Source organism: Hypomesus nipponensis, chromosome 9, assembly GCF_054491055.1.
Source record: "Hypomesus nipponensis isolate SF chromosome 9, ASM5449105v1, whole genome shotgun sequence".
NCBI classification, from domain to species: domain Eukaryota; kingdom Metazoa; phylum Chordata; class Actinopteri; order Osmeriformes; family Osmeridae; genus Hypomesus; species Hypomesus nipponensis.
Genome location: NC_140369.1, coordinates 13,229,379 through 13,290,326, shown reverse-complemented (window position 1 = coordinate 13,290,326; position 60,948 = coordinate 13,229,379). Strand labels below are relative to the sequence as shown.

At 46.9% G+C, this 60,948-nt stretch overlaps 2 protein-coding genes across 3 annotated transcripts; one reads left to right on the top strand and one right to left on the bottom strand.

The window, feature by feature from the left end:
• The first annotated feature begins 402 nt into the window (after positions 1-402).
• ncoa3 (nuclear receptor coactivator 3) lies at positions 403-22,333 on the top strand. 2 transcript variants are annotated; one of them, XM_084705515.1, is made up of 22 exons: positions 403-492; positions 11,607-11,711; positions 11,910-12,070; positions 13,469-13,569; positions 13,777-13,951; positions 14,060-14,251; positions 14,381-14,467; positions 14,573-14,716; positions 14,908-15,055; positions 15,398-15,963; positions 16,186-17,222; positions 17,317-17,443; positions 17,529-17,756; positions 17,899-18,111; positions 18,256-18,373; positions 18,466-18,637; positions 18,739-19,068; positions 19,225-19,470; positions 19,605-19,836; positions 19,962-20,151; positions 20,264-20,447; positions 20,620-22,333. In XM_084705515.1, the coding sequence occupies exons 2-22, from the start codon at positions 11,626-11,628 to the stop codon at positions 20,629-20,631; spliced, it is 4,749 nt and encodes a 1,582-aa protein (XP_084561641.1). In that variant the 5' UTR covers positions 403-492; positions 11,607-11,625; the 3' UTR covers positions 20,632-22,333. The 2 variants fall into 2 exon arrangements, with proteins under 2 accessions (XP_084561641.1, XP_084561642.1); XM_084705516.1 differs by lacking the exon at positions 403-492 and adding an exon at positions 1,216-1,457.
• Positions 22,334-23,924: 1,591 nt separating this feature from the next.
• On the bottom strand, positions 23,925-25,191 carry id1 (inhibitor of DNA binding 1, HLH protein). The gene is made up of 2 exons (XM_084706186.1): positions 24,692-25,191; positions 23,925-24,461 (listed from the first exon to the last, which is right to left on the bottom strand). Exons 1-2 carry the CDS (start codon positions 25,049-25,051, stop codon positions 24,426-24,428), a joined length of 396 nt encoding a protein of 131 aa, XP_084562312.1. The 5' UTR covers positions 25,052-25,191; the 3' UTR covers positions 23,925-24,425.
• Between the last annotated feature and the right edge of the window lie 35,757 nt (positions 25,192-60,948).

The window sequence follows — 60,948 nt, the reverse complement described above, 5'->3', positions numbered from 1 at the left end:
TCATAGTAAAGGTTGCGTGTGCAAAAACAAGATGAGTATATCTACGTTAAATTAAACGTTACAACCTACTTATTGTAACTGTCAGAAATGTTATAAACCTAATGTAATAGGCTACGCCGTAATATTATGTACTATAGTAGGCTAGTCGTACTCCAGCAATTTTTATATTAACCATATATTATTAATGTCCCCTTACTGACCATCATACGCAGAAAGACTATATATATTGTTGAACGCTGTACATTTCTCAGTTTTTGGTAATTTTGTGCCTGTAGTCTATGTGTACAGCGCCACAACCAACTGCTATTGAATGGAGGAGCAACACGACTACATTACCCAGAAGGCAATTCGGTTTATTACACATTGGCCTCTTGCGCTTTTAGGAGTGTTTCCCAGAGTCCCATTTAAACAAATACAGTGCTGAAGATGGCGGAGAGTTAATAGGGGCAAAAAGAAACTGGTGTAGCATACTAAATGAATGCATGGAAACGGGTGAGTTATCTAAAACTTATGCAATTATTATTTGCCGAAACCTCTCATGTATACCACGATGAAAATTATACGTGGCATTTCCTTGGACTGGTGTTGTAAGCGTTACTTAAAACCACTGTAATACAGCTAACCCACCTTGTGGTTCCGCGCGTGCCTCTTCGTTTATTTTGGAGTGTATTTTAAAGTATGTCCATGGTGTTAGTGTATGGCACTTCGGTTGCTGATGTGCAGTCCAGGTTGTGGACATCAGCTCTATTGCTGTAAAGTTTGACATAGGGTAAATGTGGCTACTCGGAAACAGTTCTGTCTCGAGAGGCTACGTCTCTAGTTTTTTTTGTTAGTTTGCGAACGTGCGTTAACTTTTTATTTTAGCGAGTTTCATGCAGACATAAGTCTCCAAAAATACAGCATCTACCATTGTATCCCGATGTGTAGCTCGTTGTGCTAAATATCTTTTTACACTCCATAGCTTCTTTAAACCCTTGTGTTGATGTGATACAATTGCAAATGAAACTGCATTGGTAACATACACTTGCACTGGTTGGCTTGAGCTAGACAGCGACTCGGTACGCGTGCCATAGACAGAATCTACACATTTGCTATTATTTATGGCTCACCCGTGGTAGGTTAAGTGGCTAAATGTACGGTGGACACAATGACCCAGCACCACCACGCACAAGCCCACAGCAAATAAGCGAGATCGACCAAGACAGAACTATTTTAAGAGTTATGAGTTAAAAAAAATATTACACGCCAGTTGTTCATGCGAATGGGTAGAATATGGCGTGTGGTTCTACCTCTCACTCTGCGTGTTGGGAAGGAAGGTGTTGTTCACAATATGAGCCATGATCCATGTCACGGAGATCACCCCTGGATAAACCTTGTTTGCATGCCGTGGGTTTATTGAGATAACATTGGAACTTTCGTTGAGAACTTGTTCAGTCTCTGTGTAGACAACATGTGAGGTGAGTCATGCCATTTGAATTTAAATGTTTAGTGGTAGGTGTGCTGCATGGGTCAATATATTGCTGTCATATATGAACCTATGAGTTTGTGGGCAGAACACAAGTCACACTTAAACACAACGCGGAAGTCTAACTTGGTTGTTTTTCAAAGTTTCATGTGAAAAAATAAACATGTTGTTACCTGTGAAATCCTAATAAGATCTGGGATCTCAGCCATAATCAATTAAAGTAGTATTTTTAGTTTGGTTAATGGGTTGTTGAACTGTGACATTTAAGGCAGCTGAACTGTTCATTAGAGGCTTATCAAATACCCTCCATTAATGTCTTGGTCTCTGTTTGTTGTATCTGTAGGTGTTTGAGGGTGTAAGTGCAGATGCGCAGATTCTTGGCAAACAGAGCCCCCTCTCCCATCCCCCTTACTCTAATCCTTTATCTGTTCTTCTCCTTTCTCTCTCACACTGGGTGTCAGGCTGTGTTAACAATGAATCAATCTTTGGGGGATTCTTTGACTGCAGATGGGGTAAAGAAGTGACTTGGATGCTTGGCTTTGTCCATGTGTCGCTGTGTTCTTTAACTTATTAACTTATCACTTTTTCTTATGGGAGTGAGAAGAACTGTTTCGTCTGTGTTTTTGTGTCAGTGTTATTAGCCATCAGACCTGTAAAGCTATTTGTTTGATTTCATGTTTGTCCTAAATCATGTGAAACCCAAAAATATTGTGTTTTCCCACGTCTCACCACTTGAAAGTTTAGCCTACTTTTATATCGTTTTTGTAAACAAGGACAATCTGTAATAGGGATACATGGATGCCTGATCACCTTTTGAACTCCAATCTTTGTCAAGCTGCATTTTTGTTCTATTGATGTTTGAATAGATGGCATTCTTTAAGCATGTCATCAGTGCTGTGTGTATATGAGATAGAGGGAAAGCGTAGGGTAAAAAATTTGGTTTTGTTACGTCTTTCTTTCGATGATCATGAGATAAGAGAAAGGTATACGTGTGGCAGATTAATGAAAAAAAGTATTGGCTAAGGGAGAGCTGAGCTGAAAAGAAGGTTGATCGTTTTTCTAACTGAAATATGATTCTGTGCCAAACCATGCACCTTTTGGTTGGACATGAGGTGGACAGGGGGCTGGACTTAGATAAAGCTAGGAGGCACCTTTTTTCAAATGAATAATGGATCTAGAACTTTGTCTCCCAGAAATATCATGTCGTACTAGTATTCTTTTTCTTCTAACTGTGTAAAGCATGGTCCATGTGTCTATGACAACACAGTCCTGCGTGTGAAGCTCAAGGTCAGTCATGTGATCATAGTAAACTTTGTGCCGTTAGGGTGCACGTGTCATAAACCTGAGGAGACAGAAGTCCAACAGGTTCTGAACTTGACGGGAGAGGTTCGTTGCCACTGATAAAATATTCAGGATTGCATTCTTTTAGAAAGAGAGAGAAAAAGCAGACAAGAAGCAGGGTGCAAAGAAACGGGTTTGTTTACCTCTCCTCAGTTCATGTAGTAAGCAGACAGGATATAATTTCATTTACAAATACAATTCTCTCATTCCTCTTTTCTTCAACTCTAAGGTAATACTCAATAGCAGGAGTAGTTCAGCCATATGTGAACCATACACACTTGGCCAAACGGGCAGCCTGAAGTAATCATTGCACCCAATTCCAATTTATAACTAGCAAGACTTTGGAACAGTTAGCTCTCTGTGCTCACAGCTAGTTGGCTGAAGGAAGGAATGGTTTATTAGAGCAAGGGGCCAGTGCCCCCACCCCCACCTCCTCTTTCACTTTCTCTCCCTTGGCTGAAGAATGCTCATAAAAGGGGTTCACCTGAACAAGCCAACGGGAGGGCAACTCCTTCACTTGGATTTGTTACCATTGTAAAATGTTAGCAAGATGTTGTTTGTGTTTTGTTTAGGGCCTCCTTTTATAAAGTTAGGCAGGGAAAAAAAGGAAAAAAGGGGGAAAAAATGTTTGGTTCGTGAGTTAAACGTTGCCAGATGCTTTCTCTGTCAGTCAGGGAGTGAACATTGGGGGGGGGGGGAGACCATGCCAGTTGTGGATGAACTTCTCAACTGTTACAGAGCCACCTTGCTTTCATTCTGTCCTGCTCTCCTCCCTTCTTCTTGCCCAGCCCCTTCCTGCCCTGTGATTGCCCTGCCTCCACCCCTCCACATCTCAGAGGAAAGTTTAGTCTTGAGTGACACAGTATTTTAGTCTTAAGAGGCCTGGTCTGTTTTGACTCAACTAGCAAGCAGACCCTGATTTACTACAGTCTTCCTAATTGGTTGTCATCTTAATTTTCCTGTAATATCTTATGCAGAGTGTGGCTGGCCATAAACATGTTTTGGGTTTTGTGTGTGTGTGGGGTGGGAAATTCATGGCTCCAAAGTCTCGTATTAGCATAGTCAAGAAATGCTGTAAACTGGCATGCAAAACTACCAAATACTCTGCACTGTGACACCACTGCATCCCTGCTTCTCAGTTGCCATGTTCGTCTGTGAGTTGAACAACAGTACTCCTCATACTGTTGTTCACAGTAGAGCAATTCAGGACATTTGGCAACAGTCTACAGGCACCTTGACATTCCAAATTGTTTTCACTTCAGTTTGCAAGTGAGGTTCTAAATGGCTCAGCTATTATTTTAAAAGTAATGCAGTTGAATGTCTTAATATCATCAATAAGTTAGTAGAGCATTAACACTCTTGTTCTCTTCATCAAACCATATGAAGGAATACACTGATGTCCAGACAGTTCAAATGCCAGGCCTTTTTATGCAATTAAAGGCCTATTGGACTGTATTATAAATAGCTTGTAATCATGTTCCAGAGCATTCAGTGCTGGGAAGTGACTTTTCAGCCATGTACTAATGCACTTCGTAATCTTCCAAGTTGCAGATACTCCTACATACTGGTAGTAAGCTAGAGTGCATCTGCAGTGAGTGTAACACTGCATACAAGTGGTGCCGGCCTGTAGTTCCCTGATGTGGCTCCTGTTGCTTGGTTCTGAGGGTCCTGATTAGCAGTACAAGGTTAATCACCCTGCACATTTAGCAGTCTGGAGCACCAGAGAGGCAAAAACAACTCCACATTTGGATTAACGGAGTGGTGTGTGTGTGTGTGTGTGTGTGGATTAAAATGGAGGTGTGGTGGGGAGCAGGCTCTGGCTATGAGAGGATACACGGGTATTCTGCTCCCAGCAGGGTAGCCCCTCCTTCCATGCACCTCTCCTTTTCAAAATGGGGCTTTGTGACCCTGGATCCAGCCTGTCCTCATAAGTCATTTAAACACACTTTTAATAGTGTTACCCAGAATCTGGGTGGCATGTGGTGTGATAGACGCAGGACGTTTCAGGGTGTATCAGGGAGAGGGAGAGAACATTCCTCCTGAAGTCGGAATGTTGGTGTTATTGAGCTTTTTTCATGAGCTCTATTTTTAGGTGTGAGAAATTGCTCACTTGAACTTCTAAATCCATCTTTTCCATTCTGTTAAAGCTGATTTTACAAACCCCATTAGATTGCCCTAATTCTATATATTTAGCTGAATCACACTTTTACGAGGCAGTCAAATGAACATCAGGTTCTAAAGAAAACATCTGATAATCAAGCCTACTTTTTTGAGGAGCAGTGGTGATGTGATGAGGGGTTATTTAATTTAACGATTATTTTAAATTTTGCACTAGTAATGCAGTCTCTGTGCATTTCTTAACACAAGAAATGAGCATGCTGGAAAAAAAACTATGAAAAGGAGTTATTGAAAAAAGGAAGGCCGTTGGGGGAGCAGCATTGAAACTGGCGTCAGACTCTCTTGACTGGAATTCTTTGCTGGGGTCATAGTTCAGCTGCTGCAGTGTGGTGCTGTGATTGGCTGAGGAAAGGTGAAATTAAAACCACAGTAAACTTTTGACCCTGCAGGAGCTCTGTAGGAACGCCCAGCTCTGGCGTGGAACAGAGCCCGCTCTCTTCCTGTGTTTACGCCAGCGATCCAGGAGGAGGGAACAGGAGAGGGAGAGAGGGGAGTGAAATCAGGAAAAATGCACTGTGGTTTGAAAATGAATGTTGGCTTTTCAGCTGAGGAGCACAGCTCTTAGATGGATGGAATTGAGGATTGTTTGTGTAATAGGTTTGAATTGATCATTAAAAAAAATAAATATATATTCTCAAGTTGAGAATCAACTACTCCATTACCTTTATATCTTTCTTGTTTCTGATATGTTTAGTGTTTTCTGAAGGGCCAGAAAGGAGGCAGACGAATAAAAGGCTGTTTGGTCATTGATTAATGAGCCAATTTACATAATATTATCAGCGTGTGATCACAGGCTTACACTTTGCATCATCCACTGCTTTGGTCTTCTCTCGTCTGCAAGATGTTGTTTGTGTTTGTGTGTGGTTTTGTGTAACTAATCATATCCTGCCAGCACTGTCCTTCAGATCATGTTGTTATGGGGGCAACAGTGGTGTGTAGGTGTGTGTGTGTGTGTGCATGCGTTCAGTGTGTGCCTGCGTGGGTCCTGTCTTTCGTGTCTCTGTTCTTTGTCTGTGCTAATGATGGATAGCAGTTACTCCTGCAGAAGTCTTATTTTCTCCCTACTCTGCCCACACGCACCCCCACCCACACACACACACACAGACGCGCACACACCCACGCGCACACACACAGTAGAATCTGTCATCTCTTTGTCTTCACATCCATTTCTTTTCTATGGTTCTCCTCCACTCTGCATTTTTTGGCGAGAAATATCCAATGCCAGAGGAGGACACTGCAACTAGAGAGAAATGCCAAAACTAGAAGTAGTTCATAACAATACCGTGTTTGTTATCTCGATGAGTATGTTTAGGCAGCATGTAAGGGTCCAGCAGGATTGCCATAGGAGTACAGTCACAATTCTACACTACACTCTGGAGTGCAGTCAGGACAGTCATTCCTTGGACTGCAGACAGCAGGGAAAAAAAACATTATTTTTCTCTCACAAAATGCTTCTTTTTTTTTTAAGTCAGGGCTTCGCTGGAATTTGAATCTGCCAGTGTGCTTCAGGATGGATAATAGAGGCTTTCTTAGACTTTTACTGCTCAGCTTTTTAGAAGTCTGCACATGTACACACATGCTTAGCATATGTCTTCTGTCCTGCACTTCAGACTGTTGTCCTTTGGCTGTCTCTGTCTCATCAATATGTTTTCCATCTCACACTCTTTTTAGTGGAATTGTACATCTTTTCAATTTTCCATTGTACATCTTTTCAATTGTGGCTCAACATTGTTAGTCCAGCTAAACCTGGCTTCAACCTAGCATAGAATCTGACACCAGCCCTGAAGGGTGTTGACTGCTAACTTGTCTGAGCTGCTATTGTCCTGAAACTTTCAAATGGCTTCAAGTGTGCTCTGTGGGAGGTGTGGCTCTTCTGTGAAGAAAACAGGAAGTCATTTTGGCCTCTTGTTTCCTTTTGCACTTGATGTCTACTCTAGTAGATGCTTCTTTGTGTCTTGTCTAATTTTTGTAGTCTGAAATTAGATATATACTGAGTGAGGTGTTTGGCTACCTTTATGGATTGGTCAAAAGCAATGAATAGGCCTTACAGGCCACTTGCTTTCAGTGACTGTTTTAAGACAGTTTCAGTTGTTCCATCTCTTACCTCTCCTTTCCCGTAAGCGGGGGAAGCCTTGTGTTGTAAAGGGATAGCCCGTAGTGTAGCTTGTGTGTCTGAGGGTTTCATTTAGTTAGAGAATGTGTCTGTGATCTTTGTTTTGGGCGGGACATGTTTGTCATTTGGCCTGCTTTCGCAGAGCTCAGATTACTGGCTTTATTTCAGGCTCTACTGGAATGTCCTCGCTATTTTGGTCCTGACTCACTGACTTTACAACTCCACTGCTCCTGTTCCTCCTCCTCTACACCTTTCTTCCTCTTCTGCTCCTTCTATCCTCTTTTGCACCCCCTCCATATTATTGTTGTTGTTGTTGTTGTTTGATGTATTTGTGCTAATTTTTTTCCACTCACTTTTTCTCTCACTTTAGTGTGTCATTTCTATTTCACCCACAAGTATATTTTGCAAATTTGCCCACAGTTGGAGTTGTTGAAAAGTTGAATGAAAACGACTTGTTGTAAATGGTTAACTAGAGGAAGGACACAGTCTACCTTAGTCTCTCTCTGTCTGTCTCTATCTCTCTTTTTCTGTCTCTCTTTTCATTATTTACCTTCAGCTTTAGCTCAGTGCTGCCATGATGTGTGTGTGTGTGTGCGTGTGCGTGGTGGGATAACCTCCAGGCATACACACTGATGAGGCAAAACATTATTACCACTCACTGTAAAGTGAATAAAGTTACAGAAAATGTTCCTGATGGTTACGGGAGGAATGTGTCCCTGCACAGTGCATCACTCCCTGCTGCGTGATGGGCTGCTAGCCACGGGTGACCCCTGCGTAGCCACGGGTGACCCCTGCGTAGACACGGGTGATCCTGTCAGAAGTGGACATGGGAGCAGTGGAAGGAGGATGCATGGTTCGATGAGTCCTGTTTTATTTAACATCACGTGGTTGGCTGTGTACTATGGGGTGTTTACCTGGGGTAGTGGTGGCACCAGGATGCACTGTGGGAAGACAAGAAGTCGGTGGAGGGAGTGTGGTGCTCTATGCAGTGTCCTTCTGGGAATCCCTGGGTCCAGCCTTTCATGTGGATGTGACTTTGACATTTGGCACCTACCTAAACTTAGTTTTAGGTCAGATAAACCCTTACATGGCAGTGGTGTTCCCTGATGGCAGTGATCTCTTTCAGCAGGGTCATGCACCCTGCCACACTGCACGTTATTCAGGAGGGGTTCCATGAACAGGATGGAGTTTTCAAGCTGTTGCATTGGCCACCAAATTGCCAAGATCTTAATGTGATTGAACACCTGTGGGATGTGCTGGACCAACAAGGCTGATCCACTGCGGCACAGCCTCGCACCTTACAGGACTTGAAGGCTCTGTGACGTTTTAGGTCAAAGATGGCACAGAGCTCCTTCAGGGGTCTTTTAGAGTCTCTGCCTCAGCGGGTCGGTGCCGTTTTGGCAGCACACGTTGGTCCAACTGCACCTGAGGCAGGTGGTCTTAATGGTTTGATTCATCTGTGTACATCTACATATCTGTGTGTGTGTGAAAACAGGAGATCAACCTATGAATAGTGAGTGTGTCATGTGAGGATAAGTAGGAAATCTGGTGGCTATTAGCAGCTTGAGAGTGTTAAGCTGATCAAAACGAGGTGGGATAGGAGCAGGAACACAGAATATGCAAATCTGGTGTATTGGTGGCCACACTTCAGGAAGAGGAAGTAGTGACGCAAAAGGGGACAGCATGAGCGGACACAAACAGGATGCCATCTTGTGTGATATCCTGCTTATTTTTTTTTCAAAATATCTTTCCGATGAAGTTAGATTAAAAACAGTTTGAACAGGTCAGTAGACAGTTTATGTAGTCTAGCTATAGTGTAAGGCTAGACTACGGTTGGTAGTGTGGCCAAGTGTGTGAACTGGTGGATTTCCAGATGTGCTGGCACTCAGTCATTAACCAACCATTGTCTTTGTAATTGTCTGTCAGCTCATTGTGGAGGGACTTGCTTCTGGAACAGTATTCTGCAAAAGCTCCGATCACTTCAAATGTAGCTGTTTACCTGACAGGGTACAACAACAGACCTTTCCCATCTGGGCAAGTTTCACAGTCAGAAGTGGCTGCTTCTGGAACATTTGCATAATGCCAGGCCTGTCATGACTCATCTAAGGTGGGCTGCTGTTCAAAATGCATGTCAAAGGGAAGTTGAGTGTTTTTTGGTTATCTTCCAGTTTTAGGTGCTCTTGGCTGACTTACTAAAATGTTTGTCAACTCTTGGTAGAAGTCATGTTTGATGAAGACATAATTAAATGGAACACCGGTAATATCTGTGTTTGATTCCAAGGCAGCCATATTTATGATTAAGTCCTAGCAGTGATGAGCAGCCTATTTGTGAGTAATGCAAATCCCAAAAGGAAACCTTTTACCTGTTATAGCCTACTCACAAACCTTAGTCTCGCTCATTCCTTCTCCTCAAATAGAATGTAGAGATGACAGTTCATCAGGCTGGTACCTTGTTCTGCCTCGGTCCCTACCGTCTCTGGCTCTCAACTGCACTCATCACCCCTGTGTTTGCCTGTTGTGGGATGTGAAGCTGAATGTCACCCTCTCTCCTGCTGCTAATGTGAGCAGGTAGAGGAAGAGGGAGGGAGGGAGAGAGAGACGTAAAGAGGGAGAGATAGGGGGAAGAGACACGGGGGGAAAAAGAGATGGGGAGAAGGGCGAATGAGAGCGCAAAGCAGACAGAGGGAAAGAGAGAAGTTAAGAGAGGGAGAGGGAGGAGTGTTGAAAATGAGACTGACGGAGAGCTTGCAGTGGAGATTAATGGCCATGAGCGAGTCAGAGAGTTTGTGTTCTGGTCGTCTGCACGTCCATGCCTGCAGTTAAGAGACGAAAATAAGTACTCCCATCCGCTCTGCACTTTTCCACTCTGGAATGATGAGCTCATCAGGGCCTAACTGGAGTGTTTGTGTGTGCACACTTTACAGTTTATGAAAGAGTGTATTTCCCTGAGTCTGTGTCTTCCTAACCCTTTTCTAAATGTAGTTTTGGGGGCAATATGCGTCAAAGCATGTCTTCTTTTTTTTGTAGTACCGTAGAATAGTCTTTGACTGGAACAATAAACTGGGATGGGAAGGGAAAAGAGCAGTGACCTTCGAAGCTGCCGGCAGTGGTTTCCTGTGGCCTGAGACCTAAAGGGTTCACACATGGGACAAGGCCAGAACAGGAAACCAAGGGCAGGGCCTCGGCACTGCAGCAAGAAGGGGCTGGAGGGGAGGAGGTGTGTGTGGAGCAGATGTGTGGGACACCGGAGCAGATATACACTATTGACAAGTGAGATGAGTGAGTGAATGAGGTAATAGAAGAATGGGATGAAGCAAAGCATTTATGTCTCTCAGTAGTACAGTGGCTTCTGGGTAAAAAAAAAACGACAACAAAATACACGCCTTGTCAGAGACGATGCCGAACTCCACAATTGTACATCTGTACATAACGAGGCATCGTATGGTTCGGCCTGGGCCCCCGTGGTGTTCATCTTTGATGGACAGGATGACAAAGGAGTGTTTGTAACCAGGGAGCCTGTACAAAGGAAAATAAGATGCTCACAGAAATGCTCCACTTACTTAGTATTCCTAAAAGCCATGGGCCTGGTATAGACATGCATGGTACAGAGTCAGCCTTTGGATAACCGGTTCAACAAGATTCACACCTTCTCTGTGCCAGTAGCTACATGCCTGAGCATGTTAGCGTTCAGAGAGCACGCTATGTGTGTGTCTGTGTATGCTTTGTTGTCGGAGTAGTAGCAGGAGCAGGCATGCAGGCAGGCAGCTTTAGCAGCCAGCTGAACGCCGAATGACCCATTCCCCCCGAGGCTCTAAATCACTACATCATCATCAGTCTCTCCTCACTCTGGAACAGATGAGATCTCTCTCCTATTGGAGCCGAGGGAGGCGTGCGTAACCACGGGGCCCGACCAAGGCTCCGTCTGTAGCTTCAGTTTTGGGGTTGGATTAAAATGAGGGTGTCTTACCTAACTAAGGTCAGAAGTCGTGAATGCTTGGTTATAACATTCAGAAATTGAATATTCTAGGAAAAGGTACACGTATCTGTATACTGTAGCCTACACATACACGTATTCTCCCTTCATTCTTTTGTTGTTAACTTGTCACCTATGTTACTGTAGCACGTTTTGGACATGTTTATCCTGGGCTTGAACTGTATCTGACCAAAGAAAATTCCATAGGTATGGACCAATAAACCTGTTTCAGATTCTGATGTCATCGACCGTAGAATTTTAACTAATCAGGGATTCACCAGGAATGTTGTTCAGCAATAACGGTCAGTTGCTGATCAGATGTCTTAGTCTTTTCAGTCATGGTACAATGCCTTGTTAGCTAACTCGGCTTTGTTGACTATTCAGTAGTAGTACAACATTTAAGGTGTCTCTTAAGATGTCAGGCGGAATTTTGTGATGTATCGACTTTCAATGTGTGCTGAAACTGGATAGTAGTCCATTTCCTCTTCCTGGAAACTGTGGTTGCTTGTCTAAACATTGTCTGTGTGTCACCCTAGGTGCTGATATGCGCTGAGGATGAGTGGAGTAGGGGAGAACACGCTGGAGTCACTGGGCGCCGACCGGAAACGCAAAGTTTCCACATGTGACACGCCAGGCCTGGGGTGAGTCATCACGTTTGTGTGGAGACGGGCTGTCTGCACTGATTGTCCCTGTCCCTCTGTCTGTTCCCGAGCCGTGTCCTCTCTCCTGAGCGATGCCAGGATCTGGACTTGGCAACAAACGGCTCGTTTAAAAAAAAAGGGGGGGGGGGGTGCAAACAGGGGTTGCCATGGTGACAAGTCTGACGGTGTCTCTTGCAGGTGTGACAAGCGCCGGAGGGAGCAGGAGAGCAAGTACATCGAGGAGCTGGCGGAGCTGATCTCGGCCAACCTCAGCAGCATCGACAGCTTCAACGTGAAGCCCGACAAGTGTGCCATCCTCAAGGAGACGGTGCGGCAGATCAGACAGATCAAGGAGCAGGGTGAGTCGGATCCCCCTGCACGATCACCTTCCCACTGACTGGCTCGGTTTTCTCACTGGAGGATCGCTGCCTTTCGGGTCACATGGGGAAACGTAATTGTGTGTGTGTCGAGGGGTTTCTCGTTCTATTTGCTGACTCGAAGCATGCAGTCCAGGCAGTGCTTCCGTGTCCAGGGCAGGTCACGGTCAGGCTGCGCCGCCTGCCCCTGCCCCGGCCCCGGCTGTTTGCATAGACGAGGGCGGCGGTACAGCAGTGATTGAGCTGTAGCTGTGCCAGGGAGGAGGGGGTGTAGGCGAGGGGCGTTCCAGCTCAAGGCTGTATACGGCTGGCCAGCCTCATCTGCTCCAGGAAGAGCGATGACACTTTTAGAGGATGGGCCGCTGGGAGACATCCTGACATCAGGGATCCATCCTGAAAATTGCTACCTGGTACCCTATACTTGCGTTACCTTTATATGACACTATCTAAAATGGATGTGTAGATAAAAAGATGGTAGGGATTCTACCTGGCCTTCTCGTGTGAAATCCGCCCAAAGGGCCACAGCTGGCTGATGCTTCTGCTCCAAGGGCTGTGCAGCCACGTTGCCATAGCTACAGGAAGTGAATGAGGAGGCTCTTAAGCACCTATATTCTCCCTCCTTTTCCTTTCTCCTCCTCCTTCACTCCTTCGGTGTCTCCCCAGCGTCCCTTTGTTCTCATACGACACAGGGAGCCGTCTGACAGTCACTGCTCTTTTCAGTTGGAAGAAGTTGAATTGAATTCTCTTCCTGCCCGATATTAAATGTGATTCAAACCTCATTCAAAATGGAGTAGGATTTTAGTTATTGTAAATGAATGCCATGCTGCTACCTGGTGGTGATTCTTAGTATCATTGCCTTTTATTCATGTTGTGGTGGCTTGTATCCAAAGTGACTTATAAACAGTGCACATAGAAAGAACAGCAACAATTCCAGGATCAGAAATGCTAGTTGTGACAGGGTTTAAGTACGCAGAGTCAAGGAATAGTCTGTATTTACCAGGCACAGTGCAAAGTAACGTCTCAACTACAATATTACATAGCACAGTGCAACAATAATGGCGTCACACTTAAAGTGCATAATCAGTGATCGCCTGTGCATTTGATTATTAATAATAATAATAATTATACATTTTATTTAAGGTGCCTTTCTTTGCACTCAAGAACACCGTACAGGGGAATACAAGACATTAAAAGCAGCAAAATTACCGCTGATTGCCTTTTAAGTGATACATAATTGTGTTAAACTAATATTTTATTTAGCTTTTTTGTAATTTTATTGAAGTTTTTTTTGTTTAGTTTTCTCTAGAAACGCATGACTGAATGTGATTTTTAGAGTGTCTGTTGTGTACTGATAAATGTTTTGGGGTCTTTGCTGTTTAGGAAAGAGCTCTTGCAGTGATGATGATGTCCAGAAGGCAGACGTGTCCTCTACGGGCCCCGGGGTCATCGACAAGGACCATCTGGGGCCGCTGCTACTACAGGTTAGCCCAGGGACAAGACGGGGTCAAAGGGCAATACAATTAGGCTGACTTCCTTATGTTGGGACACGTAGTCTTTAGTGGGTTACATGTAGGCCACATTTTTAAATGGACTTTTAATGTGTGGTGGTAAAGGTCATTTTCGGTGTAGGTAATAAGCTTGAGTTAATCTGTCATTATTTTTGACATGTTTCCCGTCTCTGCTTCCAGGCCCTGGATGGGTTTCTGTTTGTGGTGAACTGGGAGGGCAGCATCGTGTTTGTATCTGACAACGTGACCCAGTACCTGCAGTACAAACAGGAGGAGCTCATCAACACCAACGTCTACAACATCCTCCACGAGCAAGACAGGGAGGAGCTGCACAAAAACCTGCCCAAGACCAACGGTGAGACACACACCTGATTATACACACACACACACACACACACACTCTTTCATTTCCACCTATTCTAGAAGTAGCTCATGAAAGGCTTCTCCTCCACTTCTGGTCCAGTTCCCAATGGGGGGTCGTGGGGCGGCGAGGCCCCGCGGCAGAAGAGCCACACCTTCAACTGCCGCATGCTGGTGAAGTACGGTCACGGGCAGAGCCATGGGCCGTCAGAGGAGGGGCCCGGGGGCCAGCGCTACGAGACCATGCAGTGTTTCGCCCTCACTCAGCCCCGGGCCATGATGGAGGAGGGGGAAGGTACGGAGAGGCCAACTCTTCACACTCACTTTCTTCAAACGATTTAGGGATCAAACTGTCATACCGAATACTGCGTCGGAGATGTTTCCTTTGCCGAGAAGCACTGACTCGACGGTTGTTTGTTCTCAGACCTGCAGTCGTGCATGATCTGCGTGGCTCGGAGGATCACGGCTGTGGAGAGGACAGAGAGGTTCAGCACTCGCCATGAAATCTCAGGTAACGCCGCCCTGCCGCCAGCACCGCCCCACAGGCACACAGTGGAGCTGGAGCCAAACTGAGGCGGCTTTCCCCTGACGTCCCCGTGTGTCGTCCCCCTCCTAGGGAAGCTGATAGAGATTGAGCAGCAGGGTTCCCTCCACACCACCATGCGGCCCGGATGGGAGGACCTGGTCAGGCGCTGCATGCAGATGTTCCTCCATCGCAGCGAGGGCCAGCCCTGGTCCTACAAGCGCCACTACCAGGAGGGTACGGTGCTTTTTAGACCCGGTGTCCTCTCTGGTTCTCTACTACGATATTAGCTTGTCTAAAATACCTCCATCTTTTCTGTGTAGACCTATACTGGGAACCTTCAAATGAAAAACAGATGTATGTATATTAGTGGTTGGTTTGAGATGTGTGTGAATCTGAACAGACTTGTTCGTCTCTGTCTCCTCCAGCCTTCCTTCACGGTCATGCAGAGACGCCGCTCTACCGCTTCTCTCTGTCTGACGGCACCCCGGTCACGGCTCAGACCAAGAGCGACCTCTGCCGCAACCCCAACTCCAGCGAGCCGCCCACCTTCCTCTCCACTCACCTGCTACAGAGGTGAGCCCACACAGCTCCACCACTCAGCTCCACCACACAGCTCCACCACTCAGCTCCACCACACAGCTCCACCACTCAGCTCCACCACACAGCTCCACCACTCAGCTCCACCACTCAGCTCCACCACACAGCTCCACCACACAGCTCCACCACTCAGCTCCACCACACAGCTCCACCACTCAGCTCCACCACACAGCTCCACCACTCAGCTCCACCACACAGCTCCACCACTCAGCTCCACCACACAGCTCCACCAAGAGGACTAATTACATGCTTTTGAAGTTGCATGTTGTGATTACGCTCATAGAATAGCGTCAAATAATATTTTCTGCATGGTTTTAGGGAGCCAAATGGATTTCGCAACAACCAGGGGGTGGGCATGAGGCCCCAGGCCATGGGGGTCAACAACCCAAATGCCCAGTCCAGCATGGGCCCCTCTGGAGGCATGCCTATGGGCATGAACAGGGGCTATGCCATGGGTGAACAAGGCCACATGGGACAGAGAGGGGCTCCCCCTTATGGAGGAGGCAACAGGATGAATCAGATGAGCCCAATGCACCAGATGAATCAAATGAACTCAATGCACCAGATGAATCCAATGCATCAGATGAATCAGATGAATAACATGAATCAGATGAATAACATGAGTCAGATGAATTCCATGAATCAAATGAACTCAATGCATCCAATGAACTCTCAGATGAACTCCATGAGTCCAATGAATCAGATGAGCCACCATGGCATGCACCACCAGCAGCATCAAGGTCAGTTCCACGGAGGGGGCTATGGACTGGGGATGAACAGTCCCACCCAGGGCAGCCCAGGGATGAACGCCCCCCAGCACATCATGGGCTCTCCCAGGGTCAGAGGGAGCCCCAAAACAGGAGCCGGGCCCTTCTCACCTGGAGGTAGGCTCTTTGAAAACAAACTGTCACGCACGCTGTCATTCTAGAATGTCCAAAGACATTGATCCTGTTAAATGTAAACCAAAATTAAAGTAGTTGCTTTCAAATAAGTGAATAACTTACTTGTTTATAACTTAGACTGGCTTGTTTACGTAAAATGGAATCCATTTTACAATATAATAACGTTGTGTTGTTCCATTGTGTGCTTGCACGTGTGTTTTTCAGGCATGCATTCTCCCATGAGTTCCAGTCACCCAGGTGGTTCAGGGTCGGGGGGCTCAGGGGGGAGCACCACCTTCTCCAGTAGCTCCCTCAACGCTCTGCAGGCCATCAGTGAGGGGGTGGGCACCTCCCTGCCCTCCTCGCTCCCCTCAGCTCTCACCTCGCCTCCACTACACAAGCCCGACAGCTCCCCTAGCATAAACTCCACACAGCAGAACCAGAGCCAGGTCCAGTCCCAGGGTGGGCCTTGTAAGCCAGGACCCTTAGCCCACTCGGACTCGAAGAGCCCAGGCAGCTCCCTGGGCAGTGCTGGGGAGCAGCTGTCTCAACAGCACCCGCACACCCCAACCACAGATGGGCCAGACAAGCCCGACAGCCAGGCGGGCAGAGAGGGGGCTCAGCCCGGGGGCGAGCCGAGCCGGCGAGTCCCTGACGCCAAGAGCCACAAGAAGCTCCTGCAGCTCCTCACCTCCCCAACAGATGAGCTGGTGCAGCCTAACCCCACCCCTGGCTCAGGCTCCATCCCCATGGGGGCTGAGGGGAAGGATGGGCTGGCCTGTGTCACCAGCCCCTCCTCCACAGGCGTGTCCTCTTCCACCAATGGAGTTTGTCCCCAGGGCCTGGGGGGGGCGGTGTCTTCCACAGGGACGGCGGGAAACTTCGCCAACCAGTCCTTGCAGGAGAAACACAAGATCCTCCACAAGCTGCTGCAGAACGGCAACACCCCAGATGAGGTGGCCCGCATCACGGCAGAAGCCACGGGGAAGGCTCCCCTGGGCCAGGAGGCCGGAGGGCTGGAGGCTGGGACGGGAGGGTCCAGGGGGGCTGATGTGAAGCAAGAGCAGCACAGCCCTAAGAAGGAGAAGACCCACGCCCTCCTCCACTACCTCCTCAACAAAGACGACTCGAAAGATGGCTCTGAGGTCAAGCCAAAGCTGGAGGAGCTGGAGGGGCGGGGCCTCCAAGGAGCAGGCTCAGGCATCACCTCCTCCGACCCCCACTTCCTGGAGGGGAAGGTCAAAACTGAGCCACCTGATGAGGTAGGGATATGTAAAAAAATAAAAAACATTGTTTTACTTATTGTATAAAGTGTACTATGTAGATCTGCTAACTAACTCTCCTTCCTCCTTTCAGTTGGAAACCCTTGAGACCATCCTGGGGCGCCCTAGGAACCCCAGCTCAGGGTTCTATCCCGAGCCAGACGCCAGAGCAGGAAAGGAAGTGGGCACCAAGCAGGGGAACATCCCAGACAGTCTGCATGGTACACAGATTAACAGCCAGCAAACTACACACCCTAGTTCCTGTTTATGCTTGCCTGCTGTTAATCCCTGTCTGGTCTGTTCCAGATGGGGAGCGAGGTCCCATGGGCCCAGGCCAGAGAGGAGCCTATCAGAGAGCTCTCTCTGTGGATGCCAAGCCTGTGGGCGGGGCAGGAACCGGTCTGGCAGGGAGGAGGAACGTTCCTTGTCCCACTCTGGTCAAACTGGAGAACATGGAGAGCCCCGTCCGACCTGGCATGACCAACGGTTTCCCTGGAGGCGTGGGTCTGTGTCCACCACGGGGCGGCGCCACAAGTAACTTGTTATGAACTTTCTTCCAATGACACGCTGCCTAAATGGAGGGCGCTGAGTGTTTTGATCGGTTTGTTTGGTCTCGTCTTAATGGTGGCCAGGGAACGGCACTGACAGCTCTCCTACCTTCTGTGTGTCCCCTCAGGAGGCATGGGCAGAGGCATGGGGATGCCACAGCGCTCCCCCATGGCAGGGCCAGGCGACTGGGGGATGTCCAGGTCCAGTGCCAGTCCTTTGGGGCCCCAAGGGCACCCCGCCATGGGCCGCCCCGGTATGGTTGGAGGGCCCATGATGAACAGGTCCAACAGTGTTCCTGCCAACCCCCGATCTATTCTGCAGCAGCAGCTCATGGAAATGGGTACGTAGAGCTTGTGTTGGTGTGTTTCTTTTCGTGTCATCACGGGGTCACTAGCATTTTGTGTATTTTCAAGTCTTCAGCACCGAATGTGTGTCTTTTTAAGTTTGGCGTAAATACTGATCATGTATGATCATTGCCCTGTAGGTTCCAATGAGGTCAACATGGGTATGAGTCCCTTTGGTGGGCAGGGGCCCCCGCCCCATTCACCTTCCTGGCCTGACAGTTCAGGGGGCATGGACAGACCACAGAGCAACACCAGCAGGTAGACGAACCCTGTTCATGTTCACGTATAGAAAGATCCCCTTGCCGTCTGACACGGGGGAGTTCCCCTAACCCGTCTGTGCTGTCTGCCAGGGGCCATGTTGGGAACCCCTTGGATGAGCTGCTAGTGCCCCCCTCCACCAGCGAGGGGCAGAGTGACGAGCGGGCGCTGCTGGACCAGCTCGACTGTCTGCTCAACAACGCTGATGTCATCGCCCTGGAGGAGATTGACCGCGCCCTGGGCATCCCAGACCTTGTGGGCCAGGTGACATAGTAAAAAGCGCTGACTGTAAAAAGACGACACTGGGTCGTCAAATCCATAGTGAACATGCTGGGTCTCCTGCTGAATGTCCTGTCCCTCCCCAGACCTCCCCAGGCCCGGAGCAGCGCCAGCGGCCCCCCTCAGAGTCCTTCCCTGGGCCAGACTCCTCCGTAGGGATGGAGCAGAAGGCCATGTATAGCCAGGGCTACCCCGGCCCCCCTTCCATGGGCATGCAGCCTGCCTATGGCGGAAACCCCATACAGGGCCAATCCCCTGCAGGCTTTAACCCCATGATGAACCAGATGGGCCAGCCTGGGGGCTTCCCAGGCATGGGGGGCATGGGTCACCCTCGATCCAACATGATGAGGCCTCGCATGATGAGTGCCACCAAGCCTCTCAGACTGCATATACAGCAGAGGCTGCACGGACAGCAGGTATACGCACGCACGCACACACACAAACACAAATACTCACACATGCACACAGCAGGAGGGGGTGCATGCACTGTATAGATGGCCCACAAGCATTTACTCTGATGGATTTGCACTAGAGGATACATTGTAGATGACATAGTTCCTTCTCCCTTGCAGCTTATGAACCAAACCCGTCAAGGCATGCCAATCAAGATGGAAAACAACCCAGGAGGGAACCCTGCCATGAACCCTGCCATGAACCCTGCCATGAGGCCCGGCATGCAGCCCGGCATGCAGCCCGGCATGCAGCCCGGCATGCAGCCCGGCATGCAGCCCGGCATGCAGCCCGGCATGCAGCCCGGCATGCAGCCCGGCATGCAGCCCGGCATGCAGCCCGGCATGCAGCCTGGCATGGCTGGCCAGGTGGGCACCTAATACACCCTTTCTATGTGCATCATGATATCAGTGTGTGGTACAGTGGCAGGCATCACAGTGTAGCATTTTACTGGTGAACTCTTGGCATGTACTTTAACATGTTGGGTGTGTTGCCCCCCCAGCCGGGCTTCCTGAATGCCCAGATGGTGGCTCAGCGTAACCGGGAGATGCACATGAGGAGGCAGAGGATAATGATGCTCATGCAGCAACAGCAGCAGCAGCAGCAGCAGGGGGCAGCAGCGGGCTTCAGCCCTCCTCCCAATGTGACAGCTCCAACAGGCATGGATAGCCCCATGGCAGGACCCCCAATAAACCAGCCTGGGCAGCAGACTTTCAACTATGGAGCCAATTATGGTGAGCTGAGCTCCCCCTCCAGCGTCATTAACGAGGCTAATGGTGTATTTGATAATTACCTCAGAAGTTTGATTTTGTGTTAGATGCTAAATCATGCTGTCTCATCTCCATGGCTGTGCTTATAGGAATGAACCAGCAGGGGGAGCCCTCTTTTATGAGCACAGGCAACAGCCAGCCCAACACTATGATGCCAGGCAGAATGGGAGGGCCTCAGAATCCTATGATACAAGGCATGCAGGGGAATCCCCAGGGTGCCAATATGTACCAGTCTGCTGACATGAAGGGTTGGGCACAGGGCGGAGTGCAGAGAAACAAGTATGTTAGATTAGCACCAAGCACTACTGTATACACTAACTCAGTGACTGAACCATGTGACTGTCATTGGCTTGGCAAGTGTTGAAAATAATGTTGCTTCTGTGTGTCTCAGTTCATACCCCCAGCAGCAGTTCTCCCAGCAGGGAAACCAGGGCCAGTTTGGATCCATGATGATGAATGGTTCTATGGGCACTCCAGGACCAGTTAGTGGGGCTGGAGGACAAATGGGCCAGATGCAGGGGCAAATGGGCATGAACTCCATGGGAATGGGCCGAATGCCTATGGGAACTGACCAGGTAACCTATCGATCAGATAAACTATTGACAAATTAATCATTTTGAGCACTCTGAATAGCTAATGATTGTTCTGAAGTTGCCAAATATGGTAGATAACTTTTTATCATCCCATAGACGGCTATTGTTTAATTCATTTCATATTCATTTCTACCCCACGTTCTGTGTTTCGCAGAAGTATTGCTGAGAAAGTGTGCCAGCAGTGAAAGCTCTCACCAAGGAGGCAGCAGAGACGGAGTATCTCCAGAAGTGAGAGCTGCAGCCAGGAGACAGCCAGGCCCTGGGAGAGAACACAGCCCAGGACCTGCTCCATTCACCTTCGACCTGTGTAGAGGACATACACTCAAAACATGCCACCACAGGGATGAGGCTTGGGACTAACCCATGAATCCCCTCTTCATGCATCATGTTTACCTCTGGACTGATAGATCACATGGAGATACCCTTCTTTCCCTGCCTGTGTGTGTGAGTGAGTGTCAGAGAGAGAGAGAGAGCCCTGGACATATTTGTGCAGTTACAGCATTACTGCTGAGAGGTGGAATTATGGTACAACTAAGTATAGCTGCACTTTACCAGATGGCTTCTATGTAAAAGGATTGTTGCAATATTTCTATTCTTTACAGCCTTATTAGAGATTTGATGCCTTTATTGATGCATTTCCGTGCATTTATTTTATCCTTTGAATGCGCCTCATTTTAACAGAAATCATTGGAAGCCCTTAGCACAGGTTGTTTCTATATTATGCAGATTTAAGCAATACATCTCGCCTCTTTGCTTCATACTGAACCTAAGCATTATAACCCCATAACAAGCAGATGGTACTGCAGTATTAGATCACAGGCACAGATTTCCTGTGACTCGTATGTGAATTGGAATTGTAAATATGCTTCAACTGTATTGTAAATGCTTTTTATAGACAACTTCTTTTTGCACAGACTATACAACTAGGTCATATTCTAACTGTCTCATAGGTCAATACTGTTTTGGAGTTTCTTTGAAGTTCTTAAACAAATGTTGCAGGTGTGTGGGTCTCCCCTTCTTGTGTTTGTGGTAACTCTGCATATATATGCTTTTTGGGAAGGGGTGGATATAATAATGCATTTCTCTTTGAATAGGCACTTTCTAATGAGTATCTGAAGGTATACGCTTTCTAATTATCAAAGATTTTGATGGTGGTGATGATTGAAACAAACTCATTTAGGACAGTTGTGTGTGTGTGTGTGTGTGTGTGAGAGAGAGAGGGAGATTGGGTGTGTAGGCATTTGTGGGTGTTACTAGCACATAGCAAACAGAATGATTTTTAATTTACCGACAGGGGAGTCGCTTCCCTCAAAAGCTTTTGCGAAAGCTCTTTTCTTTGACTGTTATTCTTGACTCAGAGAACTCGACCCTAACATGCGCAGTCCAAAGATATTTTTCTAGCTATTTGCTGTATAGTTTTCAAGGATGTACAGTAGGTGTACGTTTTTGTCTGTTTAATGTATGCTGATAAATTTCGGTCATAAATTTTGGATTGGGCACACCAGTTTTACACATATGACAGGGAAATCTAACTGCAAGTTTAAATATCAATATGGTTGAACTGTGCGTTCAGCTGTTGTAGAAGAATAACTATGGAATGAAAATCTGTTTAGACATATCAATATATCTCTTGCATTTTTAAAGAAAAGATTGATTTGTGTCCAGTTTGGTTTTATTTGGAAATGTATTGTGTTTTATTTTATTATAATTTTTACATCAAAACGTTTCAGCTAGTTATTCAGTTTCTTCCCCCACTATTTGTTATTTTTTGAGTTGTGGAAAGAAGTGTTCTTTAATTTTACAGGATGTACATTACATACGCTTTCTTGATGTCTATATCGTTGTAAATACAAATTTCTATTTAAACACTTGTGACTTCAACTGTTTTAATTCCATCACACATGATATATTTAATCATATTGCCAATTTCCACATTTGTTTCCCTTTTCAGTATGAAAAATCAGTCTAATCAATTTCTGCAGTGAGATACTGTCAACAGAGGGTGGCGCACTTCACTGCAGCTTTCGGCTATGTGTGGCCATATTAGATCGAGCCATCTATGACGTTATTAAACGGTAACATAAGTGTTTTATGACAATAGTGTTGATCAATATTGATACAGGAGTTTTTTCTTTCCTCTGATTGTAATGAGAATCCTGCAAATCTTTGTGAAAAACTGCTTCCCTCCTAATGACCACATGCATGCACTAATCAGACAGACTGAAGGGCACAAAGTCGGGCCACCTTCACACAGACAGACACATCGTTCCAGAAGCGCTATGGTATTCTGTTTTGGGGAATTTGGGGGGAACCATTCCAAATAAAACAAGTTACTTAAATGTGTACCTATCAAAATACCCACCCAGTCCACAATTTTGAACGATAATTTGGAAAATGTTGCCATTCTCTGAAAATGTTACTTTACGGAAAATAATAGGGCTTAATTGTAGCTTCGGCTTAATAATTTAACGCAACATATCTGACAAAGTTTAGAATGTATTTTCATACACAAAATAGTCAAACATGGCATATATATCGCACAAGTGATTACTTCTTCGGTTGAGTAAGTTTAAAACCGCGTGTAAAAAAAGTTAATAAAATAGTAGGCATAAGTTTATATCTACTGTACTGTGTGGGAATTCTATAACAGAGAGTAAGACCCTTTCTTGGCAGCCTTCCCGGCCCATCTGCGGCCTGGCTCGTGGATTACTGTTTGTTAATGTTTCAATCAGCTGTGTGTTGAGGAATGTGGAGCTATTTAACCTGAACTTCCCCAGGTGTGCCGAGGCGCCGCTCAGTCTGGGCCCCGCCGCCCTCCCCTGCCCTTGGCACAAAGCTATCACACAAACACAATCACACACTGGCCGTGCCTCAGAACGCCGGGGCTGCAGCTGTGCGCATCGCACCGCAGGGAAATGGGAAAAACATTGCACCAGGGAGACAGAATAAATCTTATAACGAATTGCCTTCCAAGCTGATTTAACCCATGGTCTGCCAAAGACAAAACGTCGTAGAGGATTTGTTTAGAAAGTCACTGAAACAACACAATTGACTGACACTTTTATAAGAATGTTCAGCCTTATATAGGGTACATTAATTGGGACGATTTAATGCGTGTTTGTCTGAAATGATTATAAATCGTCTATATTTTGTTCTCTGAATCATTATCAATAATCAAAGACTGGTCTGAACAGTTTCGAGATACCCCATGAAAGGCTACCCCATGAAATGTAATATGTTAACATCCGTTGACTATCCTACTGGTTAAACTGGTTAAATATACCAGCGACTGTCATGTCACTAATTAAGGGTTTTAAACCGTTTGTGTATGGTGAAAATTACTTTGATGTATAGCCTATTGTATAGGTCATTATTCAGACTGTAGCCTACTTCATTAAGTCTAGGCCTACTAAAATAGTAAAAGGCAGCGTACCCCCCTCCCCATACATAACACAATACTTTTTGTTCAAAATAATTGTCTTGTTTTAATAAAAACACCAATAAAGTACATTGTAAGAAAACAATATCTTTCACATAATGTGGCATTGTAATATACAATACAGTTTGTCGCTCAGGAATCTGAGAAATGTATTTTTTTCTTTAACAAAATTTCGAAATTTCTACATGTTTTACAGAATACAAAAACTTGACAGAAATGTTAACTTTCTTAAGAAACTCTACAAGCAACAAGCAAAGCTGGTTGCACAGGTAGCCTATCTGCCATGGTCCCCGGCTAGCCCAGTCTATTTTGGACAACACTCGTCTCCAAGCCACCTCTGGTAAATCGAAGGCCTGGAATGACAGTTCCTCTTCACCAGAGCATGTCCATTGAATGCATTTTCTAGTATGGGAGTCTGCAACTTCCATACTCAGTTCAAGGTTTTGACGTGGTCAAATGGCCCATCAGGTAACCTGAAGTTGGTGCTCGCTATGGAATGATGGGGGAGATGTTCCCTTGGTTTAACGGCACATTATTCTGTCATCCGAACATCCACTCTGCAAAGGAAAGGGAAAACTTGTTAGATCAGTTTACCCTTGGTAGTATAGTCAAGAGAAAACACAATTTACATTTAGCGCAAACAATTTACACGACTTTACACACGTATAGTCTACAACCAACTCACATCTACTGACTAATAAGAGTTCATACAGTGATGGTAACAACATGAGCGGGACACTGTTGCTAATTATACTGTGAATACATAACAGGTATGTAAGAAATTTACCTCAGAGATGCTGGCAAGTTCTGCATTCAGAGTGGTCAGCGGCGTGCGTGGCATGCTGTTCCCCGAATGCTGGCGACTCTTCTCAGGCTCGTCCAACTCAACCTGCAGATCCCAGATGTAGTCTATGACGTGCTGGAGAATCTCCACCTTGCTTGCCTTTTTGTTCGTGGGCAGTGTCGGTACAAGCTCTTTCAGTTTGCTGTAGCAGCTATTCATATCTTGCAGGAAGACGGTCATCTGCTCGTCCAGCAGCGGGATCTTGCACTTGGAGATGGCTAGGCTCTGGTCAGACAGGCATCGCACCATGTCCTCGCCGCCAACCTTGCTCTTCAATGCGCAGGTAGATCCGACCACTTTCATTTTGATGCCGAAGATGTAGTTTCCAACGAAAAAGATTGTTGTGCGTAAAATATAGACTTAAGGTTGCCTCTTAGTTGTCTTCGCTGATATTTTTAAGTTGCTTGCAGCGGAATGTTGACAGTTCCTCAACAGCAACGTGACTCTACCTCCTTAGCTTTATACAAGACTCGGGACTTGGGGGCGTTTCCGAAAATTTCCTGTTTGCCGAAAGAAGCCAATGACATGGTTGCATTTGCACTTGAAGGATGGTTCACAACTGTTCTCTTAACCAATAGGAACGCCAAGCTGGTTATCAGGATTTACAATCTGTTTGGGGGATGGCGTTACAAATGGAAACAAATGTGTGTCTTTTACGGGTGATATGTGGGAATCCAGCTGTCCATGGCTTGGGGACTCTGCAGGTGTAGAGTGCCCGGGGACAGTGAGGGGCTGGTGTGTGTATGGGTATGAGCTGTGTGAATGTGTGTGGGATGAGAGGACATGAATAGAATGAATGGTTAATGATAATAACCATAGCGCCCTAGATTTGCCGCATACCATTATAAATGGCACCACAGATGTAAATGACAATGGATAAAAAAAACTAAGGAATGCAATTAGAATAGATAATTACGGGGCTGGGTAACTTCCATTCAGAGTTATTCTTATTCAAGTTAATATTTGAAGAACATCAGTTCATTTAAGGAAAATCACGATAAACAAGTTTCGCATATCAAAATAAGTCTGAAGAAATAGTTTAACTTGAGAAATTGCAGCGTGAAAAAATGTTCTACTCAAGATTTTATTTTCAGATTAATGACAGACATTTCATATATTCTAGCCTAAATGTCTGTTTCAGAAAGGCCAAATCAAAAGTTTGGGTTAAACTCTTACATTACACTTTTAAGTACAGACTCTCTTTTTCCTTTCGTGAAGGAAGCCCCTGTGAGCAACTTCACGGATTCCTTCACATGTTCTCCGTGTGTGCTCAGCCTTGTGTGCACATTGAAATTGCATTGCTCTGTTCTGAATCTTCCCCCAGATTGTCCAAACAAGCCGAAGCAGACTGGCAGGCGCCAGCGTCGTGACGTCACCCATTCATCCGAGCTTTGACGCCTGTCAGCCTGGCGCCGCGCGGGCGGTCTCCATGGAGACCTTAAACAACAGGCTCGCTCTCCCCCATTCACCTGCATAGCGCGCAAACCCTGAGAACAAACTGGCTTCGGAGATCATCATTCATTTATCACCTTAAATCACTCTGATGAGATTACCGCCCCGCGCACCTGCAAACGGCTATTGTCACCAGCTAACTCTCGTATCTTTAACAAAAAGAAAGAGAGAGAGGGGCAAGAGAGAATTGAAAACACGTAGGCTACTACATTGAACACAAATGCAGGATTATAACTTGCAGCATTCCTCCACATGAAACTGTTTATTCAACGTGTCCCATGTAATTAGACAGTCAAAATGCATTGTCTTCAAATCTTGAATAAAAGTACTTTTAAAGAAAAAAAAATTCCATGCATTTATTCATAATTGTATTGTATGTTTTTGCGAAGTGTTTTTTCTTTGTCTTGTGAATTTATCATTTAAAAAAATATTTTATTTAAGCCTATTTAAATACCTAAAATACCTCCTTAATGAACTTGTGTTAATCTGAGTTAAATGTCTTTCTACATGCATTAATGTAATTAATTAATTCCATGTGAGAGCCCTTAACATACCAATAATAACAACTGCAGCTAGTAACAAAGTTTACTACTAGGAACTCTTTCTAGCTGTTGCACTATCCCGTAAAAACTTTGGACTTTCTTTTTTCTTTTTTACCCTCTGTCCTGGGTTGCAGCTGACAGGGCAGAGGGAGGGCCGGGTGGGCAGAACAATAGGAGTGCGGTGCAGGGATTGTGGGAGAGAATCTAGGCTGGAGCCACAGTGTCTGGAGCGCCCCTCCACTCCCCTCATCCAGCTTTTGTTCAGCTGCAAAAGCTATCAGCACTTCCTACTGACACCAACAATAACTCTACACAGCTGGGCCCTTTTTAGCCTGTTTACAGCACATCAAGGCAAGGGGAGAGAGGGGAGAGAGGGGAAAGAGAAGGAAGAAGCAGTGGAGGGAAAAGAAAAGTGAAACATATTAGCTCCTGATTTTAACTGACAGAATGATAGACCCCCCACCCCCAACCCCAGCAAGCTCAACATCCTAAATTCAGCAAATATTCATTATATATTGTCTTGCATACTGCTAACTGTAGATATATTTCAATTATTAAAATAAATTGCTAAATCGTATGAGGTAGGACACCCTATGTGTCTCACCTGTGTTGCTATTACAATAGGTTGCTTAATTAATTGGCAATGTTGTTGTAGTCTATAATGCATCACACAAACAAATAAAATGCATTGTTTGCTATTTGTCAGTATGAACACACCTTAAAAACTATTTTTTTTGTCTCGCCAGCATTCAACAGTATCTTTTGTCCCTGTTTATCTTTTTTCTTCTTAAAAAAATCTTTTTTTCTCAAAGGGGAAGTCTATTGCTAATACGCCCTCTTTATCACCAGAGAAAATAGATCCGCTAAAGCATTGCACAGGAAGCAGTTAAAGGAAAAGTTGGTGCAGGACTTTGTTCAGAGGAAACATTCCAGTACTGTTTAAACACTTTTGCTGCTGTTACTACCACTCTGTCACAATAGGTAGTTCACATTTTAGTTCCTGCAACATGAAAGTACCACGATTGTTATCATAACAAGAGAAGTGGACTACACAGTCAAATATGCATATAAAAAATTATACTTGGTAAGATTTTCATACACAAACACACGCACACACACACACACACACACAAACACACCTTTCTCAGTGTGCATCTGCCCACAGCTGTGGGATTAGTTTCCAGTTCCAAGTCTGGCTCTTCCTGTTTGTACGATAAAGATCACACCTGTGTGCAGGTGTGTGAACAGCCAGTCATCCCCATATGGTACTGGGATGTGGTGTCAGGTACAGACATTCAGCCTCTATGTGGCAAGATGCTATAAAGAACTACAATTGATCTGACATGGACTAAAGCGATTAGGACATCACTGGGTTGCGAAATGAACAGCAAAAAAGGTTCAATTGAGACAAAAGAGGTTAGGCTCAGTCTGTCATTGCTGCATCCCAAATGGCTCTGTTATTACTGCCCCTTATCCCCCCACTTAACTCCCCTGTCTGGCCTGGCCCAGCCCGCAGTCTCCCTGGGGAGATGGTGGTGTCTAATGAGCGAGGCCATGGGGAATCACATCCTGTGGGATGACAGGGCGCTCAGGATCAGAAACGTGTCATCATCAGCTCTGTCCTGCCGGAGCCCAACACACGTGTGGCTCTTTCTCCCCTCGACTGCAGTACCCAGAGAAACTGGATCTGGGGAGGGGGGGGGCATATGAGCCTAATAGTGAGAAAGTGCCCGTTCTCTTAAGAGATCCTTGAAGCCTAACAGGTGTCCAGTCTGTGTCCTTGGCCCTGGAAGATGGCTGCCCTCTCCCAGGGAAAGGACACTCACAGGGAGGCCAGTTCAGGCTCTCCACTGTAGCAGCAGCAGCTTGTGTGTGCATTCACCAAACCCCCAACTACCACCCCCCACCCCCGACCCCCTCTCGGCCATCTCCCTCCGCCTGGTTCCCACACACACTATCAAAGCCCTTTAATGGCTTCTAATTAGCTCCCCATCTGCTGGTGACAGCGCACTGGTGGCATGCTAAAGCACCCATTGAGAGCATGGGCATTGTGCTCTGGAATACTTTCCACTCCAATGGCAATTGCCTGGAGAGAGAGCTTTAGCCAGGGGGTGAGGGAGGGTGGGGCTTTGGGGTGTTCTACGGTCAGGGTTTGGGGGAGGGCAGGGGTGGAGGGAAACACAATGGAAGACAGTGTTACGGGTTGTTGCAAATCTAATAACGTTGGAGTCCTTTCCGTCCTGGGAACCCCACTTCCAGCCCCCACCCTTCTCTTACCTTTCTTACCCTCCATTGCAAACATCTTTTCAAGGTGATGTTGTACACAAGATTCAACTGATAACATTATGTCATGCTAAAAGTGAAAGACAACATTTGGGCTGATAAATGTCATGGGTTTGTCCATTGTGCCATAAAGCTCCATAGCTTTATCCATATAGCCTTTGACACAGGATGACCAATAGGTCTTCCTCTTTCGAAACTGTACCTTAATGAGGCCCACTCATTAACAAAGCCTCCAATAGGCTCCTATCAGTGAAAGAGCTTGTGTTGTCTGTAAGAGCCGCTCCCAGCCAGCAGAGCCCAGGTCCAGCAGCGTCCGTTAGGGGGGACCAGCTGTTCACAGCTGGGCAGCGGGAGGACATGTATGGGGGCCAGGGCCCAGTGCTGCTAGCCAGCTGTCACCACCAGCAGGGAGGGAGATAGAGGGCAAACAAAGTGCTGCTGGAAAACCATCAGCTCCACCATGCTCATCTGCCTCTCTGCAGCTTCCGACTCCACACCTCTTACCACCAGTCTGGACTTGGCCAGTGGACTGAGAGTGGGTTATTGCTTTCCCCTGACATCATTGGCATCACATGAAACTGAAACATCCCTTCATGTAATTTAAATCATAAAGGCAGTTTCTTCTGTATGGTTAAATGACCTTTTTAAAGGCAATTTTTACTTAAAATTCCGTTGCATTTTTATACAAGTTTGTGCAAACTTTTTTTTATTAATAACATGTATTATATCGATGTGAAATCACAGCTGTTCACAGATAGGGTATTTGATTTGTTGTGGAGCCTGTGTGCATTCTCTTGTTTGTATGTAAGTGAGTGTGTGTGAGACGAATGGTCAGTCACCTGACCTCTCTCCCTGCCCCACACACACACACATCCCCACAGCTGCATAGAGGCGTTCAGTCAGCACGGCCAGGGGACATGGGAGCCAAAGCCTAAAGATGGAGCCTGGACAGTGGCAGCTGGGGAGCTGACAAAGCCCCATTCACAAGCCCCAGTCCTGGGGACAATGGTTGGGCCAGGCTGAGCCCTCTCCTCTGCTGTTCCACCCTAAGATTAATACTTCAGATGGGCTTCCCGGTGGCAGGCTGGGCTAAAAGGAGAGCCCTCCTGTTTGTCACTGGGCATTGTGCAAGTCGCCTGAGAACCAACCTCTTGGATGGGCTTGACAAATGAGAGCCACCATTGACAGTGAACAGATTGGTCCCGCCACTTTTGTTTTGATTGTGGCGTGGGTATAATCAGGTTATTTGGACCTTGGGAGTTTCACTCTCCTGAGGCTCTTGAAACATGCTCCACCTTGATGCAATAGCTTCTGATTGGGCGATGATGAGCATGCACCCTTGGCTTCTCAAGTTTCCCCTCTTCTTCATCAAAGCTGATTGGAACAAACTGTATAGTTAAGGGGTTTTCAGGGGTGTGGGAATCCTTAAATCCATTCATGCTCCCTCTCAGCATGAAAGCGGCGCAGGTGCAACAGGTGTGTATGTGTATTCTCCCTCCCATCAATAGGCCTACATTGTTATTGTTTTGTTGTCAATGATGACTTCCTCCTCCACCTGACCTGAATAAAGTGTTAAAAGGAACACCCCCAGTGAAGGAAGTACAGTAACCAGAGACATTGTGAGGTGTGTCAGGTGGTGCAATGCGGGTAGCCTCCGCAGGCTAAGCAGGGCCCCTCCCTCCACTTCTCTCGCCCAGGGAGGGGAGCGCAGGTGTTTAGCCCCCAGCTAATTATCATTTCAAGTGAGACTAAAGGAGTGCCTCCCTTCTCCCTGCCGCCCCGCCTCCATACCGGGAACTGGAGGTGTCTACTAAGTACGCACCGTCAGCCGCACACCTGTGATCCCAGGAAGCATGCTCCCGTGGTCAGATCAGTCCACACGAACAGAGAAAATGTTCCATCGTGGAATTCTACCTCTGATATCTTTCGTTCTGTACATGTTAGGCGCTCAACCTGTGGTGAGTGGTTGAAAAAGGGTTTAAAGTTTCTTTTAGAATTATGAAAATTGTTTTAAATCCCAGTATTGATAATAGTATTTCTATGATCTATGATACTGATTCATGATACTAATTCTATTTTGACTCCAGATCCAGGAAAGCCAGCCCATGCTGTTTTTTCTTTACGCGCACCCATCTGTCCTGTCTGTACATGTGTTTTGGCAGTGTGCTGTCCCTAAGGAATGTTCCCTTTATATAAACACAGACCCCCCCCTCCCACCACCACCACCCCAGTCCATGTCGCTGTTTGTCTCCTTCGCCATGGGACGATGCTCTTGTCGTTCCCACGTCATGTGCAGAGGGAGGCACGCTCAGCCAAGACACCGCCCTGCTTCTCACACAGGGCCCACTTACAGGAATCTGCCTGTGCGAGACTTAAACGCGGCAGAAGGTGCCCTACTTTTACACTTCATTCTTCTCCCTGGGATTGTTTCAGGGAGTTAACAAAAGAGATGTTGAGGGTGTGTGTGGGTCAGCAGGGGTGTATGAGTGAGTGTGTGTGTGTGTCTGTGTGTGTGTGTGTGCGTCTGGGTTCCACACGCCTGTGTGTTGGCGTGCATGCTTGTGTGTGTAACTGTGCGACTGTGTGCACGTGAGGGGAGGGCAGAGGGATTATAAAGAGGAAGTGAATGGGAAGTACACACTCAGTGACAGAATGAGAGGGAGACATTCCTTCGCAGCCCCTCTCGTCCTCCCCTCTCCTGCCCCCTCCCCTCCTCTCCCCTCCTCTATATCGCTGGGCCCTGGGAAAATCAAACAGGTGGTTTGGGCCTGGCAGGAAAGCTGGCTGGGCCTGGGGTGGGCAGGACTACAGGCTGCTGGGGGCTATCAAAAGCTCTTAGGCCCAGCTTTAGGCCAGCGCTCTGAATGGCCCTTGGCTTCATTATCATGTGAATTCTGGGAACTGCCCTGGGCCCCCAGTAACACCAGTGAGTTGCCCATATGGCGTTCGCTTGGCAACTAGGGAGACCTTGTCACCCCCCTTCCCTTGTGCACCCCTCCCTGCGCTACCCCTCCATTCCAGCACTTGTGATATCAAAGGGGGACAAGGAGGAGAGGGACACAGAGAGGGGCCCAAGCCTAGTGGCTCCCCCTGTCCCTCTCCTGGGGGGGCTGGACCACACAGAGTACCAGTGGACCGGCCTTGGGACCCGTGATGCTGCTGCCTGGAGGGCACCTCAGGCTATTGAACCCCATTGGTGGGTTGAACCATGGAATTAGGTCTCATCCTAATTCTCGGAGTATTAGCATTTATTAAATGTTTAATATATGACAAATAGAGACGTTTCAACCCCTCTCTTAGATGAGCGGGCGTCCCTAATCAATAGGAATTCAGGGAATGGCTTTTATTATTATCCATAGTCTTGCTGGGACAGATTGTTTTTTAAATTACACAACAGGACCAGTGGAGCTTGTAAGCAAAACCTGTCACTCATTACACGTGGATATGCGTCCAATTCATAACATCATAGGTTTTATTAATGAAATCACTCAAACAATGTGTTTACAATAAACCTACCCACACTGTACACACATTTCTTCCCTCTGTGAATCATCAAATCATTTTTTGGGGCAGTGCTATGAGACACAAGAGAGAAGACCTCACCAATAACAGCATGACAAGTGAATGTTGTTGCTAGGGCCTCTTGTGAGCGGAGGGCCAGGAAATGTGTGAGCAGTGGGTTATATCTACCAAATGATCTCATGGTGATGAAGAGAGCAGGACTGGGATCTATCCCGCATTGTTCATTGTAATGGACAGTGTGTGCGTGTGTGTGTGTGTGCGTGTGTGTGCGTGTGTGTGCGTGTGTGTGTTGGCTTACCTCAATGCTTGCACCTGTGAGGAGAAGAGGCATGGAAAACATAAGGAGAGATAGAGTGAGAGAGAGAGGAAGAGAAAGAGAGAGGCGGTGGGTGGTGGTGGGGGGGGGGTTTAAGTGTAATCCTGGTTCTGAAGTACTCTCCTAGTGACTCATGCTCTTGCACATGAAGCGATTCACTCCCTCTGCAGCTGTGTGAGCCACATGCGCAATACTGTTTCACAACTTCTTTACTGTCCTTGGAAATTCCTTTTTTTTTATACTCTCCGCTCCTTCCCTCCCCTCATCCTCACTGTTCTTCCCCTGCTGGCTCGGTTACAGCAGCCTGACTGGGAAGCAGGTGCAGGAGTTACTCATACACCTCTTCCCCGAAAGGACCCAATCTGTGTGAGGTGTTAGTCAGCCAATGGAGTCTTGAGGTATTACCACACAAACCTGTCAGCCATAGGTATGTGTTGTCATTTGCCTGCCCATCCAAGCCCACATGTGTAAATAACAAAGTGAATGAAGTAATCACTTTGGTGATGCTGTCGACACAGATTGTAGATACTGCTGTGACTCAGCAGTTTGGTTTTCCACGTGTGCACGCTTGACAGAAAGTCACGCAGAGCCTCTGTTAGTCTCTGGCGTATGTGCACACGTCAGTGTGTGTGTCCACGTGTGCATTCTGGACCAGTCCCTTACCGACCCAGGGGAGAGCCTTTCAGCTGCCTCCCAAGATGACGTGTGTGTCGGCTGTGAGTCATTACACAGCTGCCCCCTGACTCCCACCCTGGAGGAGGAAACCTAGTCAGCCCTGGTGGCTGTAGGCCAGTTATACCAGACTAAAAACCTTTAGTTAGAGCAGGCTACAGGGCAGTCAGCTCAGGCTAAATACCAGTTAGACCAGACTAAAGACCAGGTTACAGACTAGGTAGAGCAGGCTAAATACCAGTTAGACCAGACTAAAGACCAAGTTATTGGTCAGTCCCTGCAGGTGCTGTTTACAGCTTGAAAACACTTGGAAGTTGAAGTGTGATATTCTCTACACATATGCATATTACACTCATTCATCCACTCTGTCCCATAACAATTACAAAGACAAACAAAGAAATACTGACTGTGTTTGGTCTGTGTATGCTTTCATCATGGCATGGTATACCATATACCACAGAGTATACCACATACCATATAGTATACCATAACAAACATGTTTTGCTGGATTTGCACTTAATGTCGTGTCAGAAGGATTAAATCCTCCAAAAGCCATCCTGCCAAAATGTCCAAAAAGAGAAAGTGAGAGAAAGAGAAGAGGCCTCGAATGGAGTGGGATGAGAGTTGAGTGAGGAACGAGTGAGTGAGTGAAAGAATGAGAAAATGAGAGGGAAAGACAGCGTGGATTCTTTTCTGTGGGGCCTAAAGACATGTTTCCCTCAGATGTTGGCTCTTCTTCAGATGCTAATGCTGCTTCTTCTATTCCCAAACCGGCCTTAGCATAACAATGCAGTGGAAGTGAAAGAGCTAAACCTCTGCTTTCTTTAGGCAGCCAAAGCTGGGCTTTTTTTTGTGGACTAATGCCCTTCTCTCATTGTGTAGCCAGTGAAAGCTCTCTGGAATGGTATGGCAAGGTGATCACAGAGTTAACGTAGAATGAGACTGAAACAACACATAGGCCAAAAACATACCGGTTAAGTCATTACAGCTAAAGAAATTGTCAAATATTTCCACTGTCTATTGGCTGAAAGCAAGCACTCTCACTGAGAATATGATGTGTTCAAACATTATCAGCTTTTGTTTTTAAAGCTGCACTAAATTATGTCTATTTGACTGCTCCAACCCAAATGTTATGACTGTACGTCCCACACTGGCTCCAGAAAGCCAATCTTACGTCTGACATTCAGTTACAGGCTGAAAAATTTGGGGGGATGAACTGCAGACTGACCTTGATGAGTCCTAAAAGATTATCTTGTCAGTTCTGATATCAAATAAAGAGACAGCTGTTTTCTTGGTTATCATTCGGTTTTTAAACAGGTGAGCCTTCAGACAGGGTGAGTGATAAAGGACAAGATAAAGATGTTTTCTGGATGTCCTTGGAGCTCTGTATCATCTCTGAAGCTGAAACGAGGACCGTTTGACGTTTTAGATTGTTTCTAAATAATTGTTCTAAATAAGTGTTCAAGTGCACTGGACTGATAAGTCAAACAAGTAGGAGAAAATCATCACTAAATTGAAAAAATATGAGTAAGAGAAGTAGGCTAAGATAGTTTTGTGCGGATAAGACTGCAACGGCTGCAGTGAAATCTCTCCATGATGTCTGAACTTTGACACAGGTCAGGAAACCCCAAACGAGGCTTCATCTGTTGTTCCTGTTGCCCCATGATAACAATTGTTGCTTAAGTACCCCACAATTAGCAGTGTTTATCCCATTAACACCTCTCCTGTTTCCCCCTCTCCCTCTGTCCCTCAGGCCCCCCTCTCTATGCAGATCAGCTCTGAGTCCAGGTGCACCACAGAGGAAGTTAGCACCTCTCCGTCTTTGCAGACAGTCTATTGACATGCAAAATGGCAGGTTTAGTCAGTAAATGTGTGAACACAGGTGTGTATGAGGCAGAGAGAGATGACAGACTGCAGTCCCTAAAACGTTAGAGTGCTTAAGACTTTAAGCGTTGCGGAATACTTGACTCTGCTTTTCCCTTATAAGAGTGGAAAGCTGGAAACAAAGCGTATTGTAATAAGCAACTAGTGTGCAGAGAAGACTTAATTTTAGCCTACAGAAATGTGTTTACTAAATGTGTGTGATGTGTAGGTTGAGAGGATGTTGGTGGTGGCACACTATGCCATTTGAAGCGGAGAGACTGGCGCCAAAGCATCAGGAACATCACTCCCTGGTGCCAGTCTCGTTTTTATAAGAGCTCAGTAAATGACACACAGCTGGTTCTGTGGAGACAGCTGTCACTGCCATCACTACGCCCTGATCTCTCTCTCTTTCTGTCTCTCTCTCTTTCTGTCTCCCTCTGGCTCTCTTTCTCTCTTGCTCTCTCTCAATCTGTCTCTCTCTCTCTCACACACACACACACAGTATCTCTCTCTGATGTTCAGACGGGCTCCCTCCCTTCTCCGTCCTCCCTCCCTCTCTTTAGGGTCCAGACTTCGTGGAGCCGAAGCTGCAAAAAACTCACTTCCTGGAGCTGGCACTCACTTCCTGTCTTTTTGTGTGACTTCCTGCCCTGCTTCTGTGATCAGGCCCTGCAGAGTCGCCTCTCTGGGAGAGACTTCCTGTTGCACAGACAGCCGGGGAGATAATACCCGCTTTCTGCTTTTGTCATGGATTTTGATTTTTTTTTCTCCCTCCCTGGTGTCTTCTTTTCCTCCTTACTGTTTTTTCCATTTACTCTGCAGGGCTGCAGATTTGTTTTGAAATGGAGTGAATCAACTCAAATCCCCTTGAGATGTATCATCTTATTGGAGAGCTGACCTGTTCCTTGGACACACGCACAGAACAGAAGTAACATAACAACTCAAAAGTAAAGACCCTACATAGACATAAGGGACTACCCGTAGCATCTCATCAACCTGTGCCCTGGCCTAATGCTCAGCAGATTCGGTGTGTACCCTCTCAGCTTCAGTTGTGCCCAGGGCCCAGGCTGTGTGGAGGAATGCAGAGGGTGTGGTGAGTGTGGGCCCCAGCCGTGGCAGGCGCTGGTCTGTACATGAAGCCCCACCACAACTCTCTCTGATAGGCAGGGTGGATGACTCTGCTGGCTGAGGCTACACAGGCCCAGAGAGGAGGTGGGGGGAGTGTAGGGGGGGATTCAGAAACAAGTTGAGAGTGTGAGTGTAATGACAGAAGAGAGATGTATGAAGATGGGTCTTCAGTGCACATCTGATTGGTGATGCGTGTTGCTCCACGTCAAGCCCTCAGCTCAGTGCACACTACTCCAGCCCTACACGTGCTGCTGCCGATGGGGATGTGTACATGTGTACATGAGCTCAAGTGGAATGTAGCAAATGCCCTTCACTTGAGAGGTTTCTCTTGGCTGCTGTCACACTCCTGGAACACTGACTCCTCCATGCCTCACCCAAGCCAACTGTCTATCTCCCTGAGCTAGCTAACTACACCTCCTGCCAAAGCAGCATATGCTAACCTTATGCTCTATCTATTCTGTGTGTCCATCTGGTCAGTGGTGACAGCATGATGGTAGCCCAGGGTCAGGCTAGGGGAGAGGGGTCCAGGGCTCAGAGAGGCAGACGCAGAGGCAGGCTGGGGAGGCAGAGGCAGGCCAGCTTGAGGAAGATGTGGCCCAGTAGCCGGTATGTCTCCCCTCTGAGAGGCCAAACTGTGAGGCATCCTTTGAACCGGGGGACATGGCTGCCACATGGGTTTCTCACCTCTGTCTGTGGGGTTCCCTTTAAGTGCGTCATGGTGTCAGCGTGCTCAACAGGGTCTGTTATGGGCAAATGGGTTGAGAGTGTGGGTCACCTGTTTGCATGAATGAAGGTTGTATGTTTGATGTTTGAGGTGAACTTCTTCAAAGGTAATAAACAGTCAGGATGCATAACGACGGATGTCCTGTCTGAACATGCATGACCTGTGTGTTTATGACTGCTTGTGTTACTTCAGTCTAAATCTATATGCAAATAACATGCAGAATATAAGCTATGTTTATCGTGGGTTAAAGATGAAGCACTGTGTTCTTGAAAGTAATACGCTTTTGGCAACCAGTTGCATTTTCCCTGTTGTTCCACAAGAACAAACAGATATTACAATCTCAATCCATCTTATTTACTGAGTGGGTTGTGTGTTTTTAAAACCCAGCCCAGGACTGAAGGGGCTGAAATTAAACTCATGCCCAACACAAAGCCTCCATCTTGGGCATGTCTGGACGGGATCTCCCCTGGCTCTGGCCCTGGTCCTGGCTCCTGGCTCTACTTGGCACCTTCCAAGAGGGCTGATTGACAGGAGAACAAACAGGTCTCTCACACGTACAGAACTTCCTGTACTACTGCTGGGCACAGTTTCCCTAAGGACCTGCAGATGGCAACAGGCTACAAGCACAGACAGTACACACAGACTGCAGAAGTTATTGTCAAAAGCACATTTTCTGGAAAGCAGAGTCAGTTTTGCGAGTAACACAAACCTAAAAACCCTGAATTTTGCAATTAGTGTTTGTTACAATGCCAGCCTACTGATCACAGTGCCACCTCACATTTTATGACCATAGCAATGTTTCTCATTTTCTTTCTAATAAATCTTGTTGGGCTATTTTATTTTTATAATAAAACATAGTATAAATTAAATGATTTTTAGTATATCATTATCCTTGTACATGCTTAGCATTTTATTTTCATTTAAAGATTGAAGTTCTATGATATTTTTGCCCGAAAACTTGTTTTCCAGTTTTGCCATAAAAAGGAGATGGTCTAAGAGAGAAAGGGGATGAATGTGTAATGAGCTTGAAATAACCCAGTCTTTTTTTCTCTCTTTCTCTCTTTCTGTGTCTCTCTGTCCTCCCTCCCCTCCTTTTTTTCCTCCTCTTTTGGGAAACATGCCTTTCCCAGCTGCACAGCCCCCACAGCGCGAGGCCAGGCCAGGAGCACAGCTGGCCAGACATGGTGGAGCCAGTCGACAGGCGCATGGAGCGCCGCCCGCCCAGGGCCCTCTTCCTCCGCAAACATGCCCAGGTGTGGGGCCTCCGAGCCGGGCTTCTGATCTGCTCCAAACAGGACTGTGTGTGTGTGCATGTACTTGTGTGTTTGTGTGAGCGTGTGTGTGTGAGCGTGTGTGTGTGTGTGTGTGTGTAAGAGCAGAGAGAGGAATGGAGAGAGGGTGTGAGGGGGTGTCAGGGTGTGGAGGGGGTGTCCCTGCTGAAGCTGTGTCAACATTGAATGTGTGTGTGTGTGTGTGCTCGCGTTTGTGTGTGTGCTCGCATTTGTGTGTGTGCGTGTCTGTGTGAGAGAAAGGGAAGGTCACCCCAGGGGGAGACAGTTGGCAACAACAATTATTGCAGTATTGTAGTGAAATTGTTTCTAAATTGGTAACCCTAGCCTACAGCAAGCCACACATGAGAAAAGGAAGGAATCATTATTTAACTGTGGATCTGATTCAAAATACACATAGGAATGCATTATATTCATGAAAATGAACACCTGCGAAACACAATATTCACTTCTAAGAATACAGAGTAAAAAACAAAATACTGTCATTGCCACATGTATAATCATTGATTGTGTAATCAAAACACATGGAAAACTGTACATTTCATTCTTAATAACATTACCTGGTGTGATTTGATATGCATAGTATTTATTTAATTCTTATAGCGGCCAATGATTACTTCATCCTGTTCCCATCCAAGTAAAGCATTCAGAGAGTTTATGTCCCCCCCCCCCCCCACGCACATAAACACACACTCACAAATGAAACCAAGAGTAACAGGAGGCACATGAGTGGGGGTCAGATCAGATAAGGCAAGGCCAGACAAAGATAAGCTCTTTGAACAGCTCTATCTGTGGTGTCAGGGAGACGCTCTCCCTCCAGCAGGTTCACATGATGACGGCCCTGTTGGCCCGTTTGGAGCCAATCCCTAATTAACTGGCCTTCAGTACCTGCCTTGTCTCCAGTGTCCCCCCCTCACACTCACTCATGCATGCACTGTAACCCTAACACACACTCATGGTCTCTCTCTCTCTCTCTCTTTCACACACGCGCACACACACACACACACACACGCACACATTCACACAACACACACACAGTGAAGTGGTGTGTGTGGCCCCCAAGTGTTGAGTAGGTGGTACTGCACCACTCTCTCTTGCCTCTTACCCTGTGTTCCACTGCCTAGAATGTGTGCTTTACAAGAGCTCACTCCCACAGAGCGCAGGGTTCAAACCTAGTTAACCTCACATGCTTAGCAGAACTCCTGGAGCTACACAGCCACGAGGGCCTGTGGGCCGCTGAACTCCCTCTGAGTCACTGGGACAAAGAAAAACAAAATCAAGGTGTTTAAACAGACACAAGACACACACAGGAGGAGGCAGTGTGTGCATTGCTACTGGAATTGTATGTGTGTGTGTGCGTGTGTACGTGTGTGTTTGCGTGTGTCTGAAGGTGTGTTTGTCAAATTCCATATGCTAACGACTGTATATGTATGTATCTAAGTGTGTGGAGGCTTGTTTGATAAGTTCTGTGTGTATCTGTGTGTGTGTGTGTGTGTGTGTGTGTTTGTGACTGTTGGTCGCAGCAACGGCCCTGGATTGCTCACCTGTTCACACACAGGCACTGACAATGGACAGGCACAGGCTGGCGGTTGCGTTTCTCATGGGGCCGTGGTCCTCAGAGGCGTACAGCAGCACTTCCTCTCCACTCACCTGTTTGTTTACAGGGCATCCACACCCTGATCCAGTCCAACCCAGCTTACGTGTCCACACACTACCTGTTTAAACAGCTGAGTATGCATTGACTTCACAGCCTTGCCCAGAAGCAGATGATCCACTGGAAGCACACATGTTCTCTTTGTGTCGTTGTGTCATTGCACGTCCATAACAGGTCTTCAGTGGACAGTACACTGATACACTAGAGTATTCAGCAGCTGAGGTGGTAGTTAAATGCATTGAAGTCCCTAACTGTCTGGGCTGTGTGCTATATTCTGCTCAGAGAGAGGCCTTGCTGCAGGACCTCTTGACCTTACTGACACTTAGGCTGTACGTGTACACAGAAAATCTACCTTACAGTGGTAGATTTCCAGCAGGGACAAAGTTCCTGCATGTCTTCCCCTCTCTCTCCCCCCTACATTTCCTGTCACTCTTCACTATCCTATCCCAATGAAGCAGAAGACATTTCAGAAAATGTATTGTAAAAAAGAAAAAGAAGAGAAAAAAAGCCAATTCTGATCAAATGTACAATGAGAACATCTGGTTTTAAGTGCATGACTGTGGTCGGCATTGCTTACTATATATGGAGAAGAACTCTAAATCAAACATCTCATTATGGGAATAGATTACACACATTCACCAAGATTCTATAATTGTTTGAATCCACTCTCTGAAGTTGAGTTTGGAGCAGAGCAGAGACCAGTGTGGAAGTGATGAGCTGTTTCAGGACAACTCTGGTGCCACAATCCCTGCATTCTACTGTGGTAATCTAAATAAAGACAGCCTCAACATCCTTAACATATTTACATCCTCTAACGACATGTCAATAAACACACACACACACACACACACAAACACACACACACAAACACACACACACACACAAACACACACACACAAACACACGCACACAAACACACACACACAAACACACACACAACGCAGAGGCGGGGTGCATGGAAAAGGGTGGTAACGTTATTTGGAACCCTGTTCTTGTTCATCTCATATAAGTAGGGGTAGGTCAGATTATTGGTGCTGAGCGTCGCAGCGGGCTCAGCGGCGTCCGTCTGTCGCTGGCCTGAGGCCTGGCCTGTGCGTTTTGGGGGTCCGGGTGGAGGGGGTTTGTGGCCGCGGCGCTGCCTGAGGCCTGGCCTGTGTGATTTACAGGCGGCGTGGGGACATGTGTTGGGGATACTCCCAGAGCAGCCAGCTAGCAGGAGCCTGCACGGCCACACAGCTCCCTGCACATCTGGAGTCTAGACTGACTGGCTCTACTGCAGCCTCCCCTCCCTCCCTCCCTCCCTCCCTCCCTCCCTCCCTCCCTCCCTCCCTCCCTCCCTCCCTCCCTCCCTCCCTCCCTCCCTCCCTCCCTCCCTCTCTCTCTCTCTCTCTCTCTCTCTATCTCCCTCTCTCTCTCTCTCTCTCTCTCTCTCTCTCTCTCTCTCTCTCTCTCTCTCTCTCTCCCTCCCTCCCTCCCTCCCTCCCTCCCTCCCTCCCTCCCTCCCTCTCTCTCTCTCTCTCTCTCTCTCTCTCTCTCTCTCTCTCTCTCTCTCTCTCTCTCTCTCTCCCCTCCCTCCCTCCCTCCCTCCCTCCCTCCCTCCCTCCCTCCCTCCCTCCCTCCCTCCCTCCCTCCCTCCCTCCCTCCCTCCCTCCCTCCCTCCCTCCCTCCCTCCCTCCCTCCCTGGCCTGCCTGACTGCCTTGCCTCTGCCACTGTCCCCCCTCTGTCCACTGTTTGGATAGCTGCTGGGGCTCTATTGAAATTTAAAACCCATTCTACTCTTCCTTTCTCTCTTTCTCTCTCTCTTTCTCTCTCTCATTCTCTCCCTCCTTCCTTCTACCTAAATCCTCGATCTTTGAGGAAATTTGATGAAGGACAAAATAACTAGAAAAATGATTGTGTGTGAGAGCATGTGGAAGGCATCACAAAGGGGATTGTTATTTCTTTCCCTCCGAATGCTGGAGCATAAGTGTTCACATGGGACCGATCAGTGATCTTTCAAGGAATTGTGGCTTGAGTCCGTAAGCCAAGGAACGGTCATATAAACATATTCACTTTGACAAACATAATAAACACACTAGCATGATGCACATGATGATTATGTACACACTTTTCTACCTCTGTTTCTTTCTCTCTCTCTCTCTCTCTCTCTCTCTCTCTCTCTCTCTCTCTCTCTCTCTCTCTCTCTCTCTCTCTCTCTCTATCTCTCTCTCTCTCTCTCTCTCTCTCTCTCTCTCTCTCTCTCTCTCTCTCACACACACACTTACACATACACACATCCTGCTGCTCTTGTTTAGGTAGTGGGACCTGTAAATTCAGTGTCCTGTTTCTGTGCTGTTATGACAATGCTAGTGGTTCCCCTGAAAGTTGTGTAAAGATTAAGAGCTCTGTCCTGTTAGGCAGTTAATCCTGACAAACCAACCCACTCCCACTGCATCCAGTCTCTCCTTCATCTCGGCTGAGAACTCTCCCACTCCACTCTCTCAAACTCTCCCTAACAAGCGGCCAGCATTCACAAGCTGACAGGGGTTTATTTTATGAACCCTCCAACATATACATCATATCATACTGGAAACGTGTAAGTATTGTATGGAGGTCTGGTAGACCCCTATTGTCTAATGTTTAAACACAAGCCACATGTGCCAACAAGGTGTTCTCTCCCAGTACCTCCTATTGAGTGCAACTCTGTGTGTTTGGATTAGCTGTGTGTTCAGTTGTATGCTAGGTATGTACTGTCTTTCTGCGAAATGGGAAGTGAAATGCCTCTTGCACGTCCGACATGATCATGGAATGAAATGTCTAGTTGAAACTTGACTTTGTCTGTTGTAAACAGCCTGCAGGGTTTCCACAGGCACGGGGACACAGTCACAATAGTGTCCCTATCCCAACGGTGGAAAATTCGAGAAGAAACAACCTTTGTCGGAGGATCCAGAGAGGCAGGCGTCATGGGTGTCGGGGTGATTTACTGCAGACAAACAGGGTACTCCTTCTTCCATGTTCCCCGATTTCCTCCCCAGTAATGAACATGAGTATTTTACGGCTTCGTTCACCCTATCACATTCTCACTGTGTCGCACTCAGGGATAAATGGCTGTGTTCAGGTTTCTGGTGTTAAACAGGTCGTAAAAGCCAGCCACACGATACTCCAGCTCGACCCAAACCTGTACCGCCTGCTTGTCTGTTCTCCTCTCCTGCAGCACTCAAATGGAACAAATTACTGTGGCTACTTGGGAACCACAAGGTAATATTCATTAAAAGAACGAAAGAAAGAAAGAAAGAGTCACATCTGGACAACACTGGTTATGTTTGCCTGCTCTGGAAGCCATTATGACAAATAGACAAAGTGTTCCAAGCGTGTCTGAATGGCTCTCTCACTATGAAATCAATCTCTCGCATTCTCACTGGTGAGGCTCTCACACCCATTCACCACCTGTATCCACTCCGGTTCCCACCCTTGTTTTCTGTACCACAGAGGGAGGGAGGAGGAGAAGGGGGGGGGAAGGGGGAGATACTGAGAGGGGGAGAGATACCAGATACAGGAGAGAGTAAAGCACTCCCAGGTGAGTGGGGCTAGAGGTGACCTCAGTTTGTCAGATTACAGGTGCAAACAGCCACCGTCGCTCTCACCTGCGAGGAGGCATTTTGGGTCGAGTATCACACGCCTCAAAGGTCAACAAGATCCTTTTTCTCTCTGCTGTGGTAAGAGGTGGATAAACAGTTCTTGCTGACTGCCTGTAAAAGTGCCAATCTGACCCTAACTGACAACAAAAGACTGGTGCAGTGCTTTCACCTGCTGCCTACTATTGGTCATCATACTAAATATATCAGTGTGTTAATGTGTGTGTGTGTGTTTTATGTATTTTTTTTGCCTGAAATGGTGACTTTGACTGGACAATGACTGAACTGCTGGCAGACTGGTTGGTTGGCAGACTGGTTGGTTGGCAGACTGGTTGGTTGGCAGACTGGTTGGTTGGCAGACTGGTTGGTTGGCAGACTGGTTGGTTGGCAGACTGGTTGGTTGGCAGACTGGTTGGTTGGCAGACTGGTTGGCAGGGCAGCTGGCAGAATACTGTGGGACACATCAGAGCCAGTGAGGCAGCAGCACCGTCAACAGAGGCCTGGGAGAGCCGCAGCAGCTACACTGGGTGGACCCACCTGAGGGAGCAAGATGCAAACAAATAGGAATGTGATGGGTCGCGTGCTTATTTCTTTTTTCTGCCAAGCTTTCCAGTGAATTCCCTTTCTGAGTACAGTGATATCAGCTCATATCAGCCAGCAGCACATTCTAGAAAATACATTTCAACCTTGGAGATAGATTTGACACAAGGACGCTGCAGCAGTCGTCCTGGGACATGGCCTGTAACAGTAAGAGATTATTGAAGGGGCGATAACAGATCAAGCTGACAAAGGCAGCGTGATGTTAGGAACTTTGCAAGTATAACTAGATGACAGAACGACAGAACTCAGTGTTACAACCTACCAGCACACCAATCCATCTGTCCAACCAGTCTGTCACAATCAGTGTGTAAAATACTTTACAGCAGTTTAACCCCTGTTGTTAAAAGCTCTGCTGTGTCAGGTTAATAACCCTCCCCAGTATGCCTTTAGTGTTGTTTATAGGGCTGTTTTATCACGTGCATAACAACCTGGTGTTGTATCTTTTTGTCTATCTCTTGGTCTCTCCATGTCTCTGTCCACACACGCACAAACACACACAAGGAAAACAAACCAATAAGGTTAAAAATAATTTCAGTGACACAGCACCCAGTGCAGAGCTGGTAGCAGCGGGAGGTTACTGTTCCTCTGGAAGGTCATGGGAACGTCTCCTTCTAGAAGCTCTGGGCCATCGAGAAATAATGAAAAACAAACAAAGGGCCTTGATATTTTCTCTGAGTCAAGTGATCCACAGGTTATTACAGTACTCCTCTCCTGCATGGCTCCTTGATTACGTTGATGTCCTTTTGGGAGAGTGTTCACTTTTACAGGCCCCTCAGGGTTGGAGGTCGCTTGTGTTTGGTGTATTTATTTAGCCCTTTTTATGGCACTCCATGTCACCTCATGCTGTTAGGTCCACACTTGCTGTGGTGTGTGGGCACATCACATCCTTGAAGTGGAGCAGTGTCGGCCCATCACAGATGATGTTTGTGTGTACCAGGGACGTGTCAGCCCAGCTGAGGTCGTTGGCTGGGCAGGTTTTCAGTTTGGCATCTCTTTAAAACTGATGTACTGACGCCCTCTTGTGTATGCAATGTGTACTGCTAATTCAGCAGCCTAACAATACCCAAACAACTCAGAAACAGAAAGACTGATGTCTGGAAATGTATGCACACCCCCCTATCTCTCACAAACACACACGCACACACACATACACAAACCCACAAACACACGCAAACACAGTAACATTAACTGCCAGCTAAAAGGTTTGACTTCCACAGCTTATCTTGACTTGCCCAGGACAGACATGGATGTTCAAGTCAGCCGGCAGTAGTATGAGCTTCACCTTGCTTAGCAGCACCTGTCTGTGTCTCGGTCAGCAGAACCTGTCTGTGTCTCCCTCAGCAGAACCTGTCTGTGTCTCGCTCAGCAGCACCTGTCTGTGTCTCCCTCAGCAGCACCTGTCTGTGTCTCCCTCAGCAGCACCTGTCTGTGTCTCCCTCAGCAGCACCTGTCTGTGTCTCGCTCAGCAGCACCTGTCTGTGTCTCGCTCAGCAGCACCTGTCTGTGTCTCCCTCAGCAGAACCTGTCTGTGTCTCGGTCAGCAGAACCTGTCTGTGTCTCGCTCAGCAGTACCTGTCTGTGTCTCGCTCAGCAGCACCTGTCTGTGTCTCGCTCAGCAGCACCTGTCTGTGTCTCGCTCAGCAGCACCTGTCTGTGTCTCGGTCAGCAGCACCTGTCTGTGTCTCCCTCAGCAGCACCTGTCTGTGTGTCGCTCAGCAGCACCTGTCTGTGTCTCCCTCAGCAGCACCTGTCTGTGTCTCCCTCAGCAGCACCTGTCTGTGTCTCGCTCAGCAGCACCTGTCTGTGTGTCGCTCAGCAGCACCTGTCTGTGTCTCGGTCAGCAGCACCTGTCTGTGTCTCCCTCAGCAGCACCTGTCTGTGTGTCGCTCAGCAGCACCTGTCTGTGTCTCGCTCAGCAGCACCTGTCTGTGTGTCGCTCAGCACTGACGACTGGCTCTGCTGCAGCTCACACAGACACAAGGACGGCCCTGCTCCTCTTCACTCACTTCATCTCCCCTGTCATTCAGTGTGGTTCACTGCAGGTGGAAGTGTTTCTTTTAGTTGTCGTAGGCAGTTGTTTCTTTTTTGTACGTAATGTCCTCAGAGCCATAAAAGATAACATTTGTGGGTAAATGAAACACAGATTAAGAAAAGTATCAAAGCCAGCATGAAATGAAAAGAAAATGACAGGCCCGCGGACTTCATTTGTAAATGATTCCAGGACAATTTGTGATGCAAAATGTACCTGCCTGATTGGAAATAGTCAGCCCTATTTAGAATACTACAGACAATGCATAGTCTGTCTTCACAGTCACAGTCAGAGCTTTAATTTGAAGCTTGGTGGAGTGCTGGTTTGTCTATTCGCCATCGCGTTTAATTAAAAGTTTGTGTGTGTGTATGGGTCTGTGTATGTGTGTGTATGTGTGCGTGTGGATATGGTTGGCATTCAGAACACTGATTGATTGCGATGGCATTTGGATGTTCTCAGTAAATGCCACAGCTCATGCTGAGTGCTTGGTTAATGGATGTCCGCCCCAAAGCTGCCTCCTCGTCAGACTCCTCCTTCTCCTCCATTCCCCTCTCCTCTCTTTCTTTGGCATCCCCTTAATTATCCTCTTCTGCCCTCTTATCTTGTCCTCCACAGGAAAGGTTTGCTCTGCCTCTCCAGGTAAAGCCGCAGCTGACATTGTCCTAAGCGGTGACGGGCTCTGTAGGTCCACCATGTAAGGGGGGGCAGACAGACTCATGGGAGACAGCCCTCAATGCTCAAAGATATCTTCTAAACAGTGGTGTCCTCTCAGCCAGGACAATGTTTCATCTTGATGTTTTCTCTTGTCTTTTGAGACCCAACTAAAATGTCTCTGTGTTGCATGGTTTTGGGGGGGAGTCTGGTATCTTTTGGTATCTTCCTGGTAAAATGGTTTTGTTCTTATTGCATGTCTTCATAAAACATTGCTACTAGCAAGCGACACTAGGGAATATCACCTCTAACGCAATTACCCGTCATTTCCAGTTAGGATAGATGTGGAACAAAAATAGTTTGTTGCATTTCGAGAAGTTAATTCCAGAATCAAATTGGAGGGACCATGTTATCATCTAACATGCTTATGCAACTAGCCAAGAAACAAAATGCGATTTGACAGAATCCCATCTATTTGGTGACGGGCCAGATATGAAGATTAGTCAGCTGTAGCAGTGGGAAGGCATGCAGATGAGGACGGCAATTCATTGTGTCGGTATTTTTGCTGTTTGAGCGGAGACAGCTAATCAAAGAGAGAGGTGTCACCCTCCAGTCCAGAGAAAAAGCAGTTTTCCTAACAGCCTACTCAGCAGGGTGGGTCTCCTCTGCTTTTGCTTCACAGGCACATTTAGGCTTTTTAATATGAGGCACCGAAGATGTTTTTAGACAATCCATCATTTACGTCCTCAGGGGAAAGGAAAATAAAATGTTGCATCTTCTGTACCTGTCTCTCTCTTCTTTAGTTTGGGTTCTGTTAACTTGTCTTTCATTATGTTCAACATTAATGTTTTGTGTATATCATATGTCTGTGTGGATAGCTTTCTTGTTCACGTTGGTGTGAGTCAGGCTACTGTAAGAACACTCTGGAGCTCACAACAAGTGCCCCACGAGCATTCCTCCAAACACTGACATGTTCACTCTCACACACACATGCACACGCACCACCAAGCACACTCACACACTCACCTCAGCATGAGGCTTGTAGATGTGTGGCACATTCTGATGTCAGGCCCTATCCTTGGCTGTCTCAAGAGCCTACCTAACGCACCACCTACTCCCACTAGCGTGCAACCATTTTGTTTGCCTACAGCGGCAGAAAAATAGAGGTCCACTTTTGGTACAAACAACTCATTAATTATTGAGGACAGCAAACATGACTGTCTGCTAATATACATAGCCTTTAAAAGGCCTTGCAATACATAATTCAGGCCGTCTTTATCACTTAGGTGACATTCAGAAGTTTTCCTTACTCTGTCCATAAGATGGAGTTAGACTATCTTAGTATACTAGAAGGTACTATAAATCTGCCAGAAGGAACTGGTCTGGTCTCTGTGTGTGTGTGTGTGTGCATGTGATATGTGTATTTGTGTCTGGGTCAGTTTGTGCAGATGACAGGGCCCACGTTTACCAGAGCATTTCTGCATTCAGATTCAACATATGTGCAGTGCACCCGCTGGTAAAGAATGATTACACGTGTACCAGTGCTGAAAACAATGGGGGTCCTTGTCAGACAAACCTACCGGCACTGCTTGCTTAGAATATGTACCAGACATTACAAAGAGAAAGCGTGATTATAAATGCAAAAGAATGGCGTCAAAGGGGGTTTAGTTAATTAGCCAGAGATCTGAGCATGACTCCCTCCATTGAGACGTGCTGTACTGTGCAGATCAAGACTCGGCAGGGGGGGTGCTTTGATCTGGGGGTCCCACAGTACCCTGCTCCCACAGTACCCTGCTTCCACAGTACCCTGCTCCCACAGTACCCTGCTTCCACAGTACCCTGCTCCCACAGTACTTTGCTCCCACAGTACCCTGCTCCCACAGTACCCTGCTTCCACAGTACCCTGCTTCCACAGTACCCTGCTCCCACAGTACCCTGCTTCCACAGTACCCTGCTCCCACAGTACTTTGCTCCCACAGTACCCTGCTCCCACAGTACCCTGCTTCCACAGTACCCTGCTCCCACAGTACCCTGCTCCCACAGTACCCTGCTTCCACAATACCCTGCTCCGACAGTACCCTGCTCCCACAGTACGCTGCTCCCACTGTACGCTGCTGCGCTGCCTGGCGCTGGTGGCCTGACAGGAGCCAAGAGGAGCCAGAGTATGTGGATAGACCTAGTTACAGATTTACATCCTTATATGCTAACTACTGTAGCTTTACCAACAACTTGTATTGGGAAGAGGAGGATTTGTATGAGAAAGTGTTGGCATACCCACATTTTTCAGGACTAATCCCGTTCTATCTGTCCCTCTGTCTCATCCATAACCCTAAGCCATGCACATAAACACTGCTGAAGTGCTAAGTCATGGCCTGTCCCAGTCCCAGATGGTCCAGCCAGAGTCAAGCGCCCTCTGCTGGTACGTGAGCCCAGATATGGGGCAGGATGGCCGGGGGTGAGAACCCGGTTCCTCTCGGTTCTCTATCTGTGTTGTTGTCTGTCCACCCCTGTCGTACCTCAGGCACATCGAACATCATTTACAGAGAGTTTGGATGCTCATAAATGAATAATAGCAATACCTCAAGGCACTAAGCCAATTGCTGGAAACAAATGGTTGTTCATAAAGACCTTATTAACTATTGATGGTCATAATAGGGTCTCCTGATGTGAGGAACAAATAAATAAAAGAAGAATACATTAGACATGACAAGATGATGTGCATGCCTCATCAGTGGGCATGTAATGACTCACCAAGATTTGGTGAAGGTTTACTGCCTTCAATTTAGCTGTCCTCTTTGGACAACCAATAAGTCACTAATACATGGTTTGGACAGTAGTTTTAGGGGACCTGAAGTCCTCTCCTTAATTAAATCCACAGAGAGTTCCAAACCTTTGACAAGGAGTAGTGCACATACAGGATCATACTCGGTCCCCCCCCCCCCACACACACACACACACACATCCCTGACACCTCCCCACTACCACGCCTAAATGTCTCTGTAATGGCTCACTCGCTCTCTCCTCTCCCTGAGGTAGTCATGGTGATCAAAGAGAGCCTCTATGCCACAGTCACTGATGGATAGAACCAAATCCAACCAGAGACATGTCTGCAAGAGAGAGATCGAGGGTGGAGTGAGGGTGGAGTGAGGGTGGAGTGAGGATGGAGTGAGGGTGGAGTGAGGATGGAGTGAGGGTGGAGTGAGGGTGGAGTGAGGATGGAGTGAGGGTGGAGTGAGGATGGAGTGAGGATGGAGTGAGGGTGGAGTGAGGATGGAGTGAGGGTGGAGTGAGGATGGAGTGAGGGTGGGGAACGGAGGGCTGGGAGGGCTGGGAGGGCTGGGAGGGCTCGGCTCTTAGACTCAAACCAAATAAATAGAGGAATCAGGGGAAGAAGGGCTTGCAATTAGAGGCACAGAGAGAGAGAGAGAGAGAGAGAGGGAGAGGGAGAGAGAGAGAGAGAGAGAGAGAGAGAGAGAGAGAGAGAGAGAGAGAGAGAGAGAGAGAGAGAGAGAGAGAGAGAGAGAGAGAGAGACACACACACAGAGACAGAGAGAGAGGGGGGGTTTAGTCCTCCTTCCTCACCAAGCTGGCAGTGTGTTTATCAGCCAGGCGCACACGGTGCAAAAAGAACAAATTAATTTGTAACTGTGGCTCTCAGCCTAGTTCAAAGCCCCGGCAGGACAGGTCATTGACGTCTTTCCTGAATATCACAGTAAAGATCATTCATTCTTATTTACTGGCTAGCCCAACAACATCACCCAAAGGGGCTTACATGGCTCTCTGCTTGATGCCTGGTCAAGCACAAAATGAAAGAATAAACCAGTTTCTGCTGCCTCGGCTCTCTCCGGACTATTGTTCTCATTTGTTAGCTGTTGATAAGACTTGAATTATTTTCTCAATTTGATGCTGTGAGCATTTATTTGTTTATTTCTTGTGAAGTCAATGTCACAAAACTGACAGAGGCTTAAAGAATCTGTGGTGACAAAACGGTGACAAAGACCAGTGCACCCAGCTGTTAGCAAGAAGTCACATAGCATGTACTAAGGAGTCAGACGTCAGTGCGATGACACAGCTGAAGTGGGTGAGGAAAGTATGAATAAACCATCTCCTAAAGTAGAGTCATAGGCTCATGTGTTGGCATGTCGGCTCCGCTCAGGAAAAAACATGCTGGTCTCAGGGGCCTTGTCCCAATCCTGCTCACTGACCTCACTGACTAGCATGATGTCAAGTCGGAAATGGTCTTAAATATACTCATATCACTGAGGTAAGATAAGATGTAATAAGAGATAAGGTAAGATGTAGGTCCTGCGGTGATCATGACGATGTTATGTTAGATTTGGAGAAGAAAAAAAACAACGTTTTAAGCTGAGGTTTCATTGTGTGGCAGGCAGCCTGTTCAGAAAAATCTAATCTATAAGCATGGTCTTGGGCACACATATGATTTTATATTTTCAAGACAGCGCGATTGTATCTGTGGAGCAACAACAGGCTGTTTTGTGTCAGCCAGACAGATGCATTAGATGAAAACACAGAAAGGAACTCCAATTCCCACAAGAAATAAAGCAATGTAAAAGCAGATACAGGGATAATTGATCGGGTGAGCTGAGGTGGGGGTGAAGGGTCTAGGGATGGGGGTTCCATTCCTAATCTTCTGTGCCGTGACTGCATCTAAACAACCTGCAGAGAAGGATAAACAGATGCATCAATCACAACGCAGATCTGGGGACAGTGATGGATGTCTCCACTCTCTTTCCTTCCCTCCACCTATCCACCCCTCCACCCACACCTCCATCCCCTCTCCCCTCACAGGAGATGGGAAGTGACACTGGGACATGAGAAATACCTGCTGCCAATCTGCCGGCACAAAATACATGCATGGACTACGTTATGGAGATATATAAGGTTGTGTGTCTATGGGGAAATGTCATATGTTCCCAATCCCCTGAGTTAGGATTATAATTATTAAGTATAATTATTAAATTATTTTAGCTTGTAAAGGGGGGAAATCTTACTATCAGTGAAAAGGTTTGTGTCTTGCATCATTGTTGATGTGTTTTTATCTTTTTTAGTTGTTCTCTCTCTCTCTGCTCTCTCTCACACAGATACACACACACACACACACACACACATACACACACGCATACACACAAATAGACACACACATGCAATATTGCACATGCCAGCCAGCCGTTTCTGTAGGACTGTAAACTGGCATGCCAATACCAGCCAGTGAGCCACAGTGGTGCCAGCCTGATAAATACAGAGTGCATGCCAAGCTCTGCCTGTCCCTTCCCTCCCTCAAGCGTTAAGATTGATCCCTGGTTCCCTCCCCTTTCTTTCTCCAGTTCCTTTCCCCAGTCCAGCCTTTATGAGGCTGTGAATAGGTGAGGCTCGGAGTCTCCCACAGATGGCCAGATGACACTCACCACAGCTCCATGAATGAGAGAGAAAGACATGGGGAGAAAAAGAGGGGAAAAGTGACAAGGCGAAAGAGAGAAGAATGGTAGGAGTGGAATATGTAGAGACACAAGAGCGGTTGAAACAGAGAGAAAGATCATGTTTGGAGAGCGACGTCAGGGGAGAAGTTCCACCGTGTAAAAATGAGAAGTTGAGAGAGCGTCAGAGAAAGAGAAAACGATGGTCGAGAAAGCAATAGAGAGGGAGAGGATAAAAAGAGGGACGCGGCAAAAGGGGGAGTCAGTTGAAATTGAATTGTAGATCGAGGGAGCCTCTCTCCTCCTCCTTCCCTCCCTCCTTTATTTATCTCATGGTAAACCACGCCTCTCTCCTTTCACTTGTCAGTGCATCTATAACATCGAGCTGTCTGCACAGGGCTGTGTGGGGGTTAGGACATCCACTCTCAGCCAACCAGGACTCAGCAGGGGGAGCGGACAGCACAGGGCTGGGACGTGGCCGGAGCAGGTGTGTGTTTGTGTGCCGAGTCGACCGAGCTGTGGATCCCGTCCCCCTGTCTCGTCTGCCACGCACCGAGAGGGACGCCGTTCCTGAGGAGCTCAGCTTGAAGGTAGAGTACCGGAGCTTTGCCCTACTTTCCACTTCATCACTCCTTTCCACGGCTCTCTCTCCCCTCATGTGAGACTTCTTCACGTTGCTGCTAATGGTGCTGTCTCAGTGTGCAGCTGTGCACGCCCCGGTCTGTGACATGGCATGTGGCTCTGCACTACTACTGTGAGTGACTGCTCTGCTGTTTGTCTCCTGCTCTCTCGGTCAGCTCTACACTGACACACGTTGAGGGGAATGCCAACATTGAGAGGCTGCTCCTCGGACTGTGAGGAGGCTCCAGGGCTCGGAGGGGTTCTGGCTCCTAGACGACGGCTGTCTCCAAAGTGGGTTTGGTTCTGCTCGTTGTTGGGGCGTAGCTTCGGCTCGTCTTGGTGTCCATTTAGATTTTTCTCCGGTTATGGCGGACGCGTTACCCTTTGGATTCAGACTCTTTTTGATACTGTTGTTTGAGTAAATGACATTGTTGAACGGAGCACATGATGTTTGATGTGTATTTGTCAACGGCAGCATTCCCAAGAAGGACACATGCAAAGCAGGTATAATTCAAATCATACCCAATAGAATGATCGGAACACCTCAAGATTTATAAACACTATGCAGGTCTACATATTTGTAAACATACGTTGAACTGACTCCATTTCTCCCATTAGGGCTTGGCAAGAACATGTGACTAAGGCAGTAGGCTAACAGGTTAGTCAGCGTGAGCAGCTCTTTAATCACTGTTTGGTCAGAGGCTTTGCTGCTCAAGCGGAACAGGTGCTGTTCGAGCGCTTGGAGGTGTGTTTGTGTGATGTCACCTGAAGCCTGGAATATTCATTACCGAGACGTGATGGCTGGACAACATGTCCAGAGGAGATGGAGGTGATGGAGAGATGCAGGGGTTGTGGGAAAGAGGGATTTCGGTTGGAGGTGGCGCAGCTTTACAGATCTGTGCTTTCGACATGTATTATTTACTGTGCACTATGCTGTTGGAGCTAACCCCAGATCAACTGGCCTCTTTTCTCCAGCAGACTGTGAGCTTGAGAAAGATGCTCCCACTTAGTCTACCTGTCAGCTAACCCCCTGGCACTGTGCTGCTCATGTAACCCTCACACATGCACACACCACACACATTCAAATGTATTTCTCAACCCTCTCCCTCTCTCTCTCTCCCTTTATCTCTCTCCTTCTTTATCTCTTTCTGTTGCTGTCACCCAATTAAAAGTTCCCAGAGTTGCTACTGTGCACTTCTCCTCATGAACACTTGGTAACACTTTATTTTGAAAGTGCCTCTGTAGACAGTCTCTTAACCACCATCAAGGATCAATTTGTTACAAAACTCTTCTCCTGCCAAGTCCTTTTCTCGCACTCTCGTTCTGTGTTTACATCTGTAATATTTAGAAGATACATCTACTTTTTTCCCCCTCCTTTTCCTACCCTTTCCCTGTATATATCCACTTAAAAACTCACGAACACACACACACGCACGCACACACACACACACACACACACACGCACACACACACACACACACGCACGCACACACACACACACACACACACACAGCTTGACCTTGAGCCCTATTAGTATTGTTTACTGTAGCTCTGAATTAATACCAAGTCAGGCTTCCAGGATCCCAGCACAGGCAGTGGTTGACATGCTGTTAGACTCATGGATGTCTGTCCCTCGCTACTGGGAAAACACACTCCCATGAATATTTATACTATGCTAATTGTGCGTGTGGAAGCTGTTGACAGTGTTGATTAAAGCAGAGGACATGTCTGCAGTCTCCCCTCAAGAGGAAGTGGTATTGACAGGCCCATTGTACTCTAACCACAGGTCCTTCCCACAGGGGCACCGAGTGACAGGTGGCAGATATCAGTGGCAGCATCCAAGGTGACACTGTTGTTGACACCGCTGGCTCTGCGGGTTGATGGTGGAGCATCACTTTACTTTGCTCCTGCACTCTTAAGTTAAACATAGCGGTCAGAATGGAGGCACACAGCCACACACACACATGCACATGCACATACACACACACACAAACGGTACAGCCAGTACCTGCTTCTTCCCACCCTTGGAAGCCTGTGTTCATCTGTATGTGTGCCCAGCAGTAGGTAGGTGTTGTGATGTGGAACCATGTGGAGATCAGGGTGTATATCTAAGCCCAGCAGGTCCCCTCTAAAGATCTTGACCAACGGATGCTGATTGAGCTTTGAAGATTTACATGTCTTTTGATTGGCCATAACCAGATTAGTTGATGAGAGGAATGAGCAAGAGAACTAGAAGGGCGGATGACCATGTATTTGAGCTTGTTGCATTGGCCTGTGTACTCGTGTGTGTGTGTCTGTCTGTGTCTGCGTGTAAGTCGCGTGCGTGACTTGGTGCGTGTGCACACTCGCTGTGAGTGTGTGTGTGTGTGTTTGCAAGGCTTCAGGAAAGGGATTTCCATCTGTTATCTATGTGAGCAGTACAGCAGTTTAGGTGTCCCACTGGGAACTGTAATGACACCCCGCTGGCAGGAGAGAGGAGCCATCACAGTCTCTCTCAATGGACACATATCATCAGTGGGTCCCTCCACAGTGGACTTATCAAACACTCCAGCTGTCAGTCGGATACCAGCCTCTCATGTGAAAAACATCTCTGCTTCACTCAGCTCCTCTGATCAGGCTGAGATCCTCGGGTCGGCCCTGCCCCCCAAACCCCTGTCTTGAATTATTCATGAATATATCAGCCGTGTTTGTCAGATTGGCCAAGTTAGGCGTCCTCATCACAATCCCAATTTCCTTTCTTTCTTCTCCTTCACTCATTGTGTGTCCTGTCCGTTCCCACAGTCTATGGAATCCTTCTCTCCTCTATGTAGTCTTTTGTTTCTCACCGTGCTGATCTTCATATCAGCAACAAACAAACAAACAAACAAAGATTCACTCTTCCACCAGCTGAAACTAATCAATAATGGCTCTCAGATAACAGCAGTGCTAAGTGGTCCTTCAAAACAGTAATTACATGAGGACAGGATGCAGAGGTGGAATGGAGATTCATACTACATGCAACAGGAAGTGCAACAGGGATGTGTGAAAAGCTCAAATATAGATTGTTTCGTGTTTTGGTGCGAGTGAATTGACTTTAAAGGAACTGTGTCTGTGTTTTCATTCAATTCAATTGGTCTCTCGCCCTCCCCCCCCTCTCTCTTTCTCTCTCTCTCTCTCCTTTCTCTCTCTTTCCTCTCTCTCTCTTCCCTCTCTCTTTTTTCCAGTGGTCCCTGCATTAGTGTTAATCTCTTCCCTCTCCTCCTACCCCTACCCTCCTCCTCTCCCCCCTCTCTTCCCATCCCTCCCTCCTCATTTTGCCCGCGGCCCCCGGGGGTAGAACAGTCATTGTGGTGTCTAATAAGGTTTATGGAATTACAGATCTCTGGAATTGGATTTTGTCACTCCACCAAAGCATGGGGATTAGTGGTTTACTGCCCAGTGCATTAGAGCCTCAGTGACCTGGAACTGAACTGCTCAGGTTACCGGTCCTATGGATACACCAAGAGGTGAACAGACAGAGGGTCTGTCTTCTCTTTTCCTGTCCTGTCTCCTACTTCCCTCAACTCTCACTGTATGTGAGGCATGTTATTTATTCCACCCTGGTGCAGATAGAGGGAATATTCACATTTATACATCCTCAGCAGTTGTACTGTATATTCTAGCCCAGGCCAAGTTTTTAGGGGAAGTATTCTTCTGGGGATGTTAAGATGTCTGGTGTTTCTCCCCTGGTTGTGTTTAATGAAGTGTGGCATTCACACATGAACCCTAAGAGCTGCAATAGCTCAACACTGACACAGATCGATCCTGCTGTTATTGTTGAATAAAAATTGAGCAATAACCAAGGGACTATAGGAATACAGTGTGTGAAGAGAGAGAGACAGAGAGAGAGAGAGAGAGAGAGAGAGAGAGAGAGAGAGAGAGAGTGAGAGAGAGAGAGAGAGAGAGAGAGAGAGAGAGAGAGAGAGAGAGAGAGAGAGAGAGAGAGAGGGGAATAAAGAGTGTGGGTGAACTTGGCATGAAGAAATGGTTCATTAGAAGCGGTCCACAGTGGTTGGCTTAGTCAACTCTTAATTGGGATAGAGACAGGGTTGAGCAATCAATACTGGGGGAGAGGGGTAACTGCCTGACATGGGATCAATCAGGGTCTGACGAGGAGGGATCACGCAGCTAATTACAGAAACATGGCCTGGGGCTCCTTCTCACTCATTCCTAGTCCAGTCTGGCCTGAATCTCACAGACAGACAATCCAGGAGAGACAGACAAATATATTTTGTATAATTATTTGAGAACACCAGCCTTAAGATCTGGAAAGAAGACACACCAGTTCATGAAATCACATATCTACACCATTGTGGACTGGTAATTGATGGTGAAGAATATTTTCAGTTTAAATATATTACTTGGAGTAAAAATAGCCACTTCCTCTACTTCCCCTGGGTAATAACTATCTTTTTGCGCTGTCACTTTGTGATGTATCATTCTTTCATCCACATCAAGGACAAGGCTAGGTGTCGCATTTTCTCTCCATGCCACACTGGTTACATCTCCTTGTCACCTAGAGCCTGCTCGTTTCTCTCCCCTCTCTCCGGTTGTTCAAATTAAATCTGTCACTCTTTTATTTCAGTGAGGACAATGAACAATGTTTTGTTTTACCTGATTCAGTGGCTACAATATACAGTATCTGCAAAGCATTAGTTGTTTGTGTTATGGCAGGCCAAATTAACCATACATTTAAAGAAAAGGATGACTTTTCGATGTATTTGTCAGGCGATAAATAATCTTTTTTTCAATTGTGCCTGTCTCTAACCAAAATCAGTCTGCCTTAGAAGAGACAATTCTTTGTGCCTATGGCCTTGTTACACACAAAATCTTGCTACCGACTTTAAGAACAATTTACCATTCCAATGGGGACCGAGTGAAACATTTGTTGAGAAAAATGATTGCGGGGAAACTGCTGAGCAAACAGAGAGCAATGGACTGTACATTCTCTGGTGTCGTGGGGATTGACTTAGCACGGTTGACTGCTGTACAGAGTGGACAATGACAGCAAACCAATCCCAACACAGATCAGATACCTGTAGCTCTGTCATCTCGTCTTCACAGGCAGACAGGGAACAATGCCTTCAGCAGGTTGTAAAAAGTTCAGACATAGAGAGCGTTTGACACAGCTGCTTGATGAGAAAGGTATGTTGAGGACTGTTCCTCATTCTGACACTCCGTTTGAAGTCAACATTGCTCTAGTGCATGTTACAGAGAGTGACATGGTGTATGTGATAGAGGGTGAAAAACCGAGACATCTACTTGAACATCTCAATTGTAGAAATATGGATCCAGATACAGAATGTATTGAGGTCTTTAAATCAAGCTGTGAACACTATAACTTATGTCATATATAGCAGACACTTTTATCCATGGACATACGGGGGGGACTTGAAACAGCTATCTCTTACTCAGTCAAACTCTCTACCTTTGAGAAATTACCCATCCCCATCATCGCAATTGTTAAAAGCAGTGTTTTGAAGTCAAACAAACGTTCTATCATACTCTGGGCATATGTGAGGGAGGAGTGACGATTGGGAGTGTCATCTGCTCAGAAGGACTCAATAGTGGCTGGCGTCTGCGGAGGAGAGACAATGGAGCAGAGCATCTGTTGGGGATGATCCTAGATCTGTAGCCTGCTCAGAGACGCTGTGCGGAAGATCTAACATGGAGAATGGTCCTCACAGCAGCCTGAGCAGGAGCAGAGACCGTCCTGTCCGATCACTCTTGTTCTCCATTGCCTTCAGATCCTGGTGCCCGGAACTGGACTGAAACAGAAGATCACAAGAACTTTGTTCGTTGAGCTTTAAGGTACGTCTTATTTCTTGTTCTCTGTGGAATACAAACTTGTTGGAGTGTGTGTGTGTGTGTGTGTGTGTGAGAGAGACATCTTCACATTTGATCTTAACATCAGAAGGGCGTGGGAGTCATAGTCTGGTGATGTACCAGACTGTTGCCTAGCTAGCTGCATTCAAATCCCAGCAGAAAGAGCACAGGCTTGTGTTAGTGGGATATATCCACAGATCCTGCAGACCTTAGGGGAGTCAAACAGCACAGCAGGCCACTGTTAACACAGCTGCCATTTACCACAGAGAATAGACCATCAGTGCTAGACTAATTTGCACATTCAACCTTTTTCTACATTGCCTACATCAATTCACTGAAAGTGTTTTGACCAATAATGTAGTCTGTGGACATTTTTTTTATGTAACAAGGAGAGATGCCCAGACCGTATGATTTTGGAACTCAGTCCATAGATGTATATCACAAGTTGTGCTGACAAACACATGAGGGTAAATATACGCATAGTACATTTTATGCTGGACATCACAATGCTGTACTGACAATGTTACGCTGTCCAGGTTCACTAACACTCGTTAAGGTTGTGATGACAAACGATAACACATTACAGATATTTCACAGAAATGTTTCTAACCACTGAGAGCAGATGCCTTCCAGTCTGATTCCCAGTATCTTTAGTTGCAGTCTATCAACCTGGTGTTTAGGATGTGCTGTCCTGAAAAGGCTAATATGCGTCGCTGAGTGGTTCAAGAAAGAGATGGAGGAGGTAATTGCTTCTCCAGGCTCTTGATGCTGTAAGGGGAAGACAGGTGAATGAAAGCTCTTTGGTGAGTTATTCTGTTTGAGGCCTGAACCCTTCAGTCCCAAAATGTGTTCACCGTCCCCTTTCTTCCCCTCTCCTGGCTGCCAAGGAAGCCTGCGGCAAGGCCAGATGAACTGAGAGAGAAAGTCTGACAGAAACTCTTCAAAGGCAGAGTTCAGCAGCAAGTGTTGGAAAGTTTCATGTCTTTTTATCCAATCACTGTCCCCTCACAAACCCTGTTTCTGTCGGGAGACATGTCAAGGTTTTACACGTCTTGCAGCGAGTTGCGTAAGGTGATTTTGATACCTCGTGACAAAGGGGCCTCCTCACTCTGGGCTCCCTGAATCTGCCTGTGGTGGTGGTTGTTTCTCCCCAGAGTGAGCTCCATTCCTTCTCATCTCTTTTACATCCCCCATTTCCCAGACCAGCAGCATTCACACCCCTGGCCTGCTCTGGCTTTCTATAGCCCTGCTTGCCCACTGATGAAAAGTCAAATATTAAAGTGGTCTGTTGTGAGTGACCTAATTGATTCATTCTATTGGGTACACACACAATAGGCTGACAGCAGGCGATAGTAAGCTTTGTCAACATTGGGCTCGTTGCCGCCTCTCAGGAAGGCACCCCATTAAAGCCCTAGTGAGTGTGCCAACCCACTGGCCACACACAGTCGCCCCCTCAGTGTGCCAGCCAGGCATTAAGGGGGGAACACAAATGCTGCTCATCTCTCTTTGTGTTCTGAGCTCCTTATCAGCCGGGCACAAAGTCTGGCTCTGTATCTTTAGTAGGAGACTTGAAAGCCTCGGTGTAAATGTGAACATGTGTATGTGTGTGCCTTGGTGTGTGTACGTATGTGTTTGGATGTTTGTATGAGTCTGTCTGTCCATGTATGATTGGTCGGTAGGTAGGTAGATACTTTATTTATCCACATGGGAACATTACGGATATCCGTGTAGTTGTACATATGCAGCCCCTGACTGCAGTAAAGCATGTTGGCTTGCATAACCAGTCCAGTAACTGAAGCAGATCTGGGGCGATGGTGCTGAAAATATGTTTCATCTACAGAACAGTCTCACAAACGGCTTTTCTTAAATCCCAGACTCTCCTGCTGCTAAGATAATTGCTGTAATAGGTTTTAAATACAGTTGTAATTAACACGCGTCAAAGGGGCTTAGGAGAACCAGA

Coding starts and splice junctions, on each gene's coding strand:
- ncoa3 (XM_084705515.1), top strand. CDS start 11,626: ATGAGTGGAGTAGGGGAGAACACGCTGGAGTCACTGGGCGCCGACCGG. Junction 13,952..14,059: donor AAACCTGCCCAAGACCAACG/GTGAGACACACA, acceptor CTTCTGGTCCAG/TTCCCAATGGGGGGTCGTGG. Junction 15,964..16,185: donor CGGGCCCTTCTCACCTGGAG/GTAGGCTCTTTG, acceptor TGTGTTTTTCAG/GCATGCATTCTCCCATGAGT.
- id1 (XM_084706186.1), bottom strand. CDS start 25,051: ATGAAAGTGGTCGGATCTACCTGCGCATTGAAGAGCAAGGTTGGCGGC. Junction 24,462..24,691: donor AACTTGCCAGCATCTCTGAG/GTAAATTTCTTA, acceptor TTTCCTTTGCAG/AGTGGATGTTCGGATGACAG.